General features: G+C 45.8%; 21 non-coding genes across 21 annotated transcripts; all 21 read left to right on the top strand.

Moving 5' to 3' along the window:
• Positions 1-12,551: 12,551 nt before the first annotated feature.
• On the top strand, positions 12,552-12,623 carry trnap-agg (transfer RNA proline (anticodon AGG)). The gene has a single exon. It is a non-coding gene; the product is annotated as a tRNA-Pro (tRNA).
• Positions 12,624-12,711: 88 nt separating this feature from the next.
• On the top strand, positions 12,712-12,785 carry trnai-aau (transfer RNA isoleucine (anticodon AAU)). Its single transcript has one exon. It is a non-coding gene; the product is annotated as a tRNA-Ile (tRNA).
• Positions 12,786-18,287: 5,502 nt separating this feature from the next.
• trnap-agg (transfer RNA proline (anticodon AGG)) lies at positions 18,288-18,359 on the top strand. The gene has a single exon. It is a non-coding gene; the product is annotated as a tRNA-Pro (tRNA).
• An 88-nt stretch (positions 18,360-18,447) lies between these two features.
• On the top strand, positions 18,448-18,521 carry trnai-aau (transfer RNA isoleucine (anticodon AAU)). The gene has a single exon. It is a non-coding gene; the product is annotated as a tRNA-Ile (tRNA).
• Positions 18,522-19,126: 605 nt separating this feature from the next.
• On the top strand, positions 19,127-19,199 carry trnaf-gaa (transfer RNA phenylalanine (anticodon GAA)). The gene has a single exon. It is a non-coding gene; the product is annotated as a tRNA-Phe (tRNA).
• Positions 19,200-19,289: 90 nt separating this feature from the next.
• Positions 19,290-19,361, top strand: trnaq-uug (transfer RNA glutamine (anticodon UUG)). Its single transcript has one exon. It is a non-coding gene; the product is annotated as a tRNA-Gln (tRNA).
• Positions 19,362-22,119: 2,758 nt separating this feature from the next.
• On the top strand, positions 22,120-22,191 carry trnap-agg (transfer RNA proline (anticodon AGG)). The gene has a single exon. It is a non-coding gene; the product is annotated as a tRNA-Pro (tRNA).
• An 88-nt stretch (positions 22,192-22,279) lies between these two features.
• trnai-aau (transfer RNA isoleucine (anticodon AAU)) lies at positions 22,280-22,353 on the top strand. The gene has a single exon. It is a non-coding gene; the product is annotated as a tRNA-Ile (tRNA).
• A 5,502-nt stretch (positions 22,354-27,855) lies between these two features.
• On the top strand, positions 27,856-27,927 carry trnap-agg (transfer RNA proline (anticodon AGG)). Its single transcript has one exon. It is a non-coding gene; the product is annotated as a tRNA-Pro (tRNA).
• Positions 27,928-28,015: 88 nt separating this feature from the next.
• Positions 28,016-28,089, top strand: trnai-aau (transfer RNA isoleucine (anticodon AAU)). Its single transcript has one exon. It is a non-coding gene; the product is annotated as a tRNA-Ile (tRNA).
• Positions 28,090-28,313: 224 nt separating this feature from the next.
• trnaq-uug (transfer RNA glutamine (anticodon UUG)) lies at positions 28,314-28,385 on the top strand. Its single transcript has one exon. It is a non-coding gene; the product is annotated as a tRNA-Gln (tRNA).
• A 4,069-nt stretch (positions 28,386-32,454) lies between these two features.
• On the top strand, positions 32,455-32,526 carry trnap-agg (transfer RNA proline (anticodon AGG)). Its single transcript has one exon. It is a non-coding gene; the product is annotated as a tRNA-Pro (tRNA).
• An 88-nt stretch (positions 32,527-32,614) lies between these two features.
• Positions 32,615-32,688, top strand: trnav-aac (transfer RNA valine (anticodon AAC)). Its single transcript has one exon. It is a non-coding gene; the product is annotated as a tRNA-Val (tRNA).
• A 93-nt stretch (positions 32,689-32,781) lies between these two features.
• On the top strand, positions 32,782-32,854 carry trnaf-gaa (transfer RNA phenylalanine (anticodon GAA)). The gene has a single exon. It is a non-coding gene; the product is annotated as a tRNA-Phe (tRNA).
• Positions 32,855-32,924: 70 nt separating this feature from the next.
• On the top strand, positions 32,925-32,996 carry trnaq-uug (transfer RNA glutamine (anticodon UUG)). The gene has a single exon. It is a non-coding gene; the product is annotated as a tRNA-Gln (tRNA).
• Positions 32,997-33,305: 309 nt separating this feature from the next.
• Positions 33,306-33,378, top strand: trnaf-gaa (transfer RNA phenylalanine (anticodon GAA)). The gene has a single exon. It is a non-coding gene; the product is annotated as a tRNA-Phe (tRNA).
• A 13,349-nt stretch (positions 33,379-46,727) lies between these two features.
• trnaf-gaa (transfer RNA phenylalanine (anticodon GAA)) lies at positions 46,728-46,800 on the top strand. Its single transcript has one exon. It is a non-coding gene; the product is annotated as a tRNA-Phe (tRNA).
• Positions 46,801-46,890: 90 nt separating this feature from the next.
• Positions 46,891-46,962, top strand: trnaq-uug (transfer RNA glutamine (anticodon UUG)). The gene has a single exon. It is a non-coding gene; the product is annotated as a tRNA-Gln (tRNA).
• Positions 46,963-47,203: 241 nt separating this feature from the next.
• trnaq-cug (transfer RNA glutamine (anticodon CUG)) lies at positions 47,204-47,275 on the top strand. The gene has a single exon. It is a non-coding gene; the product is annotated as a tRNA-Gln (tRNA).
• A 4,112-nt stretch (positions 47,276-51,387) lies between these two features.
• On the top strand, positions 51,388-51,460 carry trnaf-gaa (transfer RNA phenylalanine (anticodon GAA)). The gene has a single exon. It is a non-coding gene; the product is annotated as a tRNA-Phe (tRNA).
• Positions 51,461-65,636: 14,176 nt separating this feature from the next.
• trnaq-cug (transfer RNA glutamine (anticodon CUG)) lies at positions 65,637-65,708 on the top strand. The gene has a single exon. It is a non-coding gene; the product is annotated as a tRNA-Gln (tRNA).
• The last annotated feature ends 4,495 nt before the right edge of the window (positions 65,709-70,203 follow it).

The following is a 70,203-nucleotide window of genomic DNA, read 5'->3' as shown; positions in this document are numbered from 1 at the left end:
GATCCTAATGATCTGAGTGATCTGTTGGGTTTATATTCACTGAGCATATCCTAGGCCATTGAATGATTTATATACCAGTAATAATACTTTAAAATCAATCCTAAATGTAACTGGCAGCCAGTGTAAAGACCTGAGGACTGGTGTGATGTGTTCATATTTTCTGGTTCTGCTCAGAATCCTAGCAGCAGCGTTCTGTATGAGCTGCAACTGTCTTATGGTCTTTTTGGGAAGGCCAGTGAGAAGTCCATTACAATAATCCACCCTACTGGTGATGAAAGCATGCACAAGTTTTTCTAAGTCTTGACTGGAAACAAAGCATCTAATTCTTGCAATATTTTTCAGGTGATAATATGCTGATTTAGTTATTGCTTTGACATGACTACTGAAACTAAGGTCTGACTCTAGAGACACACCCAGATTCCTGACTTGATTTTTAGTTGTTTGACCCCTAGACTGAAGGTATGCGTTCACCTTGAGAACTTCATCTTTGTTTCCAAACGCAATGACTTCAGTTTTGTCTTTGTTTAACTGAAGAAAGTTTTGGCACATCCATTGATGTTTACTTCATCAATGCATTGGCAAAGGGAGTCAATGGGGCTGTAATCATTAGGCGATAGGGATAAGTAGAGCTGTGTGTCGTCTGCATAGCTATGGTAAGCGATTTGGTTCTTTCTCATTATTTGGCTCATTGGGAGCATGTACAGGTTGAATAGGAGTGGCGCAAGAATTGAGCCTTGAGGGACTCCGCATGTCATGGATGTCCACTCAGACTTATGGTCTCCTATACTCACATAATAACCTCTGCCTCCTAAGTATGACCTGAACCATTTTAGGACTATCCCAGAAAGCCCGACCCAGTTTTCCAGCCTGTCAAGAAGTATTTTGTGATCGACAGTGTCAAATGCAGCACTGAGGTCGAGTAGTACCAGCACTGATAATTTGCCTGTATCAGTATTTAAGCGAATATCATTTATTATCTTTATGAGCGCGGCCTCTGTACTGTGGTGCGGTCGGAAACCAGATTGAAAATGGTCAAAGTATCCATTCGAGCTTAAGAATTTGTTCAGCTGATTGAAGACAACTTTTTCAATGATCTTGCCTATGAAAGGAAGATTTGATATCGGTCTATAGTTGTTTAATATGGTCTTATCCAGATTGCTCTTTTTCAGGAGGGGCTTGACGACAGCAGTTTTCAGGGAGGTCGGAAAACTCCCAGAGAGAAGTGAGGCATTTACCACTTCCAGGAGATCTGCTTCTAAGCTGTGTAACACATTTTGAAAAAAGATGTGGGAAGTGCGTCAAGGGCGCAGGTTGATGTTTTTAGTTGCTGTACGGTTTCTTCCAAAATTTTGCCATCAATTTCTTCGAAATCAGACATAGTGGCTACTTTTTTCGTGCTGTTGTCTGATCTGCCTGACCCCAGCGCAACTCAAGGATGAGCTGATCACCTTTCTGATATTATTGATTTTCTCAGAGAAGAAAGAAGTAAACTCACTGCACTTTCTCACTGAGAGCATTTCACTGGGAATCTGGCTTGGGGGGGTTGTCAGTCTCTCTACAGTAGCAAAAAGAGTGCGCGTGTTGTTTATATTGCTGTTTATAATAATCGAGAAAAAGTCTGTCTAGCTTTGCTTAGTTCCTTATTGAAAGCATGGATGCTGTCTTTGTAGATGTTATAATGGACTACAAGTTTTGTCTTCCGCCACATGCGCTCTGCTTTTCTGCATTGTCTTTTCATATTTTGCACTGCTGTTGAGTTTCTCCAAGGTGCTTTTTGTCTGCCACTCTTCTTCCTGACTTTCACAGGAGCAATATCATCAATTACACTCTTAACTTTTGAGTTAAAAGAATCAAGGAGAAAATCAACAGAGTCAGCAGATATGCTTGGTGTTAAAGATATAGCCTTCATAAATAGTACACTAGTGTTCTCATTTAAGCATCTCTTCTTGACAGACACAGATCTAGCTTCAATGGCAGGAGAGATCAATATATCAAAGAAAATACAAAAATGATCAGACAGTGCTACATCCTTAATAACAATTGATGAAATGTTTAGACCCTTACTGATAAGTAAATCTAGAGTGTGTCCACGATTATGTGTGGGTCCATGTACATGCTGAGTCAGATCAAAAGTTTTTAAAACAGTTTTGATTTCTTTTGCCATATTGTTTTCTGCATTATCTATGTGAATGTTAAAATCTCCAGCAATGGCAAAGCAGTCAAACTCTGAGGAAATTGTTGATAACAGTTCTGTTAAGTTCTCAGCAAAAGCTGGAGAGTATTTTGGAGGCCTGTAAACAATGATAAGTAAAATGCGTGGAGCACCTTTTAACACAATACCCAGATACTCGAAAGACGGGTAATTCCCAAATGATATTTGCTTACATTGATAGACATCTTTATAAAGAGCAGCTAAACCTCCGCCTCTTCTGACAGCTCTGCAGATACTCATACAAGTAAAGTTAGGAGGGGCTGTTTCATTGAGGACTGTTGCACTGCAACTTTCTTCTAGCCAAGTTTCATTTAGCAACATAAAATCCAGGTTGTATGTGGTTATTAAGTCGTTGACTAAAAGTGATTTATTTTTAAGTGAGCGGATGTTTAAAAGTGCTAACTTAACAGTCTTACTTTTTGTCCCCACAGCAATCTTGGTATGTCGTGTAATAGGCACCAGATTAGATGGGTTTGCTGTACGGCTTTTGAAGGCCTTAGACTTTCTATCATGTAATCGAACAGCAATAGAAAAAGATACAGGCACACTGGGTTCCCGCTTGTTCTGTAAACATTTGAGAAAGTTATTGTTATCATAGCGGGGACCCGACACATATCACTGAGAGCTGGTATCAGTTGTTTTTGGTTCACCTCGAGCCGCTGGAGGAGGGTGTGGGCCCTGGCACTGTGGCAGAGGCCGAAGAGCTCTCACAGGAGGAGGGGGAGGAGGAGGAGGAGGGGGAGGGGGAGGGCGAGCTGGGCCCGCAGGCTTTGGTGGTTGTGGGGCCTGGCGTTTTTTGGTTGGTATCTGGGGGCTCGCAGCAAAAGAGTGGGATAGTCTAGTTCCAGCATGCACCAGTTGTTCCATTTTCTCTGAGAAGCACAGAAGTGGAGATGCTGGAGAGAGTGATAATGTTTCCGGTGAGAGGGATTTTTGCTCTGGTGTTATTGGAGGCTGTAATATGCTGTCCTGGTTTCCCTGGCTGTTTTCCAGAAAGTCGTCTATGGGTGCTGTATCTTGGAGCAGTGCTGGTATGTCACAGTCTGTCCGTGGTGAGCTCTGTGGGCAGGGCTCAGCTGAGATTGTGTCCGTGAGCAGAGGTTGTTGTGGCTGAGTGGTGTTATCACTGTCCTTGTGTGATGTGTCAACCGCATGTCCATTCAGGTGCTGAAGTGAAATCCTGTGGTCATTCATACTGTATCCAGGTGTGTGTGTGCCATTCAGGTTGAGTGGATTGGCACACATTGCAGAAGGATGACGGAGGGAGAAGTAGATATTGTCCTTTAGCACTCTTGAACCAAGTTTGTTTGGGTGGTGGCCATCCTGTTGAAACAGTTGCCTCTGACTCCAGAAAAGATTGAAGTTATCAATAAAGTTCACTCCTTTTATATTGCAGGTTTTTTGCAGCCATGTATTAAGCCCAAGCAACCGTGAAAACCTGTTTGTTCCTCTTGCTGGGAGTGGTCCACTGATGAATGTTTGAACTTTCAGTCTTTTAAGTGTTTCAAAAAGTTCATTGAAATCCTTTTTAAGAAGTTCCGACTGCTCTTTATGAATATCATTCTTCCCCACATGAATGATGAGTCGATTTGCAGTCTTATGTTTCATCAGAATGTTCTGAAGTTCCCTGTTTACATCAGAAGTTGTTGCTTGTGGAAGGCAGCACGTTGTTGTATCCCTGCTATTAATGTTTCTGATTACGGAGTCGCCCACTATCAGAGTCCTGGGCTCGGCTGCACTGTGAGCTGAGTGCCGCTGTCTGCTCGACCTTGAGCTCCAGTTAGCATCAGTGTTAGCTACTGGCTGATTCTGTCTGTGTGCGATCACATTCATCAAATTTGGGGATTCCTCATTCATTAATACTTCAAATCTGTTCTCAAGATGTATAGGCGGTGGTAGGAGACCAGTGTTTGCAGTCCTTGTCAGAGCCGTATCTGGGGTAGAGGATGCTACTGCAGTAATATGTGATGCTCATGACAATCTGATGTCTCGAGTGCCTTTGGGTCTCGCACCCTGTTTGTGCCATCGATTAGTAAAACGATCGGCTTGTTTCTCTACACTCAGTATGGCCTGTCGAGAAGCACTAGATTCATGGGACTCACCGGCTGAATGCTGAGAACGTCCATGACGAAGCTCTGTTGTGTGTTCCGTCTGGTTTGGTGGTCCCGCAATTAACTTTGTTTCAAGAATTGCAATCCTTTGTAAAAGTCTGTGGCAGTTGGAGCAGCAGGTAGATTCCAGAGGAGGCATTTTCTTATCCTTATGAATGTAGGCAGTTGTGTTTTCTCTTCCCCGGAATGTAAGCTTTCAGTGGGAGGCTGGTCGAATAAAATAATTCTGCTTTTTTTTGTAGTAATCCAAGCGTTTGAGCACTGTGCTGATTTGCTGAAGTTAAAATTAGGCGATAAAAGGAGATAAATTATAGAAATATAAAAGCGATAGAGCAAAGCGCGGAGCAGTAAGCGAGAGCGTCCGAACAGTAGCTGAGCAGGAAGTAGTCGTCATCCGTAGTAATTATCGTCATCTTTGCAACAGGTAAGTCTATTCTTCACGACTGTATAATCGATCATTATTTATTCATAAACAGTGTTTGTTTTTAGACAATTAAACATGCCAATAAAGCTAGCTAGCGTGTAATAGCACACGTTTTCTTCTGTACATGTGAACCTGCAACTTTACCATGATATACAGTAAAAAACATGCCACTACTGTCAAGATAATTAGCCGACCGCTAATTAAGCTATATCCTCCTTAAACCATTTTTTTTTGTTGTTGTTAATTTAGTATTTTTTTGTGTCATTCATTACATTATTTTGAGCACAAGAAGATTTTTACTAAAACCTTTAAAAAAAAAAGTTTAATTCATATATGTTATACTATACTATGTTATACACCAGTATACATATTTATGTTATCTTTTTAAATACTATGTTATACATATTTAAAAAGACATGAATAGGCAAAAACTGTCAGGATACAGGCACAGAGGCGGAGGTAAGTGAAAGCAAACGTGAGTTTATTTACAGTGATATATGTGCAGAGACAAAGTTCATGTGCAGGTGCGTTGACGATCACGTCGTGCAGAGGATCCCAGGTGAGCAGACCCTTCTTCAGAGAGTTGAACGTGGGTAGACAATGTCCAGTGATACGAATACTTTTCTGTTTCAGATCCAGGGAGGAACAGGGAGATCTCGGTGGACACGTGGAGCACTTGGATTCAAATTGCAGGACTCGGGAAACAGGGAACCAGACTGGAATACTGGAGACAGCAAGACAGGGAGACAAAGGTGAGTATATTCAGGGGTGAGTATAGTTACGTGATGGATCTTCGTTGGCAGACTTGGAAACTTCGGGAAATCGTGGGTAACGGTCTTCTCCTGTTGGAGGCTTGACAATGACTGGGGTGTGCGTGAGTGTTTTATAGGGCTGGGTAACGAGGTGACTGATTGTGAACAGGTGTGACTGGTTAATATTCCGGGGAGAGTGACCTTTGAGTGGTGGATGGGAATGAATCTGATTGATTCCTGACACTACCCCCTCCTCCAGCGTCCGCGCCAGCGGACCTAGGACCCCGACGTCGTGGGGGTCTACCTCGAGGTCGAGGAGCAGGTTTGTCAGGGTGTTGTTCGTGGAAGGCAGTGAGTAGCATGGGATCAAGGATGTCCTTACGAGGTATCCAACACCTCTCTTCCGGTCCATAATTTTCCTAGTCAACCAGATACTCGAGTAGACCACCCCGACGTCGGGAGTCCAGGATCTCTCTTACAGCGAAGATGGATTCTGTTTCAATAGGGGGTACCGGAGGATTTTCATCTTGTGCTAGATCTGTAGAGGGGACTGGAACAGGTGAGTGATGGGGCTTCAGGAGGGAAACATGGAATGAGGGGTGGATGCGGAAGTGACTTGGCAGACGGAGCTGGTAGGTAACTGGATTGATTTGTCTTGTTATGGGAAATGGACCGATGTATCTTGGACTTAACTTGCGACAGGGTAGTCTCAACCGGATATCTTTTGTTGAGAGCCAAACCAATTGTCCAGGTTGGTATTCGGGGGTGTTGCTTCGGTGAGTGTCTGCAAAGTGACTGTGACGGTTTATGGCTTGTTGGAGGTGATGGTGAGCTTGGTTCCATATTCTCTCACTGTCCCGGAACCAGGCGTTAACTGCTGGGACTTCTGAGGGTTCCCCGGACCACAGGAACAGTGGAGGTTGGTAACCCAGAATGCATTGGAACGGAGTCAGGTTGGTGGAGGTTTGTCTAAGGGAATTTTGGGCATACTCTGCCCACACGAGGTAACGACTCCAGAGGTGCTGATTGGCATGGCAGAAAGTTCGGAGGAAACGGCTGACATCCTGGATTTTTCGTTCTGCCTGACCATTAGCCTGTGGGTGATACCCTGAAGTGAGACTTACGGTGACATTCATCAGTGCAAAGAAGGCTCGCCAAACTTTTGAAATGAATTGAGGCCCCCTATCTGATACAATGTCCTCTGGGAGGCCGAAATTCTGGAAGACATGTTCCATTAAAAGTTCTGCGGTTGCAAATGCTGTGGGTAAGTTTCTCAGGGGAATCAGCTTACACGCTTTCGAAAAGCGGTCGACGGCCACCAGGATGCAGGTGTTCTCTTCGGAGGGTGGAAGATCAGTCACAAAATCCACCCCAATGTGCGACCAGGGTCTTTGGGGAACGGGTAGAGGCATGAGTTTTCCTGCGGGCAAATGACGAGGGTTTTTGTTCATTGCACATAGGATGCACCCCTGGATGAATGATTTGAGGTCTCGGAGCATGTTGGGCCACCAGTAGCAGTTTTGGAGAGTGGAGCAGGTTTTGGTGACTCCTGGGTGACCCGTACCAACGGAGGAGTGCGCTGAGGAGATAAGTGATATACGGAATTCATCGGGTACGTAGATTTTCCCAGCTGGGCATTCCGTAGGACTGGGTTGGTTTCGAGACAATTCCATCAGTTGTTCGTTTAAGTCCCACTGAATGGGATTGACAAAGATTTTCTCTGGCAAGATGTTCTCGGGTTCTTCATAGTGAGTTTCAGGAGCATGGAGACGAGACAGAGCATCCGCTCGGACGTTCTTGGAGCCTGGACGATAGGAGATCTGGAAGTGAAATCGAGTGAAGAAAAGCGCCCATCTAGCCTGGCGTGGATTGAGTCGTTTTGCTTCTTTCAGATACTGGAGGTTCTTATGGTGGGTGAGAACCAGGAACGGGTGTTTGGCGCCCTCCAACCAGTGTCGCCATTCTTCAAGCGCAAGTTTTACCGCCAGGAGTTCCCGATTGCCAATATCATAGTTTACTTCGGCGGGTGACAACTTGTGGGAGAAGAACGCACATGGCATAGGTTTGGGTGACAAATTGGAATACTGAGACAACACTGCTCCTACTCCAGTGGTGGAGGCATCGACTTCTACGATGAACATCTCTTCGGGATTAGGATGTCGGAGTAGAGGGGCAGTGGTGAAGGCGGTTTTCAAAGACTGGAATGCGTGGTCGGCTTCCTCAGTCCAGAGCAGCGTTTTTGGCTTTCCCTTTAGGAGTGACGTTAGAGGAGCTGTTAGCAGGCTGTACTGGTAAACGAACCTCCGATAAAAGTTGGCAAAGCCAAGGAATCTTTGCAATTCTTTTACCGTCTGTGGGGTTGGCCAGGAAGTGATCGCCTTGGTCTTGCGATCGTCCATCTGTACTCCTCTTTCACTGAGTTGATAGCCTAGGAATTCGACTGAAGTTTGGTGAAATGAGCATTTTTCTGCTTTTAGGAACAAAGAGAACTCACGTAGCCGTTGGAGGACTAAGGAGACGTGTCGTTGGTGTTCCACTGGATCCTTGGAATAGATTAAAATGTCATCGATGTAGATTATTACGAATCGGTTCAGATAATCTCAGAGTACCTCGTCCATAAAGCTTTGAAAGATGGAAGGAGCGTTGACCAGTCCATACGGCATAACCAAATATTCGTAGTGGCCAGCAGGGGTGATGAACGCGGTTTTCCATTCGTCGCCTTCTCGAATTCGGATGAGGTTATATGCACTCCTCAAGTCCAGTTTAGTGAACATCTTGGCCTCACGCAGCTGCTCCAGTGAGGAAGGAACCAACGGTAGTGGATAGCTGAGCTTCAAGGTTATTCTGTTCAGGGTTCGATAGTCGATACAAGGACGTAGTCCGCCATCCTTCTTAGGAACAAAGAAAAAGCTGGCAGCAGCAGGTGACGTGGAGGAACGGATATACCCCTGTTTCAGAGCCTCTTCAATGTACTGTTGCATGGCTTTCTGTTCGGGAATAGACAGGGAGTAGATTCGTCCCTTAGGAATGGGTTCTCCTGGAACAAGGTCGATCGCACAATCCCAAGCTCGATGAGGGGGTAATTTAGCAGCCTCGACAGGATTGAACACATCTGCAAACGAGGAATAACAGGTAGGTATGGAAACGGACAGACTCTCAGTGGGGCTTTCGATGGAGGTTGAGTTTACTGGGACAATGTTAGGTGCATCAACGATGGATGTGGTCGCCAACTCGGCAGTTCTGGATGCACACCTACACCCCCAGTTCAGGATCTTACCAGATGACCAGTTGATATTGGGTTGATGTCGAATAAGCCATGGGCGACCCAGAATTAGATCAGTCTGACTGTTCTCTAATATGAAAGGTTCAAAAAGTTCGTGATGTGTATTTTCGACACCCAGGATGATGGGTTTAATCTGAGCTGTGACATACCCCTTATTTATGGTTTCACCCGTCACTGCATGGATGGAGTATGGTCTGGCGGTGGCTGATTTCTCGAGCTGGAGTATTTGGCAGATCCTTCCGGAAATGAAGTTTCCTGCCGACCCGGAGTCCACTATGGCTGTGGCAGAAACATGGAAAGTTGTGGATTTTAAGATCACTGAAATAGTTAGTGGGGCTGATACCGAATCGGCCGTAAAGACAGAACTCACAAGCATTCTGGGGGGTCGAGTCGGACATGACTGACGAAAGTGTCCTCCCATTCCACAATACAGACAGTTCACGGCGCCGGGCACGTTCCGCTGGGGACAGTCGGTAAGTATCCAATTGCATCTTTTCTCCATCTGCTTCGGGCGGAGCTTCCGTGGGATACTGAGAATTACTAGTGGGTCGGCGATTTTCTAGATAACAGCCCTGAGATCGTTGATGCACACGGAGAGCTTGTTGGATAAATTTTTCAACACCCAGACTGTCATCATATATCGCCATTTGCAGACGGAGAGCAGGATTCAGACCACGTCAGTAAACAGAAATGAGCGCCTTCTCGTTCCACCCACTTGCAGATGCTAAAGTGCGAAATTCCAATGAATACTCAGAAACCGATCTTCGACCTTGGTATAGTTGCAGTAGTTTGTCACTGGTGGAAGAATCATCAACTGGTCGTCCGAAAACTTCTTTAAAATGGTCTACAAACCCTTGTACCGATGAGGTTGTAGTGGACTCCTGTAACCACATGGTTTCAGCCCATCTCAAAGCAGCCCCGGATAACTGTTGGATGATAAAAGCGATTTTCGATCTTTCTGTGGGATATAACTGATTTTGCTGTTCCAGAGCGAGCGAACACTGAAGCAGGAACCCGTTGCAATCCTCCACCCGTCCGGAGAATGGCGCTGGACGTGATGCTTGGTTAGCGAAGCATATCATCGAAGAAGTGGAGTCTGCGGAAGTGCTGAGCGTAGACTGACCGGAATTTTGAACAGCGGCTGTAGACTGTACAGGGTTATCACCATGGCGGGTAGCTTCCATCGCGCTGTTTAACTTTTCTGTTCTGGTCAAGCCTTCTGTCAGGATACAGGCACAGAGGCGGAGGTAAGTGAAAGCAAAAGTGAGTTTATTTACAGTGATATATGTGCAGAGACAAAGTTCATGTGCAGGTGCGTTGACGATCACGTCGTGCAGAGGATCCCAGGTGAGCAGACCCTTCTTCAGAGAGTTGGACGTGGGTAGACAATGTCCAGTGATACGAATACTTTTCTGTTTCAGATCCAGGGAGGAACAGGGAGATCTCAGTGGACACGTGGATTCAAATGGCAGGACTCGGGAAACAGGGAACCAGACTGGAATACTGGAGACAGCAAGACAGGGAGACAAAGGTGAGTATATTCAGGGGTGAGTATAGTTACGTGATGGATCTTCGTTGGCAGACTTGGAAACTTCGGGAAATCGTGGGTAACGGTCTTCTCCTGTTGGAGGCTTGACAATGACTGGGGTGTGCGTGAGTGTTTTATAGGGCTGGGTAACGAGGTGACTGATTGTGAACAGGTGTGACTGGTTAATATTCCGGGGAGAGTGACCTTTGAGTGGTGGATGGGAATGAATCTGATTGATTCCTGACAAAAACAAGTGTTTTTTTGTTTCAACAAATGATTCTCAACTATGTTATAAAAGATATACCAAAACGATTTGATATACCATTTTAAGTTTTAGATCTGTTTGATGATCATATTATTATGAATTGTCATAAACGCCTTTATGTAATATTTGGTGTTTCTTAGTAATCTCTGCCACAAAAGCTAAACAAAACAAAACGATTTAAGCATGGCATGATACCAGCAAGATTGTACCAAGAAGTGTTATTTATTTTCTTATTAATTAGTTCATCACACTATTTACAATTTGTACACAAGGCAATTCAAAGTGATTCACAGTTGTATAAAAAACAATAATGCTTATGCTCATAATAATAATAATCATTAATTATTATAATATTATAATAATTAATTACATAAAAAAAATGCTGTAGTAAAATACTTTCAGTCGGAATATGACAGCTATGTAACGTTCTGTTTATGCCTGTGTCCTTTCAGATTATGTATGCATACCCGGTTTTACGAAGAACCTCTGAGGGTCGACTCCTTATGGGGCCAACTGAGGAGGCCAATAGGAGGAAGATCGTGTTGGCAGGGAGGGCCAGGTGTAAAGAGGAGGTCTTGGCTGAGGCCACTGCCTTTGGGAGGCAGAATGGAGGGAATCCTGGAGACCAGTCCCTGGTTCTGGCTCACTGCAAGATCCAGTTTGGGAAACACCAGGGTCAGAGGTTCCTGTGGCTGCTGAAGAACTCACTGTGGTATGCCTGCTATCTGGTCAGCAGCATTTTGGGGGAGGAGGAGAGGGACAACCCGCTGTCGGACAACAAACACCTGTTCCTCAGATACACCTCGCAGATCAGGGAGGTAGGCGAGGCTGTAGAGGTGTATCAGAAAAAAACAGGCCATGCTGCAGGATGCCCACAGGACAGGAGACTCTTGGTGTCTGATGGTGGAGTTTGGGGATTTTAAGGGTAGGTCAATAAAGGAGGTGTATGAGGACCCAAGCAAGGAGGCCCAGGCTCTCATCACCTACCTGAAGAAGGCAAAGGCCGGGCCTAACACCAATATGGCCCTTTTCAAAGCATACGTGCTGAAGAGGCAGGCTCCAGCCCACGTGCCCACCGCCACTGTGCCCACTGCATCTGTCCTCACTGCTGCTGTGCCCACTGCCACTGTGTCTGTTCCTCCTCCACCTACTGCCACTAAGAACAGCCCACTGCTGGCGACCAATGTGAAGGCCCTGTTGGCGCGGGGGAAGCATTTATTTGCTTCACAGCTGGCACAAAAGATTTTGTCTCCAGCCAAACCCTGTAAGTGGGTAAGTTTTTTCTTTTTTCTCCAGCCACTGCAGGCTCGAGAGGCCCTGCTCCTGCCCCGGCTCGTGCTACTGCCCCTGCTCCTGCCCCTTATCCTGCTCCTCCAGCATTGTGGACCCCTGGCCAGGTGTCCCAGTCGCCTGCAGAGCTTCCTGTCCACTGGAAAGAGCAACTCCCATCTTTCCAGCAAGGCTTTCAACCCCTGTCCCTCTGCACCAAGACCATCCTCACTACAGCCACCCACAGGACTGCAGCGCCCTGCCCAGCCTCCTCTGCAGTCTCCTCCTCTGCACCCTGCCCAGCCTCCTCTGCAGTCTCCTCCTCTGCGCCCTGCCCAGCCTCCTCTGCAGTCTCCTCCTCTGCGCCCTGCCCAGCCTCCTCTGCAGTCTCCTCCTCTGCGCCCTGCTCAGCCTCCTCTGCAGTCTCCTCCACAGCCTTCTGTCCAGCCAAGTGCTGCCTCTGCTCCTGCAACATCAACTGGGTCCAGTGTTGCAGACCAGGCTCCTGTAAGTAAGCTTCTCATTATTCGTGTGCAGGTCCTGCAGCGTGATTTCCAATGACCACAAAAAAAGAGGCCCCATTTCCTCTGTGCTGGAAACTTTGCACTGGCTACCTTTTAATTGTTGATTTAATCAAAAAATTGCGCTTTAAGCCATGGAAGCTGAAATGTTTGCGGCCCGACAGCAGCAGGGAGGATGTATATTTCGGCTCGTTGGTCTAGGGGTATGATTCTCGCTTAGGGTGCGAGAGGTCCCGGGTTCAAATCCCGGACGAGCCCATTATTAGGCTTTGCTGTTAATCTCTTCAGCCTGATTAGGGCAACCATGATATCTCTGAGCAATTGGGGATAAAATGTGCCATTGAGAGGCCGGTTAGCTCAGTTGGTTAGAGCGTGGTGCTAATAACGCCAAGGTCGCGGGTTCGATCCCCGTACGGGCCACTCATTTTCTCTCTGTGACCTTCGCTCTGCTCTTCTCGAAAATGACAGGCGGTCTCCCATTCATCCATGCTGGCTAAACCACACAAGTACCTGGCTGAAATAGCTCAGTTGGGAGAGCGTTAGACTGAAGATTTAAAGGTCCCTGGTTCAGTCCCGGGTTTCGGCAGAGGAACAACCTCCGCCTCTTTTAGTCTACCTGATTCCACCTCTCAGACAGCCAGTTAGCAGGGTGTTTTGGTTCCATGGTGTAATAGTTAGCACTCTGGGCTTTGAATCCAGCGATTCGAGTTAAAATCTCGGTGGAACCTTTTTAGGATCTTTGCGGAAGGGAGGGGAAAAACAGAGGTGATGCGCAACTGCTGACGTGGCGGTGAAATTGGCACTCTCAAACCGAGTCGGAATTGGGGAAACATGGGCTTAAAAAGCAAAGGCTTCTTTTGCTCCTTGCTATCGCGCTTCTGGACTGAATGACTTACATCTCTGCACCACATGGGAAAAGTTGACACATGCCGAGGTTCCATGGTGTAAGGGTTCGCACTCTGGGCTCTGAATCCAGCGATCCGAGTTCAAATCTCGGTAGAACCTTTTTAGGTTCTTCGCGGAAGGGAGGGAAAAAACAGAGGTGATGCGCAACTGCTGACGTGGCGGTGAAATTGGCACTCTCAAACCGAGTCGGAATTGGGGAAACATAGGGTGCTTCTCAATATCCCTCCTCGTCTCCTCGTTCCTCTGTCCTCCATCCTATGACCCGGAAACCGATCGAGCTCAGCCATCTTGAAGGACATCTCAATTATCTAATTGCACCGCGAGGAGGCGAGGATCGAGGAGTGAGGAGGCTTTCAGAGGAGTCATGAGCGAGGATACACAGGTGTATCCTATGCGGAAGTGTTTTATTGACTAAACGTGACGCACGTATACATTCTCCTCCCCCTTCACATCGGTCACAATCTGTTTTAAAGTATACTTTACCTTTGCAGTTTATATAAACCACACATTACACATATTTCAACAGGGTATCTTGCTTTATTATTATTTATTATGAATTTCTTAAATAAACAAACTGCAACAACATGAGGGCAGATCCTTTGAGCGCTGCTGATGACGCTATGAAGTGACGCTCGAGTGATCAAGTATTCCAATGTATAAAAAAGCTTTCATTCGATTCCTCCATCCTCATTTTTGTCATTCATTACATTATTTTGAGCACAAGAAGATTTTTACTAAAACCTTTAAAAAAAAAAGTTTAATTCATATATGTTATACTATACTATGTTATACACCAGTATACATATTTATGTCATCTTTTTAAATACTATGTTATACATATTTAAAAAGACATGAATAGGCAAAAACAAGTGTTTTTTTGTTTCAACAAATGATTCTCAACTATGTTATAAAAGATATACCAAAACGATTTGATATACCATTTTAAGTTTTAGATCTGTTTGATGATCATATTATTATGAATTGTCATAAACGCCTTTATGTTATATTTGGTGTTTCTTAGTAATCTCTGCCACAAAAGCTAAACAAAACAAAACGATTTAAGCATGGCATGATACCAGCAAGATTGTACCAAGAAGTGTTATTTATTTTCTTATTAATTAGTTCATCACACTATTTACAATTTGTACACAAGGCAATTCAAAGTGATTCACAGTTGTATAAAAAACAATAATGCTTATGCTCATAATAATAATAATCATTAATTATTATAATATTATAATAATTAATTACATAAAAAAAATGCTGTAGTAAAATACTTTCAGTTGGAATATGACAGCTATGTAACGTTCTGTTTATGCCTGTGTCCTTTCAGATTATGTATGCATACCCGGTTTTACGAAGAACCTCTGTGGGTCGACTCCTTATGGGGCCAACTGAGGAGGCCAATAGGAGGAAGATCGTGTTGGCAGGGAGGGCCAGGTGTAAAGAGGAGGTCTTGGCTGAGGCCACTGCCTTTGTGAGGCAGAATGGAGGGAATCCTGGAGACCAGTTCCTGGTTCTGGCTCACTGCAAGATCCAGTTTGGGAAACACCAGGGTCAGAGGTTCCTGTGGCTGCTGAAGAACTCACTGTGGTATGCCTGCTATCTGGTCAGCAGCATTTTGGGGGAGGAGGAGAGGGACAACCCGCTGTCGGACAACAAACACCTGTTCCTCAGATACACCTCGCAGATCAGGGAGGTAGGCGAGGCTGTAGAGGTGTATCAGAAAAAAACAGGCCATGCTGCAGGATGCCCACAGGACAGGAGACTCTTGGTGTCTGATGGTGGAGTTTGGGGATTTTAAGGGTGGGTCAATAAAGGAGGTGTATGAGGACCCAAGCAAGGAGGCCCAGGCTCTCATCACCTACCTGAAGAAGGCAAAGGCCGGGCCTAACACCAATATGGCCCTTTTCAAAGCATACGTGCTGAAGAGGCAGGCTCCAGCCCACGTGCCCACCGCCACTGTGCCCACTGCATCTGTCCTCACTGCTGCTGTGCCCACTGCCACTGTGTCTGTTCCTCCTCCACCTACTGCCACTAAGAACAGCCCACTGCTGGCGACCAATGTGAAGGCCCTGTTGGCGCGGGGGAAGCATTTATTTGCTTCACAGCTGGCACAAAAGATTTTGTCTCCAGCCAAACCCTGTAAGTGGGTAAGTTTTTTCTTTTTTGGGTGGGGGTGTGTTGGTTCCATGGTGTAATGGTTAGCATTCTGGGCTTTGAATCCAGCGATCCGAGTTCAAATCTCTGTAGAACCTTTTTAGGTTCTTCGCGGAAGGGAGGGAAAAAACAGAGGTGATGCGCAACTGCTGACGTGGCGGTGAAATTGGCACTCTCAAACCGAGTCGGAATTGGGGAAACATAGGGTGCTTCTCAATATCCCTCCTCGTCTCCTCGTTCCTCTGTCCTCCATCCTATGACCCGGAAACCGATCGAGCTCAGCCATCTTGAAGGACATCTCAATTCTCTAATTGCACCGCGAGGAGGCGAGGATCGAGGAGTGAGGAGGCTTTCAGAGGATTCATGAGCGAGGATACACAGGTGTATCCTATGCGGAATTGTTTTATTGACTAAACGTGACGCACGTATACATTCTCCTCCCCCTTCACATCGGTCACAATCTGTTTTAAAGTATACTTTACCTTTGCAGTTTATATAAACCACACATTACACATATTTCAACAGGGTATCTTGCTTTATTATTATTTATTATGAATTTCTTAAATAAACAAACTGCAACAACATGAGGGCAGATCCTTTGAGCGCTGCTGATGACGCTATGAAGTGACGCTCGAGTGATCAAGTATTCCAATGTATAAAAAAGCTTTCATTCGATTCCTCCATCCTCATTTTTGTCATTCATTACATTATTTTGAGCACAAGAAGATTTTTACTAAAACCTTTAAAAAAAAAAGTTTAATTCATATATGTTATACTATACTATGTTATACACCAGTATACATATTTATGTTATCTTTTTAAATACTATGTTATACATATTTAAAAAGACATGAATAGGCAAAAACAAGTGTTTTTTTGTTTCAACAAATGATTCTCAACTATGTTATAAAAGATATACCAAAACGATTTGATATACCATTTTAAGTTTTAGATCTGTTTGATGATCATATTATTATGAATTGTCATAAACGCCTTTATGTTATATTTGGTGTTTCTTAGTAATCTCTGCCACAAAAGCTAAACAAAACAAAACGATTTAAGCATGAAATGATACCAGCAAGATTGTACCAAGAAGTGTTATTTATTTTCTTATTAATTAGTTCATCACACTATTTACAATTTGTACACAAGGCAATTCAAAGTGATTCACAGTTGTATAAAAAACAATAATGCTTATGCTCATAATAATAATAATCATTAATTATTATAATATTATAATAATTAATTACATAAAAAAAATGCTGTAGTAAAATACTTTCAGTTGGAATATGACAGCTATGTAACGTTCTGTTTATGCCTGTGTCCTTTCAGATTATGTATGCATACCCGGTTTTACGAAGAACCTCTGAGGGTCGACTCCTTATGGGGCCAACTGAGGAGGCCAATAGGAGGAAGATCGTGTTGGCAGGGAGGGCCAGGTGTAAAGAGGAGGTCCTGGCTGAGGCCACTGCCTTTGTGAGGCAGAATGGAGGGAATCCTGGAGACCAGTTCCTGGTTCTGGCTCACTGCAAGATCCAGTTTGGGAAACACCAGGGTCAGAGGTTCCTGTGGCTGCTGAAGAACTCACTGTGGTATGCCTGCTATCTGGTCAGCAGCATTTTGGGGGAGGAGGAGAGGGACAACCCGCTGTCGGACAACAAACACCTGTTCCTCAGATACACCTCGCAGATCAGGGAGGTAGGCGAGGCTGTAGAGGTGTATCAGAAAAAAACAGGCCATGCTGCAGGAGGCCCAGAGGACAGGAGACTCTTGGTGTCTGATGGTGGAGTTTGGGGATTTTAAGGGTAGGTCAATAAAGGAGGTGTATGAGGACCCAAGCAAGGAGGCCCAGGCTCTCATCACCTACCTGAAGAAGGTAAAGGCCGGGCCTAACACCAATATGGCCCTTTTCAAAGCATACGTGCTGAAGAGGCAGGCTCCAGCCCACGTGCCCACCGCCACTGTGCCCACTGCATCTGTCCTCACTGCTGCTGTGCCCACTGCCACTGTGTCTGTTCCTCCTCCACCTACTGCCACTAAGAACAGCCCACTGCTGGCGACCAATGTGAAGGCCCTGTTGGCGCGGGGGAAGCATTTATTTGCTTCACAGCTGGCACAAAAGATTTTGTCTCCAGCCAAACCCTGTAAGTGGGTAAGTTTTTTCTTTTTTCTCCAGCCACTGCAGGCTCGAGAGGCCCTGCTCTTGCCCCGGCTCGTGCTACTGCCCCTGCTCCTGCCCCTTATCCTGCTCCTCCAGCATTGTGGACCCCTGGCCAGGTGTCCCAGTCGCCTGCAGAGCTTCCTGTCCACTGGAAAGAGCATCTCCCATCTTTCCAGCAAGGCTTTCAACCCCTGTCCTTTTGCACCAGGACTATCCTCACTACAGCCACCCACAGGACTGCAGCGCCCTGCCCAGCCTCCTCTGCAGTCTCCTCATCTGCACCCTGCCCAGCCTCCTCTGCAGTCTCCTCCTGTGCACCCTGCCCAGCCTCCTCTGCAGTCTCCTCCTCTGCGCCCTGCCCAGCCTCCTCTGCAGTCTCCTCCTCTGCGCCCTGCTCAGCCTCCTCTGCAGTCTCCTCCACAGCCTTCTGTCCAGCCAAGTGCTGCCTCTGCTCCTGCAACATCAACTGGGTCCAGTGTTGCGGACCAGGCTCCTGTAAGTAAGCTTCTCATTATTCGTGTGCAGGTCCTGCAGCGTGATTTCCAATGACCACAAAAAAAGAGGCCCCATTTCCTCTGTGCTGGAAACTTTGCACCGGCTACCTTTTAATTGTTGATTTAATAAGAAAATTGCGCTTTAAGCCATGGAAGCTGAAATGTTTGCGGCCCGACAGCAGCACGGAGGATGCATGTTTCGGCTCGTTGGTCTAGGGGTATGATTCTCGCTCAGGGTGCGAGAGGTCCCGGGTTCAAATCCCGGACGAGCCCATTATTAGGCTTTGCTTTTAATCTCTTCAGCCTGATTAGGGCAACCAGGATATTTCTGAGCAATTGGGGATAAAATGTGCCAGAGAGAGGCCGGTTAGCTCAGTTGGTTAGAGCGTGGTGCTAATAACGCCAAGGTCGCGGGTTCGATCCCCGTACGGGCCACTCATTTTCTCTCTGTGACCTTCGTTCTGCTCTTCTCGAAAATGACGGGCGGTCTCCCATACATCCATGCTGGCTAAACCACACAAGTACCTGGCCGAAATAGCTCAGTTGGGAGAGCGTTAGACTGAAGATTTAAAGGTCCCGGGTTTTGGCAGAGGAACAACCTCCGCCTCTTTTAGTCTACCTTATTCCACCTCTCAGACAGCCAGTTAGCAGGGTGTTTTGGTTCCATGGTGTAATAGTTAGCACTCTGGGCTTTGAATCCAGCGATTCGAGTTAAAATCTCGGTGGAACCTTTTTAGGATCTTTGTGGAAGGGAGGGGAAAAACAGAGGTGATGCGCAACTGCTGACGTGGCGGTGAAATTGGCACTCTCAAACCGAGTCGGAATTGGGGAAACATGGGCTTAAAAGACAAAGGCTTCTTTTGCTCCTTGCTATCGCGCTTCTGGACTGAATGACTTACATCTCTGCACCACATGGGAAAAGTTGACACACGCCGAGGTTCCATGGTGTAAGGGTTCGCACTCTGGGCTCTGAATCCAGTGATCCGAATTCAAATCTCGGTGGGACCTTCATTTGCCAGGCTAAACAGCACAAGTACCTGGCCGAAATAGCTCAGTTGGGAGAGTGTTAGACTGAAGATCTAAAGGTCCCTGGTTCAATCTCGGGTTTCGGCAGAGGAACCACGCCCGCCTCCTTTAGGCTACCTGATTCCACCTAGCCTCATCGCTATCTGCCTCTCAGACAGACAGCTGGGAGGGTGTGTTGGTTCCATGGTGTAATGGTTAGCACTCTGGGCTTTGAATCCAGCGATCCGAGTTCAAATCTCGGTAGAACCTTTTTAGGTTCTTCGCGGAAGGGAGGGAAAAAACAGAGGTGATGCGCAACTGCTGACGTGGCGGTGAAATTGGCACTCTCAAACCGAGTCGGAATTGGGGAAACATAGGGTGCTTCTCAATATCCCTCCTCGTCTCCTCGTTCCTCTGTCCTCCATCCTATGACCCGGAAACCGATCGAGCTCAGCCATCTTGAAGGACATCTCAATTATCTAATTGCACCGCGAGGAGGCGAGGATCGAGGAGTGAGGAGGCTTTCAGAGGAGTCATGAGCGAGGATACACAGGTGTATCCTATGCGGAAGTGTTTTATTGACTAAACGTGACGCACGTATACATTCTCCTCCCCCTTCACATCGGTCACAATCTGTTTTAAAGTATACTTTACCTTTGCAGTTTATATAAACCACACATTACACATATTTCAACAGGGTATCTTGCTTTATTATTATTTATTATGAATTTCTTAAATAAACAAACTGCAACAACATGAGGGCAGATCCTTTGAGCGCTGCTGATGACGCTATGAAGTGACGCTCGAGTGATCAAGTATTCCAATGTATAAAAAAGCTTTCATTCGATTCCTCCATCCTCATTTTTGTCATTCATTACATTATTTTGAGCACAAGAAGATTTTTACTAAAACCTTTAAAAAAAAAAGTTTAATTCATATATGTTATACTATACTATGTTATACACCAGTATACATATTTATGTTATCTTTTTAAATACTATGTTATACATATTTAAAAAGACATGAATAGGCAAAAACAAGTGTTTTTTTGTTTCAACAAATGATTCTCAACTATGTTATAAAAGATATACCAAAACGATTTGATATACCATTTTAAGTTTTAGATCTGTTTGATGATCATATTATTATGAATTGTCATAAACGCCTTTATGTAATATTTGGTGTTTCTTAGTAATCTCTGCCACAAAAGCTAAACAAAACAAAACGATTTAAGCATGGCATGATACCAGCAAGATTGTACCAAGAAGTGTTATTTATTTTCTTATTAATTAGTTCATCACACTATTTACAATTTGTACACAAGGCAATTCAAAGTGATTCACAGTTGTATAAAAAACAATAATGCTTATGCTCATAATAATAATAATCATTAATTATTATAATATTATAATAATTAATTACATAAAAAAAATGCTGTAGTAAAATACTTTCAGTTGGAATATGACAGCTATGTAACGTTCTGTTTATGCCTGTGTCCTTTCAGATTATGTATGCATACCCGGTTTTACGAAGAACCTCTGAGGGTCGACTCCTTATGGGGCCAACTGAGGAGGCCAATAGGAGGAAGATCGTGTTGGCAGGGAGGGCCAGGTGTAAAGAGGAGGTCTTGGCTGAGGCCACTGCCTTTGTGAGGCAGAATGGAGGGAATCCTGGAGACCAGTCCCTGGTTCTGGCTCACTGCAAGATCCAGTTTGGGAAACACCAGGGTCAGAGGTTCCTGTGGCTGCTGAAGAACTCACTGTGGTATGCCTGCTATCTGGTCAGCAGCATTTTGGGGGAGGAGGAGAGGGACAACCCGCTGTCGGACAACAAACACCTGTTCCTCAGATACACCTCGCAGATCAGGGAGGTAGGCGAGGCTGTAGAGGTGTATCAGAAAAAAACAGGCCATGCTGCAGGATGCCCACAGGACAGGAGACTCTTGGTGTCTGATGGTGGAGTTTGGGGATTTTAAGGGTAGGTCAATAAAGGAGGTGTATGAGGACCCAAGCAAGGAGGCCCAGGCTCTCATCACCTACCTGAAGAAGGCAAAGGCCGGGCCTAACACCAATATGGCCCTTTTCAAAGCATACGTGCTGAAGAGGCAGGCTCCAGCCCACGTGCCCACCGCCACTGTGCCCACTGCATCTGTCCTCACTGCTGCTGTGCCCACTGCCACTGTGTCTGTTCCTCCTCCACCTACTGCCACTAAGAACAGCCCACTGCTGGCGACCAATGTGAAGGCCCTGTTGGCGCGGGGGAAGCATTTATTTGCTTCACAGCTGGCACAAAAGATTTTGTCTCCAGCCAAACCCTGTAAGTGGGTAAGTTTTTTCTTTTTTCTCCAGCCACTGCAGGCTCGAGAGGCCCTGCTCCTGCCCCGGCTCGTGCTACTGCCCCTGCTCCTGCCCCTTATCCTGCTCCTCCAGCATTGTGGACCCCTGGCCAGGTGTCCCAGTCGCCTGCAGAGCTTCCTGTCCACTGGAAAGAGCAACTCCCATCTTTCCAGCAAGGCTTTCAACCCCTGTCCCTCTGCACCAAGACCATCCTCACTACAGCCACCCACAGGACTGCAGCGCCCTGCCCAGCCTCCTCTGCAGTCTCCTCCTCTGCACCCTGCCCAGCCTCCTCTGCAGTCTCCTCCTCTGCGCCCTGCCCAGCCTCCTCTGCAGTCTCCTCCTCTGCGCCCTGCCCAGCCTCCTCTGCAGTCTCCTCCTCTGCGCCCTGCTCAGCCTCCTCTGCAGTCTCCTCCACAGCCTTCTGTCCAGCCAAGTGCTGCCTCTGCTCCTGCAACATCAACTGGGTCCAGTGTTGCAGACCAGGCTCCTGTAAGTAAGCTTCTCATTATTCGTGTGCAGGTCCTGCAGCGTGATTTCCAATGACCACAAAAAAAGAGGCCCCATTTCCTCTGTGCTGGAAACTTTGCACTGGCTACCTTTTAATTGTTGATTTAATCAAAAAATTGCGCTTTAAGCCATGGAAGCTGAAATGTTTGCGGCCCGACAGCAGCAGGGAGGATGTATATTTCGGCTCGTTGGTCTAGGGGTATGATTCTCGCTTAGGGTGCGAGAGGTCCCGGGTTCAAATCCCGGACGAGCCCATTATTAGGCTTTGCTGTTAATCTCTTCAGCCTGATTAGGGCAACCATGATATCTCTGAGCAATTGGGGATAAAATGTGCCAGAGAGAGGCCGGTTAGCTCAGTTGGTTAGAGCGTGGTGCTAATAACGCCAAGGTCGCGGGTTCGATCCCCGTACGGGCCACTCATTTTCTCTCTGTGACCTTCGCTCTGCTCTTCTCGAAAATGACAGGCGGTCTCCCATTCATCCATGCTGGCTAAACCACACAAGTACCTGGCTGAAATAGCTCAGTTGGGAGAGCGTTAGACTGAAGATTTAAAGGTCCCTGGTTCAGTCCCGGGTTTCGGCAGAGGAACAACCTCCGCCTCTTTTAGTCTACCTGATTCCACCTCTCAGACAGCCAGTTAGCAGGGTGTTTTGGTTCCATGGTGTAATAGTTAGCACTCTGGGCTTTGAATCCAGCGATTCGAGTTAAAATCTCGGTGGAACCTTTTTAGGATCTTTGCGGAAGGGAGGGGAAAAACAGAGGTGATGCGCAACTGCTGACGTGGCGGTGAAATTGGCACTCTCAAACCGAGTCGGAATTGGGGAAACATGGGCTTAAAAAGCAAAGGCTTCTTTTGCTCCTTGCTATCGCGCTTCTGGACTGAATGACTTACATCTCTGCACCACATGGGAAAAGTTGACACACGCCGAGGTTCCATGGTGTAAGGGTTCGCACTCTGGGCTCTGAATCCAGCGATCCGAGTTCAAATCTCGGTAGAACCTTTTTAGGTTCTTCGCGGAAGGGAGGGAAAAAACAGAGGTGATGCGCAACTGCTGACGTGGCGGTGAAATTGGCACTCTCAAACCGAGTCGGAATTGGGGAAACATAGGGTGCTTCTCAATATCCCTCCTCGTCTCCTCGTTCCTCTGTCCTCCATCCTATGACCCGGAAACCGATCGAGCTCAGCCATCTTGAAGGACATCTCAATTATCTAATTGCACCGCGAGGAGGCGAGGATCGAGGAGTGAGGAGGCTTTCAGAGGAGTCATGAGCGAGGATACACAGGTGTATCCTATGCGGAAGTGTTTTATTGACTAAACGTGACGCACGTATACATTCTCCTCCCCCTTCACATCGGTCACAATCTGTTTTAAAGTATACTTTACCTTTGCAGTTTATATAAACCACACATTACACATATTTCAACAGGGTATCTTGCTTTATTATTATTTATTATGAATTTCTTAAATAAACAAACTGCAACAACATGAGGGCAGATCCTTTGAGCGCTGCTGATGACGCTATGAAGTGACGCTCGAGTGATCAAGTATTCCAATGTATAAAAAAGCTTTCATTCGATTCCTCCATCCTCATTTTTGTCATTCATTACATTATTTTGAGCACAAGAAGATTTTTACTAAAACCTTTAAAAAAAAAAGTTTAATTCATATATGTTATACTATACTATGTTATACACCAGTATACATATTTATGTTATCTTTTTAAATACTATGTTATACATATTTAAAAAGACATGAATAGGCAAAAACAAGTGTTTTTTTGTTTCAACAAATGATTCTCAACTATGTTATAAAAGATATACCAAAACGATTTGATATACCATTTTAAGTTTTAGATCTGTTTGATGATCATATTATTATGAATTGTCATAAACGCCTTTATGTTATATTTGGTGTTTCTTAGTAATCTCTGCCACAAAAGCTAAACAAAACAAAACGATTTAAGCATGGCATGATACCAGCAAGATTGTACCAAGAAGTGTTATTTATTTTCTTATTAATTAGTTCATCACACTATTTACAATTTGTACACAAGGCAATTCAAAGTGATTCACAGTTGTATAAAAAACAATAATGCTTATGCTCATAATAATAATAATCATTAATTATTATAATATTATAATAATTAATTACATAAAAAAAATGCTGTAGTAAAATACTTTCAGTTGGAATATGACAGCTATGTAACGTTCTGTTTATGCCTGTGTCCTTTCAGATTATGTATGCATACCCGGTTTTACGAAGAACCTCTGTGGGTCGACTCCTTATGGGGCCAACTGAGGAGGCCAATAGGAGGAAGATCGTGTTGGCAGGGAGGGCCAGGTGTAAAGAGGAGGTCTTGGCTGAGGCCACTGCCTTTGTGAGGCAGAATGGAGGGAATCCTGGAGACCAGTTCCTGGTTCTGGCTCACTGCAAGATCCAGTTTGGGAAACACCAGGGTCAGAGGTTCCTGTGGCTGCTGAAGAACTCACTGTGGTATGCCTGCTATCTGGTCAGCAGCATTTTGGGGGAGGAGGAGAGGGACAACCCGCTGTCGGACAACAAACACCTGTTCCTCAGATACACCTCGCAGATCAGGGAGGTAGGCGAGGCTGTAGAGGTGTATCAGAAAAAAACAGGCCATGCTGCAGGATGCCCACAGGACAGGAGACTCTTGGTGTCTGATGGTGGAGTTTGGGGATTTTAAGGGTGGGTCAATAAAGGAGGTGTATGAGGACCCAAGCAAGGAGGCCCAGGCTCTCATCACCTACCTGAAGAAGGCAAAGGCCGGGCCTAACACCAATATGGCCCTTTTCAAAGCATACGTGCTGAAGAGGCAGGCTCCAGCCCACGTGCCCACCGCCACTGTGCCCACTGCATCTGTCCTCACTGCTGCTGTGCCCACTGCCACTGTGTCTGTTCCTCCTCCACCTACTGCCACTAAGAACAGCCCACTGCTGGCGACCAATGTGAAGGCCCTGTTGGCGCGGGGGAAGCATTTATTTGCTTCACAGCTGGCACAAAAGATTTTGTCTCCAGCCAAACCCTGTAAGTGGGTAAGTTTTTTCTTTTTTGGGTGGGGGTGTGTTGGTTCCATGGTGTAATGGTTAGCATTCTGGGCTTTGAATCCAGCGATCCGAGTTCAAATCTCTGTAGAACCTTTTTAGGTTCTTCGCGGAAGGGAGGGAAAAAACAGAGGTGATGCGCAACTGCTGACGTGGCGGTGAAATTGGCACTCTCAAACCGAGTCGGAATTGGGGAAACATAGGGTGCTTCTCAATATCCCTCCTCGTCTCCTCGTTCCTCTGTCCTCCATCCTATGACCCGGAAACCGATCGAGCTCAGCCATCTTGAAGGACATCTCAATTCTCTAATTGCACCGCGAGGAGGCGAGGATCGAGGAGTGAGGAGGCTTTCAGAGGATTCATGAGCGAGGATACACAGGTGTATCCTATGCGGAATTGTTTTATTGACTAAACGTGACGCACGTATACATTCTCCTCCCCCTTCACATCGGTCACAATCTGTTTTAAAGTATACTTTACCTTTGCAGTTTATATAAACCACACATTACACATATTTCAACAGGGTATCTTGCTTTATTATTATTTATTATGAATTTCTTAAATAAACAAACTGCAACAACATGAGGGCAGATCCTTTGAGCGCTGCTGATGACGCTATGAAGTGACGCTCGAGTGATCAAGTATTCCAATGTATAAAAAAGCTTTCATTCGATTCCTCCATCCTCATTTTTGTCATTCATTACATTATTTTGAGCACAAGAAGATTTTTACTAAAACCTTTAAAAAAAAAAGTTTAATTCATATATGTTATACTATACTATGTTATACACCAGTATACATATTTATGTTATCTTTTTAAATACTATGTTATACATATTTAAAAAGACATGAATAGGCAAAAACAAGTGTTTTTTTGTTTCAACAAATGATTCTCAACTATGTTATAAAAGATATACCAAAACGATTTGATATACCATTTTAAGTTTTAGATCTGTTTGATGATCATATTATTATGAATTGTCATAAACGCCTTTATGTTATATTTGGTGTTTCTTAGTAATCTCTGCCACAAAAGCTAAACAAAACAAAACGATTTAAGCATGAAATGATACCAGCAAGATTGTACCAAGAAGTGTTATTTATTTTCTTATTAATTAGTTCATCACACTATTTACAATTTGTACACAAGGCAATTCAAAGTGATTCACAGTTGTATAAAAAACAATAATGCTTATGCTCATAATAATAATAATCATTAATTATTATAATATTATAATAATTAATTACATAAAAAAAATGCTGTAGTAAAATACTTTCAGTTGGAATATGACAGCTATGTAACGTTCTGTTTATGCCTGTGTCCTTTCAGATTATGTATGCATACCCGGTTTTACGAAGAACCTCTGAGGGTCGACTCCTTATGGGGCCAACTGAGGAGGCCAATAGGAGGAAGATCGTGTTGGCAGGGAGGGCCAGGTGTAAAGAGGAGGTCCTGGCTGAGGCCACTGCCTTTGTGAGGCAGAATGGAGGGAATCCTGGAGACCAGTTCCTGGTTCTGGCTCACTGCAAGATCCAGTTTGGGAAACACCAGGGTCAGAGGTTCCTGTGGCTGCTGAAGAACTCACTGTGGTATGCCTGCTATCTGGTCAGCAGCATTTTGGGGGAGGAGGAGAGGGACAACCCGCTGTCGGACAACAAACACCTGTTCCTCAGATACACCTCGCAGATCAGGGAGGTAGGCGAGGCTGTAGAGGTGTATCAGAAAAAAACAGGCCATGCTGCAGGAGGCCCAGAGGACAGGAGACTCTTGGTGTCTGATGGTGGAGTTTGGGGATTTTAAGGGTAGGTCAATAAAGGAGGTGTATGAGGACCCAAGCAAGGAGGCCCAGGCTCTCATCACCTACCTGAAGAAGGTAAAGGCCGGGCCTAACACCAATATGGCCCTTTTCAAAGCATACGTGCTGAAGAGGCAGGCTCCAGCCCACGTGCCCACCGCCACTGTGCCCACTGCATCTGTCCTCACTGCTGCTGTGCCCACTGCCACTGTGTCTGTTCCTCCTCCACCTACTGCCACTAAGAACAGCCCACTGCTGGCGACCAATGTGAAGGCCCTGTTGGCGCGGGGGAAGCATTTATTTGCTTCACAGCTGGCACAAAAGATTTTGTCTCCAGCCAAACCCTGTAAGTGGGTAAGTTTTTTCTTTTTTCTCCAGCCACTGCAGGCTCGAGAGGCCCTGCTCTTGCCCCGGCTCGTGCTACTGCCCCTGCTCCTGCCCCTTATCCTGCTCCTCCAGCATTGTGGACCCCTGGCCAGGTGTCCCAGTCGCCTGCAGAGCTTCCTGTCCACTGGAAAGAGCATCTCCCATCTTTCCAGCAAGGCTTTCAACCCCTGTCCTTTTGCACCAGGACTATCCTCACTACAGCCACCCACAGGACTGCAGCGCCCTGCCCAGCCTCCTCTGCAGTCTCCTCATCTGCACCCTGCCCAGCCTCCTCTGCAGTCTCCTCCTGTGCACCCTGCCCAGCCTCCTCTGCAGTCTCCTCCTCTGCGCCCTGCCCAGCCTCCTCTGCAGTCTCCTCCTCTGCGCCCTGCTCAGCCTCCTCTGCAGTCTCCTCCACAGCCTTCTGTCCAGCCAAGTGCTGCCTCTGCTCCTGCAACATCAACTGGGTCCAGTGTTGCGGACCAGGCTCCTGTAAGTAAGCTTCTCATTATTCGTGTGCAGGTCCTGCAGCGTGATTTCCAATGACCACAAAAAAAGAGGCCCCATTTCCTCTGTGCTGGAAACTTTGCACCGGCTACCTTTTAATTGTTGATTTAATAAGAAAATTGCGCTTTAAGCCATGGAAGCTGAAATGTTTGCGGCCCGACAGCAGCACGGAGGATGCATGTTTCGGCTCGTTGGTCTAGGGGTATGATTCTCGCTCAGGGTGCGAGAGGTCCCGGGTTCAAATCCCGGACGAGCCCATTATTAGGCTTTGCTTTTAATCTCTTCAGCCTGATTAGGGCAACCAGGATATTTCTGAGCAATTGGGGATAAAATGTGCCAGAGAGAGGCCGGTTAGCTCAGTTGGTTAGAGCGTGGTGCTAATAACGCCAAGGTCGCGGGTTCGATCCCCGTACGGGCCACTCATTTTCTCTCTGTGACCTTCGTTCTGCTCTTCTCGAAAATGACGGGCGGTCTCCCATACATCCATGCTGGCTAAACCACACAAGTACCTGGCCGAAATAGCTCAGTTGGGAGAGCGTTAGACTGAAGATTTAAAGGTCCCGGGTTTTGGCAGAGGAACAACCTCCGCCTCTTTTAGTCTACCTTATTCCACCTCTCAGACAGCCAGTTAGCAGGGTGTTTTGGTTCCATGGTGTAATGGTTAGCACTCTGGGCTTTGAATCCAGTGATCCGAGTTCAAATCTCGGTGGAACCTTTTTAGGATCTTTGTGGAAGGGAGGGGAAAAACAGAGGTGATGCGCAACTGCTGACGTGGCGGTGAAATTGGCACTCTCAAACCGAGTCGGAATTGGGGAAACATGGGCTTAAAAGACAAAGGCTTCTTTTGCTCCTTGCTATCGCGCTTCTGGACTGAATGACTTAAATCTCTGCACCTCATGGGAAAAGTTGACACACGCCGAGGTTCCATGGTGTAAGAGTTAGCACTCTGGGCTCTGAATCCAGTGATCCGAATTCAAATCTCGGTGGGACCTTCATTTGCCAGGCTAAACAGCACATGTACCTGGCTGAAATAGCTCAGTTGGGAGAGTGTTAGACTGAAGATCTAAAGGTCCCTGGTTCAATCTCGGGTTTCGGCAGAGGAACCACGCCCGCCTCCTTTAGGCTACCTGATTCCACCTAGCCTCATCGCTATCTGCCTCTCAGACAGACAGCTGGGAGGGTGTGTTGGTTCCATCGTGTAATGGTTAGCACTCTGGGCTTTGAATCCAGCGATCCGAGTTCAAATCTCGGTAGAACATTTTTTAGGTTCTTCGCGGAAGGGAGGGAAAAAACAGAGGTGATGCGCAACTGCTGACGTGGCGGTGAAATTGGCACTCTCAAACCGAGTCGGAATTGGGGAAACATAGGGTGCTTCTCAATATCCCTCCTCGTCTCCTCGTTCCTCTGTCCTCCATCCTTTGACCCGGAAACCGATCGAGCTCAGCCATCTTGAAGGACATCTCAATTCTCTAATTGCACCGCGAGGAGGCGAGGATCGAGGAGTGAGGAGGCTTTCAGAGGAGTCATGAGCGAGGATACACAGGTGTATCCTATGCGGAAGTGTTTTATTGACTAAACGTGACGCACGTATACATTCTCCTCCCCCTTCACATCGGTCACAATCTGTTTTAAAGTATACTTTACCATTGCAGTTTATATAAACCACACATTACACATATTTCAACAGGGTATCTTGCTTTATTATTATTTGTTATGAATTTCTTAAATAAACAAACTGCAACAACATGAGGGCAGATCCTTTGAGCGCTGCTGATGACGCTATGAAGTGACGCTCGAGTGATCAAGTATTCCAATGTATAAAAAAGCTTTCATTCGATTCCTCCATCCTCATTTTTGTCATTCATTACATTATTTTGAGCACAAGAAGATTTTTACTAAAACCTTTAAAAAAAAAAGTTTAATTCATATATGTTATACTATACTATGTTATACACCAGTATACATATTTATGTTATCTTTTTAAATACTATGTTATTCATATTTAAAAAGACATGAATAGGCAAAAACAAGTGTTTTTTTGTTTCAACAAATGATTCTCAACTATGTTATAAAAGATATACCAAAACGATTTGATATACCATTTTAAGTTTTAGATCTGTTTGATGATCATATTATTATGAATTGTCATAAACGCCTTTATGTAATATTTGGTGTTTCTTAGTAATCTCTGCCACAAAAGCTAAACAAAACAAAACGATTTAAGCATGGCATGATACCAGCAAGATTGTACCAAGAAGTGTTATTTATTTTCTTATTAATTAGTTCATCACACTATTTACAATTTGTACACAAGGCAATTCAAAGTGATTCACAGTTGTATAAAAAACAATAATGCTTATGCTCATAATAATAATAATCATTAATTATTATAATATTATAATAATTAATTACATAAAAAAAATGCTGTAGTAAAATACTTTCAGTTGGAATATGACAGCTATGTAACGTTCTGTTTATGCCTGTGTCCTTTCAGATTATGTATGCATACCCGGTTTTACGAAGAACCTCTGAGGGTCGACTCCTTATGGGGCCAACTGAGGAGGCCAATAGGAGGAAGATCGTGTTGGCAGGGAAGGCCAGGTGTAAGGAGGAGGTCCTGGCTGAGGCCACTGCCTTTGTGAGGCAGAATGGAGGGAATCCTGGAGACCAGTTCCTGGTTCTGGCTCACTGCAAGATCCAGTTTGGGAAACACCAGGGTCAGAGGTTCCTGTGGCTGCTGGAGAACTCACTGGGGTATGCCTGCTATCTGGTCAGCAGCATTTTGGGGGAGGAGGAGAGGGACAACCCGCTGTCGGACAACAAACACCTGTTCCTCAGATACACCTCGCAGATCAGGGAGGTAGGCGAGGCTGTGGAGGTGTATCATATAAAACAGGCCATGCTGCAGGAGGCCCAGAGGACAGGAGACTCTGGATGTCTGATGGTGGAGTTTGGGGATTTTAAGGGTAGGTCAATGAAGGAGGTGTATGAGGACCCAAGCAAGGAGGCCCAGGCTCTCATCACCTACCTGAAGAAGGCAAAGGCCAGGCCTAACACCAATATGGCCCTTTTCAAAGCATACGTGCTGAAGAGGCAGGCTCCAGCCCACGTGCCCACCACCACTGTGCCCACTGCATCTGTCCTCACTGCTGCTGTGCCCACTGCCACTGTGTCTGTTCCTCCTCCACCTACTGCCACTAAGAACAGGCCACTGCTGGCGACCAATGTGAAGGCCCTGTTGGCGCGGGGGAAGCATTTATTTGCTTCACAGCTGGCACAGAAGATTTTGGCTCCAGCCAAACCCTGTAAGTGATTTGCAAGCTTTAAAATCATTACATTATATATTATGCAGTATATATGTCTAACGAAAATACGTGTTCAACAGCTGCAGGACCACTTGTACATCCTGCGTCTGAGTCCGCAGCCCGGAGACAGCTCTTTACATGTGGTGAGTATCACTTAACGCATACAAGTGTGTTGGTGACATGTGCTTAGTGTTTTATGTTATTTTACAGATTCTGCTGCTACGGATTTTTTTGAGGAGGAAGATGACCTGGAGATGGCAACTGTAGCCTCGCAAGCTGAGGAACAACTTCCTCAAGGTATGTAAATCTTAAACAATATTTTACAAACAATTACAAATAAAACAAAACAGTATTTTTTAAATGACATATTATTTTATTTCACAACACAGAGGAATGGCACTTCTCAGGTGGAAAAAAGATAGGAAAAAAGATAATTTAAAGGTGTATGTAAAAGGTTTTATTTCATTTTTTATCGTAATCACTGACTAAAGCTCATTCTTGTCATCTCACACTCCCCTTGGAATAAGTGGCTGTTGTAGTGTTTGGTCTGCTTCGCTTCACACTTGGCTGATCCCATCTTTTTTTCTTCTTGTATTTCTTCTAATGGTGCTTGGATGAAAAACAGGATGATTTTCACTGCTTCCTTCCATCTTTTCATCATCATGTCATCTCTCTACTAATCATACATGCTTTGCAGTAAACCTTGTAATCGCAGTAGCTGTCCAGCAGAGCTGAGAAAGTCATGCAGTGAAAGTCTAAAACAATAAGATAATTTTGTTGTGTTTTTTTACGCTCCAGCCACTGCAGGCTCGAGAGGCCCTGCCCCTGCCCCGGCTCGTGCTACTGCCCCTGCTCCTGCCCCTTATCCTGCTCCTCCAGCATTGTGGACCCCTGGCCAGGTGTCCCAGTCGCCTGCAGAGCTTCCTGTCCACTGGAAAGAGCATCTCCCATCTTTCCAGCAAGGCTTTCAACCCCTGTCCTTTTGCACCAGGACCATCCTCACTACAGCCACCCACAGGACTGCAGCGCCCTGCCCAGCCTCCTCTGCAGTCTCCTCCTCTGCACCCTGCCCAGCCTCCTCTGCAGTCTACTCCTGTGCACCCTGCCCAGCCTCCTCTGCAGTCTCCTCCTCTGCGCCCTGCCCAGCCTCCTCTGCAGTCTCCTCCTCTGCGCCCTGCTCAGCCTCCTCTGCAGTCTCCTCCACAGCCTTCTGTCCAGCCAAAGTGCTGCCTCTGCTCCTGCAACATCAACTGGGTCCAGTGTTGCAGACCAGGCTCCTGTAAGTAAGCTTCTCATTATTCGTGTGCAGGTCCTGCAGCGTGATTTCCAATGACCACAAAAAAAGAGGCCCCATTTCCTCTGTGCTGGAAACTTTGCACCGGCTACCTTTTAATTGTTGATTTAATAAGAAAATTGCGCTTTAAGCCATGGAAGCTGAAATGTTTGCGGCCCGACAGCAGCACGGAGGATGTATGTTTCGGCTCGTTGGTCTAGGGGTATGATTCTCGCTTAGGGTGCGAGAGGTCCCGGGTTCAAATCCCGGACGAGCCCATTATTAGGCTTTGCTTTTAATCTCTTCAGCCTGATTAGGGCAACCAGGATATTTCTGAGCAATTGGGGATAAAATGTGCCAGAGAGAGGCCGGTTAGCTCAGTTGGTTAGAGCGTGGTGCTAACAACCCCAAGGTCGCGGGTTCGATCCCCGTACGGGCCACTCATTTTCTCTCTGTGACCTTCGTTCTGCTCTTCTCGAAAATGACGGGCGGTCTCCCATACATCCATGCTGGCTAAACCACACAAGTACCTGGCCGAAATAGCTCAGTTGGGAGAGCGTTAGACTGAAGATCTAAAGGTCCCTGGTTCAATCCCGGGTTTCGGCAGAGGAACAACCTCTGCCTCTTTTACTCTACCTTATTCCACCTCTCAGACAGCCAGTTAGCAGGGTGTTTTGGTTTCATGGTGTAATGGTTAGCACTCTGGGCTTTGAATCCAGCGATCCGAGTTCATATCTCGGTGGAACCTTTTTAGGATCTTTGCGGAAGGGAGGGGAAAAACAGAGGTGATGCGCAACTGCTGACGTGGCGGTGAAATTGGCACTCTCAAACCGAGTCGGAATTGGGGAAACATGGGCTTAAAAGGCAAAGGCTTCTTTTGCTCCTTGCTATCGCGCTTCTGGACTGAATGACTTAAATCTCTGCACCTCATGGGAAAAGTTGACACACGCCGAGGTTCCATGGTGTAAGGGTTAGCACTCTGGGCTCTGAATCCAGTGATCCGAATTCAAATCTCGGTGGGACCTTCATTTGCCAGGCTAAACAGCACGAGTATCTGGCCGAAATAGCTCAGTTGGGAGAGTGTTAGACTGAAGATCTAAAGGTCCCTGGTTCAATCTCGGGTTTCGGCAGAGGAACCACGCCCGCCTCCTTTAGGCTACCTGATTCCACCTAGCCTCATCGCTATCTGCCTCTCAGACAGACAGCTGGGAGGGTGTGTTGGTTCCATGGTGTAATGGTTAGCACTCTGGGCTTTGAATCCAGTGATCCGAGTTCAAATCTCGGTAGAACATTTTTTAGGTTCTTCGCGGAAGGGAGGGAAAAAACAGAGGTGATGCGCAACTGCTGACGTGGCGGTGAAATTGGCACTCTCAAACCGAGTCGGAATTGGGGAAACATAGGGTGCTTCTCAATATCCCTCCTCGTCTCCTCGTTCCTCTGTCCTCCATCCTATGACCCGGAAACCGATCGAGCTCAGCCATCTTGAAGGACATCTCAATTCTCTAATTGCACCGCGAGGATGCGAGGATCGAGGAGTGAGGAGGCTTTCAGAGGAGTCATGAGCGAGGATACACAGGTGTATCCTATGCGGAAGTGTTTTATTGACTAAACGTGACGCACGTATACATTCTCCTCCCCCTTCACATCGGTCACAATCTGTTTTAAAGTGTACTTTACCTTTGCAGTTTATATAAACCACACATTACACATATTTCAACAGGGTATCTTGCTTTATTATTATTTATTATGAATTTCTTAAATAAACAAACTGCAACAACATGAGGGCAGATCCTTTGAGCGCTGCTGATGACGCTATGAAGTGACGCTCGAGTGATCAAGTATTCCAATGTATAAAAAAGCTTTCATTCGATTCCTCCATCCTCATTTTTGTCATTCATTACATTATTTTGAGCACAAGAAGATTTTTACTAAAACCTTTTAAAAAAAAAGTTTAATTCATGTTATACTATACTATGTTATACACCAGTATACATATTTATGTTATCTTTTTAAATACTATGTTATACATATTTAAAAATACATGAATAGGCAAAAACAAGTGTTTTTTTGTTTCAACAAATGACTCTCAACTACGTTATAAAAGATATACCAAAACGATTTGATATACCATTTTAAGTTTTAGATCTGTTTGATGATCATATTATTATGAATTGTCATAAACGCCTTTATGTTATATTTGGTGTTTCTTAGTAATCTCTGCCACAAAAGCTAAACAAAACAAAACGATTTAAGCATGGCATGATACCAGCAAGATTGTACCAAGAAGTGTTATTTATTTTCTTATTAATAAGTTCATCACACTATTTACAATTTGTACACAAGGCAATTCAAAGTGATTCACAGTTGTATAAAAAACAATAATGCTTATGCTCATAATAATAATAATAATATTCATTAATTATTATAATATTATAATAATTAATTACATAAAAAACAAATGCTGTAGCAAAATACTTTCAGTTGGAATATGACAGCTATGTAACGTTCTGTTTATGCCTGTGTCCTTTCAGATTATGTATGCATACCCGGTTTTACGAAGAACCTCTGAGGGTCGACTCCTTATGGGGCCAACTGAGGAGGCCAATAGGAGGAAGATCGTGTTGGCAGGGAGGGCCAATGTTGTTGTTTTCAATCTTTCTGAAAAATAACTTCACAGAGATCTTTGATGCCAGAAATAATTAGACTTTATTTTCGAACGCCGTCCCGTTCCATAGAACGGCGCTCTAACGCTCTCTGGCCCTCTGGCCTTCCAGTGCGCTCCCGAGTACATTTTGGTTCAGAGTTATATACATACTTCTTCTTCCAAAGAAGGTAACACACCCTATAGATAGTTTTGGGTAAAGGTCTTTTACCATGTGACTTCTCAGAATAGAATTTTCTGCAGCAAACAACATTCCATTCAAGGTCTTTCACATACACAGAGGAAATCCAAAGTCACAGACAGAAGAAATAATTGTGTCCAAATATATAGCAAAATTACTTGTTTTCTAAATAATAAAATCTTCTACATTCCCTCCTCTGAGGCTTATCTAAGCCTCACTTTCACTAGCTTTTTCCAGAGTGTAATTTCAAAATCCAGCTCCCTCAGTTATGCTACCTGGTGACTCAATTTGAGTCACTCATTCTCCTTTCCAATTACTGGATTAAGCCACCACACTCCGGAGGAGCACTCGAGCCAAACATCTTCTTCCATACATTTTATTTCTTTTAGTTGTTCTTTCTTTTTTGTTTATTGGAAAAAGTAAAAGAATCGAGGTCTCCTAGTCAGACAAACTGAAACATTGTTATAAGTGTGTGTATACCTTTGTTCTTGCATTGCATGTTATTGTCACAGTTATGTAGACTATATCAAACATAAAAGTCTCTTATACTATTGAAAGTTTTCTTGCGGTGCAGATGTCCTCTAGGGTCTGGCTCATCAATTATCTTCTTCGTCCTCAATTCCTCATTTAATGGAATCAACATCCAGGGTTTGTAAATATCAATTTGGTTGCCCTCTCAAATTAGTTTTCATTATCTTTTTTCCGCATTTTCATTCGTTTAACCGTGGTTTTCCAACTAGTGATCTTAATATACAAAGTACACAACAGAATAATAACCCACTTTCAATATCTCTAATTGAGAAAATCATAATTTTCCAGACTTTACATTAAGTTTTCCTTAACTTTTGCTCTTAAGGTTTTTTAACATGATCATAATCGCTAAATTTTCCTCCCTGCGCAATATTGTTTAGTAAAAGTGCAACACTGATCACCAAACATAAGTCATTCTACTTTTTTCATATAATTGTTTTTCTCCTAATGCAGACAAAGCATTATAATAAATATCTGCTTATTATAGTAGTCTAATTGATTTATTATGCATTTTTGTTCTACTTGATCCATATGACTATTAATTCAAAATATGGCTGGGTAAACATAACTCTCTCATTTTTATCACTTCTTATGAGAGAATATCATTTCTTAGATTCGAAGAATCCATCTTTTAGTCAGTCAATTTTAGTGAACAGAACACTTTACACCCATCTAATAAATTGCAATACATTTCACTTACTTTCTATTTTATTACCAAATTTAAACAATAAATTCCATTTTGACCTTTTTAATCTTGCGTGTTGCTTCTCATTCTCATTGTAGCTCCTCAGTTCAAGACTAAACTGAATACATTTTCTTCGTTTCTACTAATTTCTAAATAAACTATCATGAATAAACTAATTATGTGTCATGTAATCACTCTAACTAAGAAAGCTTTAGAGCAATGTTACATTTATCTCATAAAAGTCATTCAATAAACTTATTAGACAATTAGAAAAATAACTCTAGAGAACAACTTTTTGCACTCTTACATATTCCTTATATGTACATTTCTTTTTCTTTATATCTAACAATCTAAAAGTTTGTCTATCATCCTTTTAAACCATTAGCATTATAACTTAATTATTATTAAAACTTCCTTGTATCCGTATGCAATTTATTTTCAATCTTCAATACTTCTGTTTAGTTGACCCATTATCTGACGTTATTTTTGCTTAGACTTCCAATCTAAGGATTACTTCTCTGTCAGAGATTTAATTTCTGTTCCTGCCCTCCTCTGTTGATTTCATTGCTTTTACCCATCTATATCATGTCCACATGGTATACTGATATATGGCCTATTTTTGTTCGCTGTTCTTTTCTTAACTTTGTTTTTGCCACAAATTTCACAAAACTTTGCAAAAATGCCTTTTAATTTAAAATGCCTTTAATTTTATCTTAATTTTAATTTTTAATTTCCTTATCTTACTCCCCCCTTTGCACACTGGTTTAAAACCATTGCGCATCTGGACTGAGAATATTCAAAAGTATTCATTGGTTCGACAATCTGTCCTTCATGTGAAATGCCAAATATCTATTTTTGACCCCCCTCTGGTGCCATTTAGATTGTTCACAAGGGCTTGTTTGTTACTGAATTTCAATAACTTCTTGTAAGTCTATAAACTTTCTATAAGTACTACTTAATATTAGTCAATTGCATATTGAATCAAATCTTATAAATTTAATTTTGACATTGAATATTTGTTAATACCCAGTGTTAATACTTGCTTTAATTTCAACTGTAGCCTTAAATTAATTAAGTATATCCTTGTATTGACAAGTTACATCTGAGTACCCATTAAGATTTATTTTAAAGTTATTTTTAGTTCTAAAATTTTCCTTCATGTATTGTCTTAATTCCCATTATGCTATATCAATTTCTTAAATTAATTGTTAACATTATTTTAGTTTCTTTTCTTTTTTTCATTATCATTGTTTTCTATGTTGCTTTAATATATTTTTACTTTCAATCATTTTTGTTATGGTGGGGTTATTATTAAGTTGCTACTGAATCTATTCAAGGGCTGAACATTCAATCATAGGAAAGTTGGTTGATGTTGACTATTGTTTGAGCTTGTACTCATCTCTGTTGAGTCTCTCTTTTGCACAGTTCTTCTCATTCCTGTGTTTCTGGTTAAGTTTGTCTTTTCTTCCATTCATGATTTGATTGTTCTGTTAACCTTGTCATCAATCATTACATCTTTCACCAGGGTGTCTCCAGTGAGTCGTTCGTTCCAATGGACTCTTTCTCTCATTGTCAGCATGTCCTTGATCCCTCACTTCAGTTGTGGGGGCTTGCTGAAGTCAGTTGGTTTATTTTAAGTTGAGAGGCATGGACTCAAATGTCACACTGTTGATCACTTCTTCTGAAATTACAAAGCATAGTTACTGGTTCTTTTTGTCAGACTCGTCCCAGAATCCTTCCTGGAATTGAGCTGCTGCTATCTGTAAATTAAAGCTTAATTATTTTTGTTAGTGACAACAACATATAATTTCAATCATCTGCTCATCTGTCCCATTGTCCTTCTCGATGTTACCTGTAGAAAGGTCATGTGGGCTGAGTGGTGTCCTTTCTGCCTTCATTAACAGCAGGACTTTAATCCATATATTCTCATTTGTTTTTCATAAATTTGACTTTTGATCATTATTTGCAACTTTTTGCATTTTTCTCACAATAAATTTCAATGTACTCTTATAATTAGGCAATTCAACTCAGTTATCTCTTTGTCTTGAGTTCCACTATAAGCACATTATTTATTAGGCATCTTGGACAATACTCAACCCACTTTGACAAAAGTTACAAGACAATATTTCATACTTTTGACAAAGATCAGCTCCATCATGATATGCTGAAAAGAAAGGCAGACGTGTTATGCTGCAAAGGAAGTCAGATATGTTATGCGCTGCGCAAATGTGGCACTGTTTTTTCTATTTTTATTTTTCTCTTTTTATTCTTTGTTTTTTCATATTGTTACTTCAGTTCCTGACCAGGAAATTTAACCATATGCATCCATGGTCATTATTTTATTGGGCACAATTTGCCCTGTGGGCCCACATGTTAAATTTTAAATACAGCTGTATTGGCAAAATAATTGATTTGCCTTAGTGTCTCTTCAGACACCATCTCTCACGCATTCACACTCAGTGTCTCTCTCACACACGCTGGCCAGCATACACTCTTACAGGTTGTGCTCTAAATGTGGCATCCTATAATTTTAGCCAAGGGTTGATCAGGTCAACACAGCTATCTCAAACACTACTGTGAAGTGTCAATGATCATAAGGTTTAGTTTAACACCGTTGTTATAATCCTTTTTTTCTTTTTACAAATTCTAATAGACTAAGTATTTTAGAATAATAAGCCTGCCAATTGTAATTTTTCAAATACATTTTGTCATTTGTTTTTCTGATTTTTCCTAATCTTTTTTTTTTTGTTTTTTTGCTCATGAGCTGCTTTAAGAAATTGGAGATCTCTGCGTAATCTTGGATCCATGGCCAACAACATTTCCATCTCATTATCCCAGTTCTGACAGCATTTTTTGCGATTTCATAAGCTTGGACTTTTGGAGTAATTTTTTCTCCAATCTATATCTCTAAAAACTTAGCAAAACAAAATGGAGTGACCAGTATCATTGTTTTGCAAACAATAATAATAATTCTTTGACATTTTGCGTCTATCTTTTTCTTTGCTACAGAATAATTTTTCATGCTTTTAGCCCTATAATTGTTTAATATAATAGCCCTCACTATAACAAATCCAGCCTCAGTTTGAACTAGTGAGTTGAGCACCCACTTCTCTCTTTCAGTGTATTCTCTTTCTTTTTTATATGGCTGGACTTGAACCTACTGGAAAAGCAAAGAGGGTTAGTTTAGCAGAGAATATAAAGAATTGCTTATGAGACCAGTGAATAATCAGAATGAATAAAGTTAATATAATAACTAAATTTGAAGCAGTCTCTAGAGTGATCATTGAAGTTGCCACACCTGTGTTGCCCGTAAGGGAAGGGTTTCGGTCAGTTCTTCTGTTTTTAGATGATCAGTCTATTGAAGCTTCTTGGCTGTCGCTCTGCATGTGTCGTCAGCCTAGCTGTCACTCAAGGCTTGGTGTAAACAGGAATATAGGCTCTGTTGTTTCTCTGCCCCTTCTCAGTTTGGGCTTTGATAGATTTTGCCACAGCTTTGCATCTCAGGATTTTCCTCTTGTCCTCAGGAAAAAGTCTCCAGTGAAATAGTGAACGTTTCACCTTTTCCAGCATTAAATCAGTCTTTCTCCATGCCAGAAAGTGGTCATCTTCAGAAGGGGAGCTGAAAGCCCCTCACCCTCTCTTCTTCTTCTCTCTGCAGTCGTCTTTGACCTTTCACCTCTTCCATTCGACACTGAAGCCATCTGAAACTTGAACACTCAGAGAGCTGCATAGATCAAATTAGTCTTTATAAATATTTGTTCCTGAGCTATTAGCTCTTTATCTAAATTCCACTTTTAACCATCTTTTTCCTAGTTCTTTTTTACTATATAATAATCACTGGTTGACAACAGCAGTTCTCCCATTCTATTTTTAGTAAAGCAAGTTCTTCGTTGCAGGAAAATGCAAGCTATTTCTTCATTGCAATATCAGCAATAATCTAACTTTGATTTTCTGAGTATAATACAATTAAATAATTTTCCCTATCATAAAATCAGCCTTCAATCGTTCTTCTGTATTTGCATGCTGTGCTCAAAATAATCTAACATGGTGAATACATTTTTCCTCACCCATTCCCAACAATTCCCATTTACTACAATTCTAAGATTGCTGTAAATTATTTATGACTGTTGAAACTTTGTCACTCAATCTTGTTCACTTTTAGCACACTGCACAAGTTATTTTTTCTTAGCACAACCTTAATTATCTACAATGGAATCATTTTTCTCACTTTGTCTTCATGGATAATGAGATACAAATTTTAGACGTCTTCAGATATAAGATATAATATATTAAGCACGTGCATTCTTATTTATTTATCCATTAATATATATCAGTCCATTTATTAATATATATTTTATACTTTAACTTATTTATACTACAATAATCTGCAAGACTAATATCTTGAAACAATTGTTTTCTTTTACTATTTCCTTTACTTTTAATACTCATTTATAAAGTACTTGTCTCTCAAGCACATTCACACATTCCTTGTCACCTATTTTTAACCACAGTCACAGTCAAGCAGACACACAGGACAGGATCCTACATTCACTCTACTCACACAACACATTGACAATACAATAACTTTAAACTATAAGACCTCTGCGATTCACTTCCTCCGACACAACAGAGTCATATACTACATAGCTTTTTCGTACAGTCCCTTGTTAACCTATAACAAGGCGGTAACCAAAGGTTAAACTTATCTGTGCAATATTCGCCATCCTTCCAGGCCCTCTTGGCGAAATCCACATAAAACTTACCCAGTCCCTTGTTAACCTATAACAAGGCGGTAACAATAAACCAAACTTAATCTGTGCACATGCAATTAACTTATTATCCTCAAGGCCCTCTTAATAAGTAACACAGAGTTCTGGTAACCTTTACCAGTATACTTAATGATACCCAATACCATTAAAATCTACAATAAGTTGGTAACCTTTACCAGTATGCTTAATGATACCCAATACCATTAAAATCTACAATAAGTTGGTAACCTTTACCAATAAACTCAAACTCTTGCTAATCATCCATCCAGGCCCTCTTGATTTAGCAAACACAGATTCTTACATACGTACGACAAAACCTTTAGCGGCACGTCAGCAGTACCAATATTCATACAACCTGCATCAGATTATATAAACACTGGCAAACACTAACGGGAGCTCCGCCGCGCTATAACACAGTACTTGATATCATCAACAACAATAGACACTTATTTCTATAATCAAAGATCCTCTTTTCAATTTTTTAGTTCTTTAAACTTGGAGAAGCATTTTAAAGGGTTTTACCACTCTGGCTCACTGGTGACAACACATACTTTTTCAAAAGCAAAAATTGCTCACCTCAAATTACAGTGGCCACTGTTGTCTGTGTCGGTCACCAGTGTTGCCTTTCGTGGTTCCTTCAGCCTCAACCCAAGTCCTGTCGGGGTCGCCAAATGTTGTGGTTTTCAATCTTTCTGAAAAATAACTTCACAGAGATCTTTGATGCCAGAAATAATTAGACTTTATTTTCGAACGCCGTCCCGTTCCATAGAACGGCGCTCTAACGCTCTCTGGCCCTCTGGCCTTCCAGTGCGCTCCCGAGTACATTTTGGTTCAGAGTTATATACATACTTCTTCTTCCAAAGAAGGTAACACACCCTATAGATAGTTTTGGGTAAAGGTCTTTTACCATGTGACTTCTCAGAATAGAATTTTCTGCAGCAAACAACATTCCATTCAAGGTCTTTCACATACACAGAGGAAATCCAAAGTCACAGACAGAAGAAATAATTGTGTCCAAATATATAGCAAAATTACTTGTTTTCTAAATAATAAAATCTTCTACATAAGGAGGAGGTCCTGGCTAAGGCCACTGCCTTTGTGAGGCAGAATGGAGGGAATCCTGGAGACCAGTTCCTGGTTCTGGCTCACTGCAAGATCCAGTTTGGGAAACACCAGGGTCAGATTTTCCTGTGGCTGCTGGAGAACTCACTGGGGTATGCCTGCTATCTGGTCAGCAGCATTTTGGGGGAGGAGGAGAGGGACAACCCGCTGTCGGACAACAAACACCTGTTCCTCAGATACACCTCGCAGATCAGGGAGGTAGGCGAGGCTGTGGAGGTGTATCATATAAAACAGGCCATGCTGCAGGAGGCCCAGAGGACAGGAGACTCTGGATGTCTGATGGTGGAGTTTGGGGATTTTAAGGGTAGGTCAATGAAGGAGGCGTATGAGGACCCAAGCAAGGAGGCCCAGGCTCTCATCACCTACCTGAAGAAGGCAAAGGCCAGGCCTAACACCAATATGGCCCTTTTCAAAGCATACGTGCTGAAGAGGCAGGCTCCAGCCCACGTGCCCACCACCACTGTGCCCACTGCATCTGTCCTCACTGCTGCTGTGCCCACTGCCACTGTGTCTGTTCCTCCTCCACCTACTGCCACTAAGAACAGGCCACTGCTGGCGACCAATGTGAAGGCCCTGTTGGCGCGGGGGAAGCATTTATTTGCTTCACAGCTGGCACAAAAGATTTTGTCTCCAGCCAAACCCTGTAAGTGATTTGCAAGCTTTAAAATCATTACAGTATATATTATGCAGTATATATGTCTAACGAAAATACGTGTTCAACAGCTGCAGGACCACGTGTACATCCTGCGTCTGAGTCCGCAGCCCGGAGACAGCTCTTTACATGTGGTGAGTATCACTTAACGCATACAAGTGTGTTGGTGACATGTGCTTAGTGTTTTATGTTATTTTACAGACTCTGCTGCTACGGATTTTTTTGAGGAGGAAGATGACCTGGAGATGGCAACTGTAGCCTCGCAAGCTGAGGAACAACTTCCTCAAGGTATGTAAATCTTGAACAATATTTTACAAACAATTACAAATAAAACAAAACAGTATTTTTTAAATTACATATTATTTTATTTCACAACACAGAGGAATGGCACTTCTCAGGTGTCAATCTACATTCACTCTTTGAGTGAACATCCTCAAAGGAAAAAAGATAATTTAAAGGTGTATGTAAAAGGTTTTATTTCATTTTTTATCGTAATCACTGACTAAAGTTCATTCTTGTGATCTCACACTTCCCCCACTCCCCTTGGAATAAGTGGCTGTTGTAGTGTTTGGTCTGCTTCGCTTCACACTTGGCTGATCCCATCTTTTTTTCTTCTTGTATTTCTTCTAATGGTGCTTGGATGAAAAACAGGATGATTTTCACTGCTTCCTTCCATCTTTTCATCATCATGTCATCTCTCTACTAATCATACATGCTTTGCAGTAAACCTTGTAATCGCAGTAGCTGTCCAGCAGAGCTGAGAAAGTCATGCAGTGAAAGTCTAAAACAATAAGATAATTTTGTTGTTTTTTTACGCTCCTGCCACTGCAGGCTCGAGAGGCCCTGCTCCTGCCGCGGCTCGTGCTACTGTCCTCTGCAGTCTCCTCCTCTGCGCCCTGCCCAGCCCCTCTGCAGTCTCCTCCTCTGCACCCTGCTCAGCCTCCTCTGCAGTCTCCTCCACAGCCTTCTGTCCAGCCAAGTGCTGCCTCTGCTCCTGCAACATCAACTGGGTCCAGTGTTGCAGACCAGGCTCCTGTAAGTAAGCTTCTCATTATTCGTGTGCAGGTCCTGCAGCGTGATTTCCAATGACCACAAAAAAGGATTATTAGGTTTTGCGATTACGAGCCCATTATTAGGCTTTGCTTTTAATCTCTTCAGCCTGATTAGGGCAACCAGGATATTTATATCCCGGGTTTCGGCAGAGGAACCACGTCCGCCTCTTTTAGTCTACCTGATTCCACCTAGCCTCATCGCTATCTGCCTCTCAGACAGCCAGCTAGCAGAGTGTGTTGGTTCCATGGTGTAATGATTAGCACTTTGGGCTTTGAATCCAGCGATCCAAGTTCCAATCTCGGTAGAACCTTTTTAGGTTCTTTGCGGAAGGGTGGGAAAAAGCAGAGGTGATGCGCAACTGCTGACGTGGCAGTGAAATTGGCAATCTCAAACAGAGTCGGAATTGGGGAAACATGGGCTTAAAAAGCAAAGGCTTCATTTGCTCCTTGCTATCGTGCTTTTGGACTCAATGACTTAAATCTCTGCTGCTCATGGGAAAAGTTGACACACGCCAAGGTTCCATGGTGTAATGGTTTGCACTCTTGGCTCTGAATCCAGCGATCCGAGTTCAAATCTCGGTGGCACCTGCTTTTGCCAGGAATGTGTGCAGTACCTCGTTCAAAAAAACTTTTTCGGCAGCACTGAGCCGCAAGAGCTCATCTAGGTAGTGCCTCTTGAAGGGGGGCGTAAAAAGGATGGATAGCACTGGAGAATGCAGGCATCGATCCCGCTACCTCTCGCATGCTAAGCGAGCGCTCTACCATTTGAGCTAATTCCCCTCGATGATGGAGAGGAGGTGTCCATCGCGCTCAAAGACAAAGACGAGGTGCGATCACTGGCTACCTTTTAATTGTAGATCCGAGTTCAAATCTCGGTGGGACCTGCATTTGCCAGGAATGTGTGCAGTACCTCGTTCGAAAAAACATTTTCGGCAGCACTGAGCCGTAAGAGCTCATCTAGGTAGTGCCCCTTGAAGGGGGGCGTAAAAAGGATGGACAGCACTGGAGAATGCAGGCATCGATCCCACTACCTCTCGCTTGCGCCTACTGCTTCCTACCGATTGAGCCAAAGTAAGCCCAAAGTAAGCCCACGTGAGCCAATCGTGTTTCTCTGCTGTGACTTACTTTTGACCAATCGCGTTCTCTCCTGTGGCTTACTTTTGACCAATCGTTTTTCTCTCCTGTGGCTTACTTTTGACCAATCGCCTTTCTCTCTTGTGGCTTACTTTTGACCAATCGCGTTTCACTCCTGGCTCTGCTCCTGTGGCTTACTTTTGACCAATCGGCGACCGCTATTATTATCGTCATCTTTGCAATCTTTGCAACAGGTAAGTCTATTCTTCACGACTGTATAATCGATCATTATTCATTCATAAACAGTGTTTGTTTTTGGACAATTAAACATGCCAATAAAGCTAGCTAGCGTGTAATAGCACACGTTTTATTCTGTACATGTGAACCTGCAACTTTACCATGATATACAGTAAAAAACATGCCACTACTGTCAAGATAATTAGCCGACCGCTAATTAAGCTATATCCTCCTTAAACCATTTTTTTGTTGTTGTTAATTTAGTATTTTTTTGTGTCATTCATTACATTATTATATACATTACTCCAGCCCATGTGCCCACCACCACTGTGCCCACTGCATATGTCCTCACTGATGCTGTGCCCACTGCCACTGTGTCTGTTCCTCCTCCACCTACTGCCACTAAGAACAGGCCACTGCTGGCGACCAATGTGTAGGCCCTGTTGGCGCGGGGGAAGCATTTATTTGCTTCACAGCTGGCACAAAAGATTTTGTCTCCAGCCAAACCCTGTAAGTGGGTAAGTTTTTTCTTTTTTCTCCAGCCACTGCAGGCTCGAGAGGCCCTGCTCCTGCCCCGGCTCGTGCTACTGCCCCTGCTCCTGCCCCTTATCCTGCTCCTCCAGCATTGTGGACCCCTGGCCAGGTGTCCCAGTCGCCTGCAGAGCTTCCTGTCCACTGGAAAGAGCAACTCCAATCTTTCCAGCAAGGCCTTCAACCCCTGTCCCTCTGCACCAGGACCATCCTCACTACAGCCACCCACAGGACTGTAGAGCCCTGCCCAGCCTCCTCTGCAGTCTCCTCCTCTGCGGCCTGCCCAGCCTCCTCTGCAGTCTCCTCCTCTGCGCCCTGCCCAGCCCCTCTGCAGTCTCCTCCTCTGCGCCCTGCTCAGCCTCCTCTGCAGTCTCCTCCACAGCCTTCTGTCCAGCCAAGTGCTGCCTCTGCTCCTGCAACATCAACTGGGTCAGGTGTTGCAGACCAGGCTCCTGTAAGTAAGCTTCTCATTAATGCGTGTGCAGGTCCTGCAGCGTGATTTCCAATGACCACAAAAAAAGAGGCCGCATTTCCTCTGTGCTGGAAACTTTGCACTGGCTACCTTTTAATAGTAGATTTAATCAAAAAATTGCGCTTTAAGCCATGGAAGCTGAAATGTTTGCGGCCCGGCAGCAGCAGGGAGGATGTATGTTTCGGATCGTTGGTCTAGGGGTATGATTCTCGCTTAGGGTGCGAGAGGTCCGGGGTTCAAATCCCAGACGAGCCCATTATTAGGCTTTGCTTTTAATCTCTTCAGCCTGATTAGGGCAACCAGGATATTTGTGAGAAATTGGGGATAAAATGTGCCAGAGAGAGGCCGGTTAGCTCAGTTGCTTAGAGCGTGGTGCTAATAACGCCAAGGTGGCGGGTTTTCATCCCCGTACGGGCCACTCATTTTCTCTCTGGGACCCTCGCTCTGCTCTTCTCGAAAATGACGGGCGGTCTCTCAGACATCCCTGCTGGCTAAACCATACAAGTATCTGGCCGAAATAGCTCAGTTGGGAGAGCGTTAGACTGAAGATCTAAAGGTCCCTGGTTCAATACCGGGTTTCGGCAAAGGAACCAGGTCCGCCTCTTTTAGTCTACCTGATTCCACCTAGCCTCATCGCTATCTGCCTCTCAGACAGCCAGCTAGCAGAGTGTGTTGGTTCCATGGTGTAATGATTAGCACTCTGGGCTTTGAATCCAGAAATCTGAGTTCAAATCTCGGTGGAACCGTTTTAGGTTCTTTGCGGAAGGGAGGGAAAAAACAGAAGTGATGCGCAACTGCTGACGTGGCGGTGAAATTGGCACTCTCAAACCGAGTCGGAATTGGGGAAACATGGGCTTAAAAAGCAAATGCTTCATTTGCTCCTTGCTATCGTGCTTCTGGACTCAATGACTTAAATCCTTGCTATCGTGCTTCTGGACTCAATGACTTAAATCTCTGCTGCTCATGGGAAAAGTTGACACACGCCAAGGTTCCATGGTGTAATGGTTAGCACTCTGGGCTCTGAATCCAGCGATCCGAGTTCAAATCTCGGTGGGACCTGCTTTTGCCAGGAATGTGTGCAGTACCTCGTTCGAAAAAACTTTTTCGGCAGCACTGAGCCGCAAGAGCTCATCTAGGTAGTGCCCCTTGAAGTGGGGCGTAAAAAGGATGGATAGCACTGGAGAATGCAGGCATCGATCCCGCTACCTCTCGCATGCTAAGCGAGCGCTCTACCATTTGAGCTAATTCCCCTCGATGATGGAGAACAGGTGTCCATCGCGCTCAAAGACAAAGACGAGGTGCGATCACTGGCTACCTTTTAATTGTAGATCCGAGTTCAAATCTCGGTGGGACCTGCATTTGCCAGGAATGTGTGCAGTACCTCGTTCGAAAAAACATTTTCGGCAGCACTGAGCCGTAAGAGCTCATCTAGGTAGTGCCCCTTGAAGGGGGGCGTAAAAAGGATGGACAGCACTGGAGAATGCAGGCATCGATCCCACTACCTCTCGCTTGCGCCTACTGCTTCCTACCGATTGAGCCAAAGTAAGCCCAAAGTAAGCCCACGTGAGCCAATCGTGTTTCTCTGCTGTGACTTACTTTTGACCAATCGCGTTCTCTCCTGTGGCTTACTTTTGACCAATCGTTTTTCTCTCCTGTGGCTTACTTTTGACCAATCGCCTTTCTCTCTTGTGGCTTACTTTTGACCAATCGCGTTTCACTCCTGGCTCTGCTCCTGTGGCTTACTTTTGACCAATCGGCGACCGCTATTATTATCGTCATCTTTGCAATCTTTGCAACAGGTAAGTCTATTCTTCACGACTGTATAATCGATCATTATTCATTCATAAACAGTGTTTGTTTTTGGACAATTAAACATGCCAATAAAGCTAGCTAGCGTGTAATAGCACACGTTTTATTCTGTACATGTGAACCTGCAACTTTACCATGATATACAGTAAAAAACATGCCACTACTGTCAAGATAATTAGCCGACCGCTAATTAAGCTATATCCTCCTTAAACCATTTTTTTGTTGTTGTTAATTTAGTATTTTTTTGTGTCATTCATTACATTATTATATACATTACTCCAGCCCACGTGCCCACCACCACTGTGCCCACTGCATCTGTCCTCACTGCGGCTGTGCCCACTGCCACTGTGTCTGTTCCTCCTCCACCTACTGCCACTAAGAACAGCCCACTGCTGGCGACCAATGTGTAGGCCCTGTTGGCGCGGGGGAAGCATTTATTTGCTTCACAGCTGGCACAAAAGATTTTGTCTCCAGCCAAACCCTGTAAGTGGGTAAGTTTTTTCTTTTTTCTCCAGCCACTGCAGGCTCGAGAGGCCCTGCTCCTGCCCCGGCTCGTGCTACTGCCCCTGCTCCTGCCCCTTATCCTGCTCCTCCAGCATTGTGGACCCCTGGCCAGGTGTCCCAGTCGCCTGCAGAGCTTCCTGTCCACTGGAAAGAGCAACTCCAATCTTTCCAGCAAGGCCTTCAACCCCTGTCCCTCTGCACCAGGACCATCCTCACTACAGCCACCCACAGGACTGCAGCGCCCTGCCCAGCCTCCTCTGCAGTCTCCTCCTCTGTGGCCTGCCCAGCCTCCTCTGCAGTCTCCTCCTCTGCGCCCTGCCCAGCCCCTCTGCAGTCTCCTCCTCTGCGCCCTGCTCAGCCTCCTCTGCAGTCTCCTCCACAGCCTTCTGTCCAGCCAAGTGCTGCCTCTGCTCCTGCAACATCAACTGGGTCCAGTGTTGCAGACCAGGCTCCTGTAAGTAAGCTTCTCATTAATGCGTGTGCAGGTCCTGCAGCGTGATTTCCAATGACCACAAAAAAAGAGGCCGCATTTCCTCTGTGCTGGAAACTTTGCACTGGCTACCTTTTAATAGTAGATTAAAAGTTCTCTCCTGTGGCTTACTTTTGACCAATCGTGTTTCTCTCCTGTGGCTTACTTTTGACCAATCGCCTTTCTCTCCTGTGGCTTACTTTTGACCAATCGCGTTTCTCTCCTGGCTCTGCTCCTGTGGCTTACTTTTGACCAATCGGCGACCGCTGTTATTATCGTCATCTTTGCAATCTTTGCAACAGTTAAGTCTATTCTTCACGACTCTATAATCGATCATTATTTATTCATAAACAGTGTTTGTTTTTGGACAATTAAACATGGCAATAAAGCCAGCTAGCGTGTAATAGCACACGTTTTCTTCTGTACATGTGAACCTGCAACTTTGCCATGATATACAGTAAAAAAAAATTTCACTACTGTCAAGATAATTAGCCGACCGCTAATTAAGCTATATCCTCCTTAAACCATTTTTTTGTTGTTGTTAATTTAGTATTTTTTGTGTCATTCATTACATTATTTTGAGCACAAGAAGATTTTTACTAAAACCTTTAAAAAAAAAAGTTTAATTCATATATGTTATACTATACTATGTTATACACCAGTATACATATTTATGTTATCTTTTTAAATACTATGTTATACATATTTAAAAAGACATGAATAGGCAAAAACAAGTGTTTTTTGTTTCAACAAATGATTCTCAACTATGTTATAAAAGATATACCAAAACGATTTGATATACCATTTTAAGTTTTAGATCTGTTTGATGATCATATTATTATGAATTGTCATAAACGCCTTTATGTTATATTTGGTGTTTCTTAGTAATCTCTGCCACAAAAGCTAAACAAAACAAAACAATTTAAGCATGGCATGATACCAGCAAGATTGTACCAAGAAGTGTTATTTATTTTCTTATTAATTAGTTCATCACACTATTTACAATTTGTACACAAGGCAATTCAAAGTGATTCACAGTTGTATAAAAAACAATAATGCTTATGCTCATAATAATAATAATCATTAATTATTATAATATTATAATAATTAATTACATAAAAAAGAAATGCTGTAGTAAAATACTTTCAGTTGGAATATGACAGCTATGTAACGTTCTGTTTATGCCTGTGTCCTTTCAGATTATGTATGCATACCCGGTTTTACGAAGAACCTCTGAGGGTCGACTCCTTATGGGGCCAACTGAGTAGGCCAATAGGAGGAAGATCGTGTTGGCAGGGAGGGCCAGGTGTAAAGAGGAGGTCTTGGCTGAGGCCACTGCCTTTGTGAGGCAGAATGGAGGGAATCCTGGAGACCAGTTCCTGGTTCTGGCTCACTGCAAGATCCAGTTTGGGAAACACCAGGGTCAGAGGTTCCTCAGGCTGCTGAAGAACTCACTGTGGTATGCCTGCTATCTGGTCAGCAGCATTTTGGGGGAGGAGGAGAGGGACAACCCGCTGTCGGACAACAAACACCGGTTCCTCAGATACACCTCGCAGATCAGGGAGGTAGGCGAGGCTGTAGAGGTGTATCAGAAAAAAACAGGCCATGCTGCAGGATGCCCACAGGACAGGAGACTCTTGGTGTCTGATGGTGGAGTTTGGGGATTTTAAGGGTGGGTCAATAAAGGAGGTGTATGAGGACCCAAGCAAGGAGGCACAGGCTCTCATCACCTACCTTCACAGCTGGCACAAAAGATTTTGTCTCCAGCCAAACCCTGTAAGTGGGTAAGTTTTTTCTTTTTTCTCCAGCCACTGCAGGCTCGAGAGGCCCTGCTCCTGCCCCGGCTCGTGCTACTGCCCCTGCTCCTGCCCCTTATCCTGCTCCTCCAGCATTGTGGACCCCTGGCCAGGTGTCCCAGTCGCCTGCAGAGCTTCCTGTCCACTGGAAAGAGCAACTCCCATCTTTCCAGCAAGGCTTTCAACCCCTGTCCCTCTGCACCAAGACCATCCTCACTACAGCCACCCACAGGACTCCTGGGACTTTGAATCCAGCGATTCGAGTTAAAATCTCGGTGGAACCTTTTTAGGATCTTTGCGGAAGGGAGGGGAAAAACAGAGGTGATGTGCAACTGCTGACGTGGCGGTGAAATTGGCACTCTCAAACCGAGTCGGAATTGGGGAAACATGGGCTTAAAAAGCAAAGGCTTCTTTTGCTCCTTGCTATCGCGCTTCTGGACTGAATGACTTACATCTCTGCACCACATGGGAAAAGTTGACACACGCCGAGGTTCCATGGTGTAAGGGTTCGCACTCTGGGCTCTGAATCCAGTGATCCGAATTCAAATCTCGGTGGGACCTTCATTTGCCAGGCTAAACAGCACAAGTACCTGGCCGAAATAGCTCAGTTGGGAGAGTGTTAGACTGAAGATCTAAAGGTCCCTGGTTCAATCTCGGGTTTCGGCAGAGGAACCACGCCCGCCTCCTTTAGGCTACCTGATTCCACCTAGCCTCATCGCTATCTGCCTCTCAGACAGACAGCTGGGAGGGTGTGTTGGTTCCATGGTGTAATGGTTAGCACTCTGGGCTAGGTGGCGATCCGAGTTCAAATCTCGGTAGAACCTTTTTAGGTTCTTCGCGGAAGGGAGGGAAAAAACAGAGGTGATGCGCAACTGCTGACGTGGCGGTGAAATTGGCACTCTCAAACCGAGTCGGAATTGGGGAAACATAGGGTGCTTCTCAATATCCCTCCTCGTCTCCTCGTTCCTCTGTCCTCCATCCTATGACCCGGAAACCGATCGAGCTCAGCCATCTTGAAGGACATCTCAATTACCTAATTGCACCGCGAGGAGGCGAGGATCGAGGAGTGAGGAGGCTTTCAGAGGACTCATGAGCGAGGATACACAGGTGTATCCTATGCGGAAGTGTTTTATTGACTAAACGTGACGCACGTATACATTCTCCTCCCCCTTCACATCGGTCACAATCTGTTTTAAAGTATACTTTACCTTTGCAGTTTATATAAACCACACATTACACATATTTCAACAGGGTATCTTGCTTTATTATTATTTATTATGAATTTCTTAAATTAACAAACTGCAACAACATGAGGGCAGATCCTTTGAGCGCTGCTGATGACGCTATGAAGTGACGCTCGAGTGATCAAGTATTCCAATGTATAAAAAAGCTTTCATTCGATTCCTCCATCCTCATTTTTGTCATTCATTACATTATTTTGAGCACAAGAAGATTTTTACTAAAACCTTTAAAAAAAAAAGTTTAATTCATATATGTTATACTATACTATGTTATACACCAGTATACATATTTATGTTATTTTTTTAAATACTATGTTATACATATTTAAAAAGACATGAATAGGCAAAAACAAGTGTTTTTTTGTTTCAACAAATGATTCTCAACTATGTTATAAAAGATATACCAAAACGATTTGATATACCATTTTAAGTTTTAGATCTGTTTGATGATCATATTATTATGAATTGTCATAAACGCCTTTATGTTATATTTGGTGTTTCTTAGTAATCTCTGCCACAAAAGCTAAACAAAACAAAACGATTTAAGCATGGCATGATACCAGCAAGATTGTACCAAGAAGTGTTATTTATTTTCTTATTAATTAGTTCATCACACTATTTACAATTTGTACACAAGGCAATTCAAAGTTATTCACAGTTGTATAAAAAACAATAATGCTTATGCTCATAATAATAATAATCATTAATTATTATAATATTATAATAATTAATTACATAAAAAAAAATGCTGTAGTAAAATACTTTCAGTTGGAATATGACAGCTATGTAACGTTCTGTTTATGCCTGTGTCCTTTCAGATTATGTATGCATACCCGGTTTTACGAAGAACCTCTGAGGGTCGACTCCTTATGGGGCCAACTGAGGAGGCCAATAGGAGGTAGATCGTGTTGGCAGGGAGGGCCAGGTGTAAAGAGGAGGTCCTGGCTGAGGCCACTGCCTTTGTGAGGCAGAATGGAGGGAATCCTGGAGACCAGTTCCTGGTTCTGGCTCACTGCAAGATCCAGTTTGGGAAACACCAGGGTCAGAGGTTCCTGTGGCTGCTGAAGAACTCACTGTGGTATGCCTGCTATCTGGTCAGCAGCGTTTTGGGGGAGGAGGAGAGGGACAACCCGCTGTCGGACAACAAACACCTGTTCCTCAGATACACCTCGCAGATCAGGGAGGTAGGCGAGGCTGTAGAGGTGTATCAGAAAAAAAACAGGTCATGCTGCAGGAGGCCCAGAGGACAGGAGACTCTGGATGTCTGATGGTGGAGTTTGGGGATTTTAAGGGTAGGTCAATGAAGGAGGTGTATGAGGACCCAAGCAAGGAGGCCCAGGCTCTCATCACCTACCTGAAGAAGGCAAAGGCCAGGCCTAACACCAATATGGCCCTTTTCAAACCATACGTGCTGAAGAGGCAGGCTCTAGCCCACGTGCCCACCACCACTGTGCCCATTGCATCTGTCCTCACTGCTGCTGTGCCCACTGCCACTGTGTCTGTTCCTCCTCCACCTACTGCCACTAAGAACAGCCCACTGCTGGCGACCAATGTGAAGGCCCTGTTGGCGTGGGGGAAGCATTCATCTGCTTCACAGCTGGCACAAAAGATTTTGTCTCCAGCCAAACCCTGTAAGTGATTTGCAAGCTTTAAAATCATTACAGTATATATTATGCAGTATATATGTCTAACGAAAATACGTGTTCAACAGCTGCAGGACCACGTGTACCACCTGCGTCTGAGTCCGCAGCCCGGAGACAGCTCTTTACATGTGGTGAGTATCACTTAACGCATACAAGTGTGTTGGTGACATGTGCTTAGTGTTTTATGTTATTTTACAGACTCTGCTGCTACGGATTTTTTTGAGGAGGAAGATGACCTGGAGATGGCAACTGTAGCCTCGCAAGCTGAGGAACAACTTCCTCAAGGTATGTAAATCTTAAACAATATTTTACAAACAATTACAAATAAAACAAAACAGTATTTTTTAAATGACATATTATTTTATTTCACAACACAGAGGAATGGCACTTCTCAGGTGTCAATCTACATTCACTCTTTGAGTGAACATCCTCAAAGGAAAAAAGATAATTTAAAGGTGTATGTAAAAGGTTTTATTTCATTTTTTATCGTAATCATTGACTAAAGCTCATTCTTGTCATCTCAAACTTCCCCCACTCTCTTTAGGCCACCACGTTAGGGAAGGGGTCGGCGGACAGCTTAAAAGGTAGTTCGTGGTAGGAGGTTAGTGGACCCCCGCGCGACGCCCCCTAGATGATTTTTCGGGGCCCGGCCGACGGCGCCAGGCCGCAGGGGGGGCCCGACGGGGCGGGCCAGAGACGTCGCCTCGGGCCCGGGGGCCTCGGGGGCCCCGCGGGAGGACGACGAAATCCGGCCCCCTCGCTCGCAATCCGGGCATCGGCCACAAGGGGGCGACTCGCCGACCACCCGCAGTCGATCCGACGCGCGGCGAACAGGTTGCGGGCGGGCGTCCACGGAGCGCACGCGCATCCCCCTGACCGCCTTTTCGCGCAATTCCCTGACCACACCCACCGACCACGAAGCGCCCGTTCGTCCCACCTGTGACCTGCGAACAGCCTGGGACCGCCCCCTGACCACGCCCACTGACACGAACAGCCTATTCGTCCCCCTTACCGCCTGTGTGACCACGAACGGCCTTTTCGCCCACGGCCAACCAAAGTGACGGCCCGGGGCCCCGCCCACTGACACGAACAGCCTATTCGTCCCCCTAACCACCTATGTGACCACGAACGGCCTATTCATCCCACCGACCACCTATGTGACCACGAACGGCCTATTCGTCCCCCTGACCGCCTGTGTGACCACGAACGGCCTATTCATCCCACCGACCACCTATGTGACCACGAACGGCCTATTCGTCCCCCTGACCGCCTGTGTGACCAAGAACAGCCTATTCATCCCACCGACCACCTATGTGACCACGAACGGCCTATTCGTCCCCCTGACCGCCTGTGTGACCACGAACAGCCTATTCATCCCACTGACCACCTATGTGACCACGAACGGCCTATTCGTCCCCCTGACCGCCTGTGTGACCACGGACAGCCTATTCGTCCCACTGACCGCCTGTGTGACCACGAACGGCCTGTTCGTCCACGGCCAATCTAAATGACAGCCCGTGGCCCTGCTCAGTGACCAAGGACAGCCTATTCGTCCCACTGACAGCCTATGTGACCACGAACGGCCTGTTCGTCCACGGCCAATCTAAATGACAGCCCGTGGCCCTGCCCACTGACCACGTACAGCCTATTCATCCCACTGACCGCCTATGTGACCACGAACAGCCTATTCATCCCACTGACCACCTAAGTGACCACGAACAGGCTATTCATCCCACTGACCGCATATGTGACCACGAACAGCCTATTCATCCCACTGACAGCCTGTGTGACCACGAACGGCCTGTTCGTCTACGGCCAATCTAAGTGACAGCCCGTGGCCCTGCCCAGTGACCATGGACAGCCTATTCATCCCACTGACCGCCTATGTGACCACGAACAGCCTATTCATCCCACTGACTGCCTATGTGACCACGAACGGCCTGTTAGGTCCACGGCCAATCTAAGTGACAGCATGTGGCCCTGCCCACTGACCATGGACAGCCTATTAGTCCCACTGACCGCCTATTTGACCACGAACGGCCTGTTCGTCCACGGCCAATCTAAATGACAGCCCGTGGCCCTGCCCACTGACCACGTACAGCCTATTCATCCCACTGACCGCCTATGTGACCACGAACAGCCTATTCATCCCACTGACCACCTATGTGACCACAAACAGCCTATTCATCCCACTGACCGCATATGTGACCACGAACAGCCTATTCATCCCACTGACAGCCTGTGTGACCACGAACGGCCTGTTCGTCCACGGCCAATCTAAGTGACAGCCCGTGGCCCTGCCCACTGACCATGGACAGCCTATTCGTCCCACTGACCGCCTATGTGACCACGAACGGCCTGTTCGTCCCACTGGCTGCCTATGTGACGACGAACGGCCTGTTAGGTCCACGGCCAATCTAAGTGACAGCCCGTGGCCCTGCCCAGTGACCATGGACAGCCTGTTCGTCCCACTGACCGCCTATGTGACCACGAACGGCCTGTTCGTCCATGGCCAATCTAAGTTACAGCCCGTGGCCCTGCCCAGTGACCATGGACAGCCTATTCGTCCCACTGACCGCCTAGTGACCACGAACAGCCTGCTCGTCCATGGCCAATCTAAGTGACAGCCCGTGGCCCTGCCCAGTGACCATGGACAGCCTATTCGTCCCACTGACCGCCTAGTGACCACGAACGGCCTGTTCGTCCATGGCCAATCTAAGTGACAGCCCGTGGCCCTGCCCAGTGACCATGGACAGCCTATTCGTCCCACTGACCGCCTAGTGACCACGAACGGCCTGTTCGTCCACGGCCAATCTAAGTGACAGCCCGTGGCCCTGCCCACTGACCACGGACAGCCTATTCATCCCACTGACCGCCTATGTGACCACGAACAGCCTATTCATCCCACTGACTGCCTATGTGACCACGAACGGCCTGTTAGGTCCACGGCCAATCTAAGTGACAGCCCGTGGCCCTGCCCACTGACCATGGACAGCCTATTCGTCCCACTGACCGCCTATGTGACCACGAACGGCCTGTTCGTCCATGGCCAATCTAAGTGACAGCCCGTGGCCCTGCCCAGTGACCATGGACAGCCTATTCGTCCCACTGACCGCCTAGTGATCACGAACAGCCTGTTCGTCCATGGCCAATCTAAGTGACAGCCCGTGGCCCTGCCCACTGACCACGGACAGCCTATTCGTCCCACTATGTGACCGCCTATGTGACCACGAATGGACTGTCCACGAACAGCCTATTTGGACCCTGTCAAATAAGTTACAGGTGGGCAAAGTAAGGGCCCACTGAAAATGGACTGTCCACAGACAGCCTATTTGGACCCTGTCAAATAAGTTACAGGTGGGCAAAGTAAGGGCCCACCTGTAACTTATTTGACGGGGTCCAAATAGGCTGTCCGTGGTCAATGCATTAATAGGTCATAATTCATAATTACAGTGGTTTTATGTGGTCAAACCTACTGTAAACCACACTGGGGACACAACACAACACACTGATGTACATTAAAACTATTAAATATGCATAATTAGCCTAAAAATGGACTATCCACGAACAGCCTATTTGGACCCTGTTGAATAAGTTACAGGTGGGATCTTTTCTATATTTTAATGTCATGATTGATTAAAAAATGCATAAAAATAATTAAATATAAATTTTACGATAATCTATGGGCCCCACTGAGCGATTTGCAGCCTTCAGAACCCCGAAATTCCACTGTCCACGAACAGCCTAAATTTTTGAATGGGATAAGTTGCAGGTGGGACGTCCAGATCTCAGCCTCTGGACACAATTTGGAGATGAAACCTGCGCTCCTGTTCTCATCTGGACATGCCCTGCCCATGGTGTGAATTTCAAAGAGATTGGAGAAACTTGAAAATCCGACCCAAAAAATCTCAAAATCTTTGAGATTTTTTGGGTCGGATTTTCAAGTTTCTCCAAACTCCCTGAAATTCACAGCACTGTCTGGGCACGTCCAGATGAGTGCAGGAGCGCAGGTTTCAGCTCCAAATTGTGTCCAGAGGCTGAGATCTGGACGTCCCACGTACAATCTATTCCATTCAAAAATTTAGGCTGTTCGTGGACAGTGGAATTTCGGGGTTCTGAAGGCTGCAAATCGCTCAGGGGGGCCCAGAGATGAACGTAAAATTGATATTTAATCAATTTTATTCATTTTTATCAGTCATGACATCAAACTATAAAACAGCATCCCACCTGCAACTTATTTGAATGGCCTGTTTGTCCACGGCCAATCTAAGTGACAGCCCGTGGCCCTGCCCACTGACCACAGAGAGCCTATTCGTCCCGCTGACCGCATATGTGATCACGAATGGACTGTCCATGAACAGCCTATTTGGACCCTGTCGAATAAGCTACAGGTGGGATGCTGTTTTTTACTTAGACATTTTCAGCGGGTGAATCCCCGTAAAGATTAGGCGATTTCATCACATGTGGTGAAGTCCCACCTGCAACTTATTTGACGGGGTCCAAATAGGCTGCCCGTGGTCAATGCATTAATAGGTCATATTTCATAATTACAGTGGTTTTATTAGGTGAAACCTACTGTACACCACACAGGGGCCACAATACAACACACTGATGTACATTAAAGCTATTAATTATGCATAATTAGCCTAAAAATGGACTGTCCACGGACAGCATTTAGGGCACCAATCAAATAGGTTACAGGTGGGATGCTGTTTTTGACTCTAACGCCATTAACGGGGTACTACGGACCCCAGTCTTTGCGGACCGTCTGAGGGGACCCTGAGGGGCCACAGATTTCAAATTGGAGCCATTCGGAGCTATTGGGACCGTTACGTGCGGATGTCCACCAAACGCCTATGAAAATGAATGGGATAAGTTGCACGTGTCAGTGGCTCCCGCGCGGCCCCCGGGGGTCCGAGGGGCCCCAAACTCGGCATAAAGTTGCGTCGCGTGGCCCTCTGCGACAGACCGAGCGGGCTAGGTCGAGACATGCCAAGTTTATTTTTAGCTATTTTTTATGCACCTCTCTGTCTCCCATTGATCTCTATGGGAGCATGTGTCTGCTAGGGTTAATTCAGCAGTTAGGATTAGAGGGCCTACTAGGCTCAGGAAGCATCTAGAGCCACGATACTCTGGGGCCCGATTCGGGGGCCCGTGGCGGTCGTCCGTGACGAATCTCGAGGTCCTACGACCTTTTGACCCCTTAGGGCAACTGTTTATTTGACGTCCCACGTGCAACTTATTCCATGGGGCTGTTGGTGGCCAATAAGCGCCAAAAAAGGTCAGAGGGACGCGGAACTCTAGAACCCGTCCCCGGGGCCCGTGACGAGACGCGTGTGTCGGTTTCGGGGCGATCGGGCGTTTCCTTCAAACCGTTTGGCTGAAACACATACTTAGAACCGACCTAGAACCACCAAATCCGTGATCTAGAACCGGGGGCCCCCGGACCCCCGCCGTGCCGAATTTGGGGCCGCTGCGACCTTTCGACCCCTTTTGGCCCCTGTTTTTTTGACGTCCCACGTGCAACTTATTCCATGGGGCTGTTGGTGGCCAATTAGCGTGAAAAAAGGTCAGAGGGTCGCGGAACTCTAGAACCCGTCCCAGGGCCCCGTGACGGGATGCATACGTCAGTTTCGGGCCGATCGGACCTTTCTGTCCACCCTTCACCGAGCACATGGTCCAATTAATGGCAGCCCTCTTGCACACACAGAAAGACATATGCTCAGTAGAACCAAAGTGAGGAGATTTTTGCACTAAAAAATGATACGCTCGGAACCGATCTAGAACCCTGCGATCCGGGATCTAGAACCGGGGGCCCCCCGACTACCAGGGCGGCGAATTTGGAGGCGGTGCGACCTTTCGACCCCTGTATTTCCGCCCTCCCACGTGCAACTTATTCAGTTCAAACTTCACAGGCTCTTCCAGGTCAAGGGGGGCTTTTTTCGGCCAAACGGGCAGTTTTGGGCACGGAACTCTAGAACCCGTCCCCGGGGCCCGTGAAGGGACGCATATGTCGGTTTCGGGCCGATCGGGCGTTTCCTTCGAACCGTTTGGCTGAAACACATACTTAGAACCGATCTAGAACCACCAAATCCGCGATCTAGAACCGGGGGCCCCCGGGCCCCCGTCGTGCCGAATTTGGGGCCGCTGCGACCTTTCGACCCCTTTTGGCCCCTGTTTTTTTGACGTCCCACGTGCAACTTATTCCATGGGGCTGTTGGTGGCCAATTAGCGTGAAAAATGGTCAGAGGGACGCGGAACTCTAGAACCCGTCCCAGGGGCCCGTGACGGGACGCATACGTCAGTTTCGGGCCGATCGGACCTTTCTGTCACACGGCCACCAAACACCTGTGAAAATGAATGGGATAAGTCGCACATGTCAGTGGCCCCTGTTCGGCCCCCGGAGGTCCCACGGGCCCCAAACACTGCGTGCCGGGCCCCCTCGGGCCCCCGAACGACATATCAGGAGGACGGGTCTCTAGAACTCAGGGCTAATTTTTTTTCAACCCTTGTTCAAGTTTCTCTTCAAAGGTCACTTGCACTCATAGTGAGCTCATAGACTGACATTCCCTCTTGAAGGGTCAAACCGAAAACACACTCGGAACCGATCTAGAACCCTGCGACCCGGGATCTAGAACCGTGGGCCCCCGGACCACCGCCGTGTCGAGTTTGGGGTCGCAGCGACCTTCCGACCCCTTTTGGCCCCTGTTTTTTTGACGTCCCACGTGCAACTTATTCCATGGGGCTGTTTGTGGCCAATTTGCGCCAAAAAAGGTCAGAGGGACGCGGAACTCTAGAACCCGTCCCAGGGGCCCGTGACGGGACGCATACGTCAGTTTCGGGCCGATCGGACCTTTCTGTCACACGGCCACCAAACACCTGTGAAAATGAATGGGATGAGTCGCACGTGTCAGTGGCCCCTGTTCGGCCCCCGGAGGTCCCACGGGCCCCAAACACTGCGTGCCGGGCCCCCTCGGGCCCCCGAACGACATATCAGGAGGACGGGTCTCTAGAACTCAGGGCTAATTTTTTTTCAACCCTTGTTCAAGTTTCTCTTCAAAGGTCACTTGCACTCATAGTGAGCTCATAGACTGACATTCCCTCTTGAAGGGTCAAACCGAAAACACACTCGGAACCGATCTAGAACCCTGCGACCCGGGATCTAGAACCGTGGGCCCCCGGACCACCGCCGTGTCGAGTTTGGGGTCGCAGCGACCTTCCGACCCCTTTTGGCCCCTGTTTTTTTGACGTCCCACGTGCAACTTATTCCACTGGGCTGTTGGTGGCCAATTTGCGCCAAAAAAGGTCAGAGGGACGCGGAACTCTAGAACCCGTCCCAGGGGCCCGTGACGGGACGCATACGTCAGTTTCGGGCCGATCGGACCTTTCTGTCACACGTCCACCAAACACTTGTGAAAATGAATGGGATAAGTCACACGTGTCAGTGGCCCCTGTTCGGCCCCCGGAGGTTCCACGGGCCCCAAACACTGCGTGCCGGGCCCCCTCGGGCCCCCGAACGACATATCAGGAGGACGAGTCTCTAGAACTCAGAGCTAATTTTTTTTCCAAATTTGTTCAAGTTTCTCTTCAAAGGCCACTTGCACTCATAGTCAGCTCATAGACTGGCATTCCCTCTTGAAGGGTCAAACTGAAAACACACTCGGAACCGATCTAGAACCCTGCGACCCGGGATCTAGAACCGTGGGCCCCCGGACCACCGCCGTGTCGAGTTTGGGGTCGCAGCGACCTTTCGACCCCTTTTGGCCGCTGTTTTTTTGACGTCCCACGTGCAACTTATTCCACTGGGCTGTTGGTGGCCAATTTGCGCCAAAAAAGGTCAGAGGGACGCGGAACTCTAGAACCCGTCCCCGGGGCCCGTGACGAGACGCGTGTGTCGGTTTCGGGCCGATCGGGCGTTTCCTTCAAACCGTTTGGCTGAAACACATACTTAGAACCGATCTAGAACCACCAAATCCATGATCTAGAACCGGGGGCCCCCGGACCACCGCCGCGCCGAATTTGGGGCCGCTGCGACCTTTCGACCCCTTTTGGCCCCTGTTTTTTTGACAACCCACGTGCAACTTATTCCATGGGGCTGTTGCTGGCCAATTAGCGTGAAAAAAAGGTCAGAGGGACACGGAACTCTAGAACCCGCCCCAGGGGCCCGTGACGGGACGCATACGTCAGTTTCGGGCTGATCGGACCTTTCTGTCCACCCTTCACCGAGCACATGGCCCAATTAATGGCAGCCCTCTTGCACACACAGAAAGACATATGCTCAGTAGAACCAAAGTGAGGAGATTTTTGCACTAAAAAATGATACGCTTGGAACCGATCTAGAACCCTGCGATCCGGGATCTAGAACCGGGGGCCCCTCGACTACCAGGGCGGCGAATTTGGAGGCGGTGCGACCTTTCGACCCCTGTATTTCCGCCCTCCCACGTGCAACTTATTCAGTTTAAACTTCACAGGCGCTTCCAGGTCAAGGGGGGCTTTTTTCGGCCAAACGAGCAGTTTTGGGCACGGAACTCTAGAACCCGTCCCCGGGGCCCGTGAAGGGACGCATATGTCTGTTTCGGGCCGGTCGGGTGTTTCCTTCGAACCGTTTTGCTGAAACACATACTTAGAACCGATCTAGAACCACCAAACCCGTGATCTAGAACCGGGGGCCCCCGGACAACCGTCGTGCCGAATTTGGGGCCGCTGCGACCTTTCGACCCCTTTTGGCCCCTGTTTATTTGACGTCCCACGTGCAACTTATTCCATGGGGCTGTTGGTGGCCAATTAGTGCGAAAAAAGGTCAGAGGGACTCGGAACTCTAGAACCCGTCCCAGGGCCCCGTGACGGGATGCATACGTCGGTTTCGGGCCGATCGGACCTTTCTGTCCACCCTTCACCGAGCACATGGTCCAATGAATGGCAGCCCTCTTGCACACACAGAAAGACATATGCTCTGTAGAACCAAAAGTGAGGAGATTTTTGCACAAAAAAACGATACACTTGGAACCGATCTAGAACCCTGCGATCCGGGATCTAGAACCGGGGGCCCCTCGACTACCAGGGCGGCGAATTTGGAGGCGGTGCGACCTTTCGACCCCTGTGTTTTCGGCCTCTCACGTGCAACTTGTTCAGTTCAAACTTCACAGGCGCTTCCAGGTCAAGGGGGTGTTTTTTGGCCAAACGAGCAGCTCTGGACGCGGAACTCTAGAACCCGTCCCAGGGGCCCGTGACGGGACGCATACGTCAGTTTCGGGCCGATCGGGCGTTTCCTTCGAACCGTTTTGCTGAAACACATACTCGGAACCGATTTAGAACCACCAAACCCGTGATCTAGAACCCGGGGCCCCCGGACCACCGCCGTGCCTTTCGACCCCTTTTGGCCCCTGTTTTTTTGACGTCTCACGTGCAACTTGTTCCATGGGGCTGTTGGTGGCCAATTAGCGCAAAAAAAGGTCAGAGGGACGCGGAACTCTAGAACCCGTCCCAGGGGCCCGTGACGGGACGTACGTGTCAATTTCGGGCCGATCGGACCACCGTCCACCAAGTACCTGTGAAATCGCATTGAATAAGTTGCACGTGTCACTGAACCTCGTTCGCCCCCTGGAGGTGCTAGGGGCCCGAAACTTCTTGGAAAGCTGCGTCACTCGGCCCCGGAAGGCACACAGAGAGGGGAGCGTCTAGTCACACAAAAAAACCACTTGTGGCCCAATGTCCACAGAACACCTATGAAAATCAATGGGATAAGTTGTACGTGGGACGCTTTGCCGTTCGGCCCCCGGGGGCCCTGGCGGCCCCAAACTTGATCTGCCTGCTGTCACTGGGGCCCAGAAAGACCCTGGGGGATGGAGAAAGCTGAACCATGTGTGGATCAGGCCGAACCGCTGAAACGCACACTTGGGAACCACGTAGAACCTTGAAACTAAGGATCTCGCCCCGGGGCCCGCTGGGCTACCCTCACGCCGAATTTCGAGGCCCTGTGACTTTTCGGCTCAGAGTTAGAGACACAGTGACTTGAGACAAAAAACAGGTGGTTAGGGGTCAAAATAGGCACTTTGTGGTACTGAGGAAGACTACGGTGAAGTTTAGGTGGTCGAGGGACCCCATAGGCACTTCGTGGCAATGGAGAAGAAAATAGGTGGTTAGGGGTCAAAATAGGCACTTCGTGGTACTGAGGAAGACTACGGTGAAGTTTAGGTGGTTAGGGGACCCCATAGGCACTTCGTGGCAATGGAGAAGAAAATAGGTGGTTAGGGGTCAAAATAGGCACTTCGTGGTACTGAGGAAGACTACGGTGAAGTTTAGGTGGTTAGGGGACCCCATAGGCACTTCGTGGCAATGAAGAAGAAAATAGGTGGTTAGGGGTCAAAATAGGCACTTCGTGGCACTGAGGAAGACTATGGTGAAGTTTAGGTGGTTAGGGGACCCCATAGGCACTTCGTGGCAATGAAGAAGAAAATAGGTGGTTAGGGGTCAAAAAAGGCACTTCGTGGTACTGAGGAGGACTATGGTGAAGAGTAGGTAGTTGGCGGATCCCAAAAGCACTTGGTGGACTCCCACGCGGTGCAATGGCACCCCCAGAGGCGTCCACAGAGAGCCTATGGTAATATATGCTAATCTCGGCCACTTTATATGCGATTTTGGAAAAGTGACACGGCACCGCTGAATAAGCAGCTCGTGTCGTCCATTTCGAGCACGCGGACCTCGAAGTGTCGGTGCTGACAATGGCAACTTAAATTAATGGGCAAAATACCACGAACAGCCTGGGTTCCCTTACTCCCCTTGGAATAAGTGGCTGTTGTAGTGTTTGGTCTGCTTCGCTTCACACTTGGCTGATCCCATCTTTTTTTCTTCTTGTATTTCTTCTAATGGTGCTTGGATGAAAAACAGGATGATTTTCACTGCTTCCTTCCATCTTTTCATCATCTTGTCATCTCTCTACTAATCATACATGCTTTGCAGTAAACCTTGTAATCGCAGTAGCTGTCCAGCAGAGCTGAGAAAGTCATGCAGTGAAAGTCTAAAACAATAAGATAATTTTGTTGTGTTTTTTTACGCTCCAGCCACTGCAGGCTCGAGAGGCCCTGCTCCTGCCCCGGCTCGTGCTACTGCCCCTGCTCCTGCCCCTTATCCTGCTCCTCCAGCATTCTGGACCCCTGGCCAGGTGTCCCAGTCGCCTGCAGAGCTTCCTGTCCACTGGAAAGAGCAACTTCCATCTTTCCAGCAAGGCCTTCAACCCCTGTCCCTCTGCACCAGGACCATCCTCACTACAGCCACCCACAGGACTGCAGCGCCCTGCCCAGCCTCCTCTGCAGTCTCATCCTCTGCGCCCTGCCCAGCCTCCTCTGCAGTCTCCTCCTCTGCGCCCTGCCCAGCCTCCTCTGCAGTCTCCTCCTCTGCGCCCTGCCCAGCCTCCTCTGCAGTCTCCTCCTCTGCGCCCTGTTCAGCCTCCTCTGCAGTCTCCTCCACAGCCTTCTGTCCAGCCAAGTGCTGCCTCTGCTCCTGCAACATCAACTGGGTCCAGTGTTGCAGACCAGGCTCCTGTATCTAAGCTTCTCATTATTCGTGTGCAGGTGCTGCAGTGTGATTTCCAATGACGTCCACGTCCGCCTCTTTTAGTCTACCTGATTCCACCTAGCCTCATCGCTATCTGCCTCTCAGACAGCCAGCTATCAGGAAGTGTTGGTTCCATGGTGTAATGGTTAGCACTTTGGGCTTTGAATCCAGCGATCCAAGTTCCAATCTCGGTAGAACCTTTTTAGGTTCTTTGCGGAAGGGAGGGAAAAAACAGAGGTGATGCGCAACTGCTGACGTGGCGGTGAAATTGGCACTCTCAAACCGAGTCGGAATCGGGGAAACATGGGCTTAAAAAGCAAAGGCTTCATTTGCTCCTTGCTATCGTGCTTCTGGACTCAATGACTTAAATCTCTGCTGCTCATGGGAAAATTTGACACACGCCAAGGTTCCATGGTGTAATGGTTAGCACTCTGGGCTCTGAATCCAGCGATCCGAGTTCAAATCTCGGTGGGACCTGCTTTTCCAGGAATGTGTGCAGTACCTCGTTCAAAAAAACTTTTTCGGCAGCACTGAGCCGCAAGAGCTCATCTAGGTAGTGCCCCTTGAAGGGGGGGCGTAAAAAGGATGGACAGCCTTGGAGAATGCAGGCATCGATCCCACTACCTCTCGCTTGCGCTTGCTGCTTCCTACCGATTGAGCTAAAGTAAGCCCAAAGTAAGCCCACGTGAGCCAATCGCGTTTCTCTGCTGTGGCTTACTTTTGACCAATCGCGTTTCTCTCCTGTGGCTTACTTTTGACCAATCGCGTTTCTCTCCTGTCGCTTACTTTTGACCAATCGCGTTTCTCTCCTGTGGCTTACTTTTGACCAATCGCGTTTCTCTCCCATGGCTTACTTTTGACCAATCGTGTTTCTCTTCTGTGACGTACTTTTGACCAATCAGCGGCTCCTATTATTGTCATCTTTGCAACAGGTAAGGCTATTCTTCATTACTGTATAATCGTTTAATATTTATTCATATACATTGTGTATTTTTGGAAAATTAGACATGCCAATATAGCTAGCTAGCGTGTATATTACAGGTTTACTTCAGTACCTGTGAACCTGTAACTTTTCCCATGATAAAATACAGAAAAGAAAACATGTAGCTACTGTTAAGTTAATTAGCCGGCCGCTAATTAAGCTATATCCTCCTGAGACCAAAAAAAGTTTAGTTAATAATTTAGTATTTTGTGTGTCATTACATTGTTTAGAGCATAAGAAAGTTTTTTGCAAAAACGTTTTTTTTTTTTTTATAATGTTCATATAGGTTATACTATGTCTTCTGTATAGGACACTACTAGGACTCATTTTTTATTATTATTTTATTTAAAAAGACGTGATCTAAAAAAAAAACATTGTTTTTGCCTATTCATGTCTTTAAATAAAATAATAATAAAAAATGAGTCCTAGTGTCCTCTACAGAAGACATAGTATAACCTATATGAACATTATAAAAAAAAAAAAACCTTTTTGCAAAAAACATTCTTATGCTCTAAACAATGTAATGACACACATAATACTAAATTAACTACACTTTTTTTGGTCTCAGGAGGATATAGCTTAATTATATCAGTGTTTTATATCCTGAAATTGTTTAGGTTTCAGGATTTTATATACCAAACTTTGTATGAAGATGATTCCCAACTATGTTATAAAAGATAACAGAATGATTTGATATAGACTTCCATTTTGCTTTATGCAATATGTGTGTAAAATGGCCATAAGCGGGTTTTCCCATTTTATACAATGTATCTATGTATCTAATTTGCATATTAATGTATTCTTGGGACAACATGTAATGAAAAAAGAAGTGTAATAATGGGAGTTAGTAGTAATTGCCAAGATTTTCATAATAATATCTAATATTTCATATAATTTCTTTCCATATTGTCACCCAAAATGCCTGAAAAACATGATTTAAGTCCTGCTGTGTAGTTTGCTAAATTATTGTATCACACTTAACATACAGGTATCTTTTAGATTGACACAGGTAATAGTCTCTTTCTGATTTTCATTTCAGAAAATGTACGCATACCCCGTTTTTCGTCGCCAGTCAGCAACATCAAACCGTCTCCTCATGGCGCCATCGGCGGAGGCGAAGCAACTTCAAAATGTGGTGTCTGGAAGGGCCAAATCGAAGGAGGAGGTGCTGGCAGAGGCAAGTACTTTTGTCTGCACAAACGGTGGAGATCCCAGTGACCAGTTTTTAGTACTGGCTCACTGCAAACTTCAGTTTGGGATGTACCAGGGTCAGAGATTTAGATGGCTCCTGGAAAACTCTCTGGGGTACGCAGTGTATTTGGTGCTCAGCATTTCCAGTGAGAAAGCGCAGACAACCCCCCTGTCAGAAAATAAACAACTGTTCCTACAGTACACTTCTCATATTAGAGAGATGGCAGAAGAAGTAAGAGGAAGCAGGAAATGCAAGCAGAAGCCCGGGCAACTGGAGACCAGGGCTGCTTGATGGTGGAGTTTGGTGACTTTCAGGGCCGGTCCATGAAGGATGTTTATGAAGACCAGAGCAATGAGGCCGAATCCCTCATCAGGTACTTGGTTAAGGCAGATGCCAGGCCCAACACTAACATGGCCATTTTCAAGGCGTATGTCCTGAAAAGACGGGCTTCTGATATGGGCACCAGTCTACATCAGCCTGCACGTCCACCTGCAGCCTCCAGTACCTCTGCACGTCCACCTGCAACCTCTAGTGCCTCTGCACGTCCACCTACAGCCATCCAAACTGGTTTACAGCAGACCGCCACTGTGAAAGCACTGTTGGCGCGTGGCAAACATTTGTCACCTTCACAGCTGGCAAAAAAACTAATGTCACCAGTTAAACCCTGTGAGTAGGAGTGTAAATATAGAATTTTCCCTACAGCAGTTCTACATGTATTCATTTATCGTCATGGCAAACTTGTCCACTTGTTGTTTCCAGATCCATTACTGCAGTCCACTTTACCTCCTCCGGCAGCAGAACCCCCAGCCAAACATTTGGTCCCAAAGCAGCTTTTCGCTACTGGTAAGTAAGCAACATCTTACATATGTTTGTCTCCATGTATTGATCACAGTAATAGTTTTAACATTTGTGCTCCAGGCACTTCCATTCCCACTGCTGAAGATGATGATGAGGAGCTGGTATTTGCTGCATCACAATGTGAAGCACAGCTAAATACAGGTGTGGCATATGACACAAATGCAAATATTATAAGAATGTTTTGTGGAAACCCACTGAGAATCATTATTTTTGAAAATAAATAAACATTTTTAAATATTTTTTGTTTACAATACAGAATTATGTGACATCATGCCTCAAGCGGGAGGCATTCTTTGAGTGCACTTCTTCCAAACCTTAAGGATGTCCAAAGGTGTCAGTGTATTTATTTGCGTTTCCGAACTTACCTGTTGCTAAACAATCACTGGATAACTTTTTCACACCGCTTGCTCTTCTCACTCACTCAACCTGAGCAGACAGGATGGTGGAGATTCATTGTTCTAATAATTAGAGGAACAGTTTTTCCTTATTGTGTCTGTGTGCATGCTTCATGTCTGTGGGCATCATACTTTTTTTTACTGAATTCATCACGACTCATTTTCCTTCTTTCATTCCATCTAATCCTCATTCTCAAAGAGCTATATTGATCCCATATTCCTTACATCAATAAAGTGTACACTGTGTTCTTTGCTTCTTGACACTAATACCATTTTCTTCACTGTTATTCCTAAATATAATCATAATTATTATTAATACTTGTTTAAAATTACTGCTTCGCCGGCTGTTTGTGGACTGCATTTATGGCATATTACTATCAAATAACAGTCATCCTTATATTGTTTATGTTACTGTTCACTCAGAGGCCTGTGCCGGTCCGTCTCCATCAGCGGAAACAGCACAGACACCAGCTCTTCCTCATCATCAGCCACCAGCTGAGCTTCCTAGTCACTGGAGAGATCATCTTCCACCTTTCCAGCATGAGTGGATCCGGAACACACTGTTTAAGGCCAACATGCAAACCGGAAAGCCAGAAATAGTGTCCCAGCTGAAGCTTTGGTGGTATCCTCCTCAGCCCCCTTTAATAAACACCCAGCCACCCGCCTCACCTGACCTCTTCTTCTGTCGGCCCATTTTCTTATGGATGCCGCTAAAGATGTGGTTGTTTCCTCTTGTCTGCGTTCGCCCAGACTGTGGTAAGCACAGACTTACAGCGGCAGGACTTTACCGTACCGTGCGCAAGGTCTTGGACATTGATGGGTGGTATGACCTTGCCACTGAGTATCTGGAGTGCAAACGCTGCAAAAAGAAGTATCCAGCTTGGAATGAGGACATCTTAGGACAGCTGGATATGGGCCACCGCAGTCAGTTTCCAGCTTTGCTGACATACAGGTAATTCATAATGACAATCATTCATTATCAGGCGCTTTTATTTGTGTTATTTTTTCCAACCAAAGCATTTGCATGATTATACTGTTGTTTCTTTAGATACTCATGTGACAACCGGGTGGTGAGGATGATGAGGGAGAGGACACTGGGCAACAGTGTGACTCAGCTCTACAAGAAGCTGATGGAACAACACAGTGAGGCATGGACACAGCGTGTCCTGCAGTACCTGACTGCCTGTGAACCATTCACAAGGTCCTCCCTTGTGCAGCCTCCTGTGTTTGCTGAGCCTCCACTTTTACCTGCCCTTCCTAAACCTAAGTGGCTGTTAGCTGTGTACGCCAGGGATGTTCTGGGGCGACTGGACGAGGTCAAGGCCAAAATAACATCTGTATTTGACTGTGCTCTCAAGATGGACTCCACAAAAAAGGTATCACAGCCCTGTTTATATCCAGAAATTGTCCAGATATGGATATGTGTGTGTGTACATAATGCACAGTTATGAGTTTTTATTTTGTTTTGTTTTTAAAAATCATTTTTTTCTTCAATAGGTCACAAAAAAGCTTGCCGGTGCTGCTTCAGGAACAGCTGCCTGGTGC

Source organism: Siphateles boraxobius, unplaced genomic scaffold, assembly GCF_051911475.1.
Source record: "Siphateles boraxobius isolate OS27281-9 unplaced genomic scaffold, OSU_SipBor_1 19, whole genome shotgun sequence".
Taxonomy (NCBI): domain Eukaryota; kingdom Metazoa; phylum Chordata; class Actinopteri; order Cypriniformes; family Leuciscidae; genus Siphateles; species Siphateles boraxobius.
This window is presented reverse-complemented; position numbering and strand designations above follow the sequence as displayed.